Here is a 72,089-nt window from a genome sequence, read left to right on the forward strand (position 1 = left end):
ATTAAGTGTTTTATATTTATAAGTGTAAAAAAATTAAGATTTTTTATATAATAAGAAGAGAGATAAAAAAAATATCAAATGAAATGTTTAAAATAACACGGTGTTATTACTCGAAGCAAAAAAGAGAGATAAAAACTGCAATGGTGTGAGCCCAAGTTGTGTTGGTTGGGCTGAATGGCAACATATACTGATGCAGTGATGCCCCCTACAGTGCATAGACACACACCTCTCTTCCATCTGATGGATAAATTAACAAACTGTGCACTGAAACGACCTTTCAGCAATTTTTGACTTCTTTTTTCTCTGCTCTAACTGAGGTGCAGTCTTCAATCCATATGCTACGTACATGTATGTATACCGTGATGTACAATTCATTCACAGCAGCAATGTGAAATGAAATGAAACATCTCTTCTGCGCTGCATGGTTGCTTCTTTCATTACCTGATTGATCGAATTATGTATATACCTTCTGTCTTCACAGCAACGAACGGCCTTAATTAATTTCGTTCGATGCTGCTCCTCTCTTTGCTTGAGAAACAGAACACGGTTATGTTAGAGAAGAAAAGTATATATAATTATTAGGTCGTACGGTTAATTAAGATGATATTAATTGTTTTGGCTTTCTCTTTCTAACAAAATTATTTATTTTTTAAGAGGACACATGTATTCTCTCTATGAAATAATTTCATGATAGTTAATTCTTACATTTGGTGGTATAAAACTATTTACTGTACTATCCGAAATGTACTTTTATGCAAGGCATTCCTCATTTTTTTTATTAAAAATATAAACATGTTTCGATTCTTAAGTAGGACAAAATTAACTTGTCTTAATCAAAATATATAATCTGTTTTGTAAATAAAGTCTGTACATGCAGTAGCAATTATTGAGATTAAATGTTGTTTTAATACGAGTAAAAATGTTATTGAACTAAAGTTTGTCTAATATATATTAATTTATTTCATTTATTGTAATTATAAATTGACGTATATATTTATGAGATTAACATCTATATTAGACTAGATTTTTTTTTTGTGTGTGAATAATATATATTTTGAGTATAATATTGAAGAATTATTTCTCAAAACTAACCCACTATCCCATGTTAGACGACAAGCATGTGGTGTTACTAACTCTTTTGTGAGGGGGTAAGAAATGCAGGCAAAAGATGAACTCAATAGCAAACTGTAATTAAAGCATTTATTGACCATCAATTTCCTACCCTTTTGTTGTGGAGACCAACCCTACCACTATATTGACCTGTTGAGACTCTCCTAGCTCCATCAGATGATATATCTCTCTCTCTAGAGTGTGGTGTGTGTCTCTCACCATCATCTTTTTTGTGTGGCATTTGTGCTTTTATGGGAAGTCCCTATCCTAAAACCACCCATACCCCCAATATGCCCAGCAGTGTGATTACGAAACAAGGTCACAAACGAGCGATCGACAATAATCATGACTTCTATTTATTTTTTAAAAGAACGTAGAATAAAATGTTAACACTAAAGAGCTGAAATAGATAATAAGTAGTACGTAACGTATGTACAAATCCATGCATGTACATGCATCATTTAATATTTTAGATAAAAGCAATCAACAACTATTGGACCTTATTAATATGTCATCAATTTACATGCACTAGTACTGTACCTATATATCTATAATACTTTTTCTTTTGTTACTCTTTCTATTCAAAATCATTGTTCCTTCAGACTTTCTTTTATTTATTTTTTAAAACAAAAACTTCTACTTTTAGAAAATTAAAATTTAGTATAAAAAATCATGCAAACCATATTTTCAATGATTATGTGTCTCGGATCACCTCTCTTTTTCAGTTATGATTTATTTTATTAATATTTTTCTCTTTACTACCACTAATTAATTCATTAATAAGGACATTTTAGTTAAATGGTGATAATACTTTACATTGATTAAATACTTTTAACTGGCGTGCATATTAGCATAAACAATAAAAATATGAAATAATTAGGGAAAATGATTTTCTTACACCAATTTGAGGTATATATTATACACCTAGTTGAATAAGAGGGATATATAGCGGAAGGGAATAAAGAGAAGTAATTAATAAAAGCCAAGAGTGATTATATATATATATATATGATAAACTGATAGGAAAGATAAAGAGGGGACGAAAGATTAATAAAAATGAAAAAAGAATGAGAAAAAAGTATGAAAATATTCAAATTGTTCATCACAACTCTTCTAACAGTAAAATATTAAAATAAAAAATTGATTTAATATGAACAGTGTTGGGAGCTAGTTTCGCAGCTCCATGATATACCATGCCATGACCATGTAAAGGAGACCAAACAACCCAACACGCAAGAATATGTTATATGGTGTATTCTCCATTTGCATTCATATTCCAATACAGTAGGGACATCTTTGTCTCCCTTGGCTCGAATAACTAGCTCTTTTATTATTATTATTATTATTATTATTATTATTATTATTATTATTATTATTTAGTTGCTCAAATTATAATGGAGACGCGGAATTTTCCTTTTCATAAGAGCATAAAAAAAATCCCCCTCTTAGAAGAGCGACAGTTGGTTCTTGTATATATGCATTGTATGCATATAAGTGAGTAATTAAAGCTTAGAAAGAAGCATTTGGCGCTGAAAAAAATAAAATAGTAAATCTAACAATGAGGTTTTATTAATTAACATCATTCCTTTTGGATTCTGCACTTACACTAGAAAGAAAATATTTTCTAAATGAACGATCTATTATTATTATTATTATTATTATTATTATTATTATTATATATATATATATATCACGTCCCAATTAATGAAAAAATTAAAAGATAACTATATACCGCCTTTTATTCTTCAAGGACAGTGTTTTCAGATTTTTAGGTGCATGTATATACATACGGAACCCTAGTTTGTCGAATTAGATAGATTTTGCATCCAAGGAAAAACAAAGTATTTGCTGCTCACATTTTTTTTTAGCTTCTCACAATCTTTTCAGCTGATAAAGATGATATTAATATCTCACAATATGGTTAGGTGTCAATTAAAGCTGATACCTTTGCAATAATATTTTCATATGCAATAATATAATACTAAGGTCAATAAAATAGAATGCGATGGAACAAAATGCTTGAGAGTAAAATGGAAAGGAACAATACTACGCTAATATTTAAATACTCCGTTCCACGTTGGAAGGGAAGGGGAAAAAAGATGATTAGATAAAATGAAATAAAATGTATTTCATTGGGTACTGCACCCTTTTATATGTTTTAAAACTACTTAAATAATTGATCTTGGTATATTTCTATTTCATTCCTTCCGCTCTTTTTTTTTTATGAATCTAATCATAATTTAAATTCCCCTAAAAAAATCTAAACATAATTTCAGGATAGGAAACATACAGATCCAAAAGAAGGAATCAAAACAACAAATGAACTTTATCGTGCATATATAACTAGCAAGTATCTTTGACCTTTTTTAATACTGCTGGTATACTTTCACAAGAGGTAATTTTGTTTGAATAGTGTAGACAATAAAACTCTACTTCTGTAGGTCCGTTCCTACTTGAGGAGTTTGAATTTTTCCGCTCCAATCAACACGTTAGAACAAACATATTTAATGAATGTTTTCATAAGTTCAAGAATGTTATAGACAATTAATAAATCTCTTTATACATATTAAGAGAGAGGGAGAGAGAGATGTTAGGTTTAGAACTTCTACAGTTCTTCCAGTTTATGGTTGTGAACTAGTGATCATTATTTTTAAGATGGGAGCTTGATTTTGGGTCAGAAATATCGCGGGTTCTATATATTATTTGGCATGCAGTTAGTTTTCTAGCTAGAGAGATAGAAGGGATTAAAGGAATTAGCTTTCTTTTTCATAATGATGAATTGATCAATCTTCTTATTTATATACAACATTGTTCTTAATGATGGCTCTTGTTAGTGGTATGTAGAAGAGTTAGAGTATATATTCCTTGTACTACTTATTAATGATAAAATTTTGCTCATAAAAAAATATCAATGACGCGTATAAAGGCGGATGGGATAAAAAGTTTAACTAAATATTTACTATACGAGAATTTGTATAATGAATTTTATCAATAAATTTATTTATTAAAATAATTTCAAAATCACTTGTAAAAAAAACTATTAGAAACGCTTCCTAAATTAGATATGACAATAGGATGGAAAAACTCCGGGTTAACTTACTGCAAAATGCGTATTACGTACATCAATGAACTCTTCTTCTTCTTTTTTTATTTAAAAAAAGACTATTTAAGTAACTTTACCTTATTGATTCCTTTAGATATGCAACCAATTAGAATGAGATCAAAAGGCAATGCATGGACGTCATAATCCACAAAAATTATATCTGCATGTTTTGTGAATTATATTTGTTTTAAAATGAAATGATTACCATGCCTTCGGGTAGGAACAAAATATATGATCCTTTAAATAAATGGACCACTCTAAGAAGGCTAATTTGAGGTACTTTTAATCCTCCTCAAAGTAGATGAGACAACTTTGTTAGTGAGGCCCCAATCAATAAAAGGAAAAGGGAAAAAGGCAAAAATAATTTTGACCCATAATCACGATAACTTTGAAAGGAAAAAAAAAATGAATATATATATATATATATATACCTCTATATAATTAATATATAAAAATTAAAAATGCATTTATTTAAATATATATAAAGCACAAAAGGAAACACCAAAAATCCTTCTTTTGGATTGTACCCTAGAGAACTAAGTTTCCTTTTTTATTTCCATTCTTTCTTTTTTATATTTTCTCAATTATCTTTGTCCAAATGACATATGCTTGGCTGCTTTGATCATTTTCTTTTCTCTTTGATGCTTGGCGATTCCCCAAGTTGTGGGTATAGAGCATTTTTTGTTTGGGGAATATGTAGAAAAAACTTCAAGCAGAAGTAAGAGACCATGCTTCGACAAAACACACACACAAGCACTTGTCACCATCTGTGTGTGAGAAAGATTTTTGAGAGAGGAGGTTCCTTTTCCTTTTCTCTCAAGGTGTGGAGTGATTAAAGGTTGTGTTTGACGTTCATGCCCATCGAATCAGATATGTATAAATTATATCTTTCTTTTTTATTTTATTTTATTTGGAACATGGGGATGTGATCAATTAGGTCTAGTTGCTTATGAAGATCCTATTTGAGATAAACAAACAAAAGTTAAAGAAAGCCGCAGGCAAGGGCACTCATGAGCACAACCCACACGAACAACCTTTGAAAAGTACTTCCAAACTTGAAAAGCATCATAGGATCATAGACATCCTTATTCTTATGTTTCTCTTTCAGCTTGGCAGTAAAATCATATATAAATTAACCCAAACAGGATCAATTGTCAAAACATTACAAACCAAAAAGAAAGAAATAAAAAACTAATTAAACTATCTAAACAGTAGTTTATTAGTTATTTTTTGTTATCATAGTTTATTAGTTATTCTTTAGCTAGATAGATAAAATCTAAGTGAGAATGTCATTACATTATATATGATCTGTATCTATCTTGATATTACTACTTAATGGGCAAGTATAGCTTGTTATTCTACTTTCGGAATGACAAGTGTATATCACATATATATCAATGATCTCAGCTGATAATAAGATTATTTAAAGTCCAAACCAGTTGGCATCATTATTCAATGTATGGCATTTGACGAAACTTCTGCCCAGCTATTTAGAATTTTCCTTCCTCTTTGATTTGGGGAACTACTTTAATTTGTAGCTATTGTTTGTAGAGAGACTCAAACGGAAAAAATAAATTATTGCAAGAGATGCGTTATTATTTTTTTTCTACGTCATAGATCACATATGTCTTTAAACCCTTTGAGTTAGACGATAATGGGGCATTATATATATGTAAAAGCTTCTGTTCAGTATCTTTCTATAGAATAATTCACTATTTTGTTTACTTCTAAGGACAACGTATCACCCGGTTAATATAACATTCGTGTTAAATTAATAAAATATCTAGCTCCTCAACTCCACTTTCTTTTTGTCTAGTCAAAATTCTTCACCAAAGAGAGTCAAGTCTAACGGAAAGACGTACGACTTAAAATGATAGACGACACAATTTGTTTATTTTTTTGATAGAATGATTAACACGATCTAAGTCTTGATAAAAAATATATTCAGATTTAGTATTTTTTGTGTGAATTATTCACATTTAATATTCAACTGTAATGACAAATAAAATTATTTTTTATGATTAGTACGTCTGAAAAATTTAAGGAAAAAAAAACTTAGCTTCTATCTATATTTTATATGGGATTGTCTAACTTATTTTCAATTTTTTATGATGAGATAATTTAACCTCATTTTTACTAGAAACGAAATTTCCCTGGCCTATATACTCTAAAAAAATAACCCTATTTTATATTGATCAGTACAGAAATTAAAGTGTTATCATTCTGTCACTTGATATATTGGCGTATGAGGTGGCGACACATAAATGGTTTTGTGAAGGAAGGTGGCGACACATATATAATTAATTAAAAAGAAAGTATGATTATGATTAAGGCTTTGGATATGATCAAGTTTTGACTGATTAATTAATTGCATTGATTTGTTGGATGAACGCTCTGGTTTGGTGGGGTAAGTCTGATTCTTAAAAAACTCAAAATGTTACCCCGCGGCGGGGCCATGCATGCATAGTATTCATTACATCTTTCTCAGAAATACAACAAGAAAATTTAAAGGGGGAACTTTTCCTTTCAAAAAGACAACTTTCACCAGCTTCCGAGAAGGATCCTATCCTTAGATGTTTACCTGAAACGAAAAATGAAAAGAAGAGGAACAAATTAAAAAACGAAAGGTAAACATCGCCACTGCTACATATGCATAACAAAAGTCTCTTTTCTTTTGTGTGTGATTTACATAGGTAATATTAGAAATTACTCCCATAGCAGCTCACGTCCTGATCATAGGCTAAAGTTGTGGATTACAATTCAAAATTGTTGGAAACATGTTGTGAATAAAACTACGCAAAGAGAAGAAAATATCTACGGATTCGATCTCACTGTCTGATGGTAATACAATTACTTGAAGGAAAATAAATAAATATATATACCTTATTTTCTAATGCTATAAACAAAATGATTGCATAATCCAAATAATCTCAAATTTAGCAGTTTCTTTTACGTTTTTCTTACCCATAAAGACATGTATTTAAGATTTACAACAACTCACATGTATTATATTTAACCAATTGAATTAAACTCTTTCAATAACTTGTTTTATGTTTTGTCAACACTTTAAACATCTGCCTTCTAATTATTGGATTTAAATTTCAATTGAATCTTTCATATTTTAATTTTGATAATTAAAAGACTGTTATGTTATATATTTCAACTTTTTATATTAAAAAACACCTCCAAAGTTATATAAGTGATGCATATATTGCATTTTAATGATAGTTTCTAACATTTTTTCTATTTCTTTAGGAATATTTTTTATAATTATTTTTAGGACACATTTTTTTCCAACTGTTTGCTCTTGCATGTGCTTCCATGACTTCCATGAGGTGTTAAAATTTTTTTTCTGGGAATTTCGAGGGATATACTTATGTCTTTTACAGTTATTAGAGAGAGAAAGAGTTGGAAATTTGGGGAGGGATACATTTGAGGGGAGAGAATGTGTATAACAAGAGAGAAGTGATATATATATATATATATATATATATATATATATATATATATATATATATATATATATATATATATATATATATATATCGAATATTTTTTTATCTGAAATAACATGTTATTCAGTGATTTTCTCAGTAATAAAAAGTGAAGATTTTGGCATGTTTTTATGTTAAAGTTGTGTTATTTTTTCATTTTTTTTACATCAAACTTAGAATAAAAATGTATCACAGTATCATGATTTTAATGAATGAAACCAACCCTAAGAATTTCTCATAAAATATAGAATTATACTCACTTGCATTTATAAACTAATTTTATATTTTTCTCCTATTTATAACTTTTATATAAAATATTCATACTAAATTACTAATAAATTTTTCCATCTAATTGTGTACTTGAAAAAGAAGGATATTAGTGTTTATTGTATACATGTTTTTTAAATTATTACATTTATTTTTGTTGTTTTATTTAATTAATTTATATTTAATTGTATACACATTGTTTTATTTAATTAATGAATTTACATACTATCCATATATGAAATAAATAAGAAATACAATATATAAGCTATATTAGGATATACAATAAATTACTATCTTTTGACACACGCATTTATCAACTTGCTCTGGAAAAAAATATAGCTTTAGCCATTTAAAAAAATGACTTAAAGGTTCATCCCCTTCCTATTCACTAAAATTGATTTCTACATAGTAAGTGCTTTCTATTTTATCCCTCTTAACCAAGTATAAACATTCAATAATTTCTTTAGATTTCTACAATGCCTTCATTTATATTGTCTATTTTATAGCTAGCTACTATCTTCAACATGTACATCATGGTGTTTAATTAAGAACAATTCTTTAACTATTATATTATACTATGCTACTTCCCGTAGAAGCCCTCAACTTTAATTATTTCATTCCATTTATTCCAAATTTAAAATGCAATTGGTTTTGATTATATGGTGAGGTTCTTAACATAATTATCCACTACTATTTTGATGCCCGTATATACTGCAAAAATCAGTGCATTCACAAAAAAAATGAATTCCAAATAAATAAATAACAAATTCCTTCAACATTCCTAACCAATATTATTCTCAACCCTTTCTAGGCTGCTTTTGAACCTAGTATTATCATCTCTACAAATCAGCATTCAGTATTCTCATCTCTATAGGTTTGCTCCAAATATTTTCACCTTTTTAGATATACACTTGATTATTCTCACTTCTTCACGCTAGTTTTTTCACCTCTGCTAGTGCTCTAACCAAATATTCTTACCTCTATAAGTTCTTTATCCAATATTCTAACCTCTATACGAATTCTTAACCCAGTATTCTAACCTTTGCAGGTCCACTCAACCTAAGTATTCTTTCATTAGCTTCTCTAGGTTTCACCCAACAACAAGCTTGCTACAAACTCTGTTATGCATACAACACACTTCAAAAGAACCAGGCCTTTGACTGTATTGCTAAGTTCCCTCTCACAGGTTTTGTTTGAACAAACTTTATGCACTCATTTTACTAAGTTTACCCATAAATAAGCTACTTACACTATGTAAACACGAGGGTGACACAAATCCCAAAGTGTTTTTGCTAAGAAAGACTCTATATCAAAAGTTGACGACTTTCTCTTTAGATGCCTGAATTTATGACACTGTGTTTTTTGCTAATGTTGACGTAGGCCACAATCTAATGTGCAAAGTTTTAGGGATCAAGTGATCATCCAGGTTAGTGTATTGTGTTATATTTAATTTTATTCTTTTTTATTATCTTTATCTTTTTCTTCAATTTTATTTTTTCCTACTTCTTTAATGAAAAGGTTTTTTTTATCCCATTGTAGGCTAAGATAGAGGCTAATCACTATGATGCAAAATGCAAAGTGTAATATTCCGACGAATCACATCAGAAAAAGAGGGATCCAAAGGTTATATAGGTATGAGATTTTACGGTTAATGATGTCTTAAATGATTATGGGATAGATGACCTTCTGGAAAAATTTAAGAACTCTACAATTAAACGTATTTGACTTGAAATAATTATGGGATAGGTGACCTTTTGAAAAAACTTTCAAAAAGCATGTGGATGAGGACAAAACATGTTGAAAAGTCACATGTTAATTTTTAGGGATAATCATTGATCTTGAAAGCAATCGAAATAGATTATTGAGATCTCAGAAAGGATTACCTATAAAGAGTTTTGAATCAGTAAAAAAGTTCTGGTCAACAAGTGAGTTGAGTGAAATATCATCGTGTGAAGTGTCTGGTATGAGAATCATAAAAAAAATCAACAATTAGAAACATTACACAAAGTGATAACACCTTCTACAATTGATGACGGTGAACATTATTCACTTAGTTTGTAGAAGAAATCCAAGTAGGGGTGGAGATGTACATTACGTCAGATTAGTACAAGTGAAAAGGGCCGGATTGAATGATTATCTCCAAGAAAAAAAAAACACAAAGGTAAAGAAGTACTTTTGAGAACTCAAAAAATAGATAAGGACTCTAAAATATTATTGTCGTTGAAGAAAAGTAAAAAGTTTATGAAATCTAATTAATTGAGTTGTTGTTACATGAATTTATGATTGGATTTAAGACCTGGTCGACACTTCAACAATGGTAAAACATGAGACAAAAGTTAGGAAAGGTCAAAATTAGTGACATATTCATAAAATTTAAGTTGTGAGAACTATAAATTCTTAATGTTAATAATATAGTATAGTCATTAAAAGTAAAAACATACATTGCAGTTGTTCTTTACAAGATTTTTATATTTTGATCAACAATGAATTTTTTTTTTCATTTTTAATACTATAAAATATTTATCCGGAGAATCATTTAACCACTTATCTCTTATACAGTTCTACATCAGATTCCAGATGATATTCATTGCAAAAAAATTCTTTCAAACGATATTGAACAACAAAAATAAAATATTCCAAACGATTTCGCAATTATCTTTTTTTAATGATTTTAATTGTTAATTTTTTATGTGGTCTAATTATTATATTCATCATTTATTACATTTCAAGATATGTCTGATAAAAGATTATACTCAAATATTATGCATGTTATGTAAATAATATTAATTTGACGATTTTGTACAAAACAATAATAAATAAATAAATAAAACAAATGCATGAACAACTATTTTTTTTTATTCTGAACAGAGAAACAAACTACAAATTAAAACGAAGGAAAATAGTTCCTGCAGCATCTGCTGCTACATTACAAATAAGAGAAATTCACAAACTTTCATAGCAACAAATTGCTGGTACGTACGAGAGAGACCCGTCTTTGCTAAGGTGTCTGCGCACACATTACCTTCACGATAAGTGTGCATGAACTTTTTCCTAAAAAAAATGTGCATGAACTTCAAATCCCACGGTAAGTGTGCATGAACAACTATAACAACTAACAAGATCAAAAAATCTAAAACAAAAACTCAAAAGTAACTTCTTTTAAGAAAACTAATTATGTTATCTTTAATGAGTATAGAAGTAATGATTTTTTTTCTTAATCCAGAAAAATAGGGTCTTAATTAATCCAAAATATATTTAATCGAAAAATAAATAAAATTTGTTTAAAAATTATTTTCATCAAAAATTGACTCAAGATAATAATTAAATATTTAATTTAATTTTAACATATTAATCATTTATATCTAATCCACTTGTTTGTTCATAGAAGTAATGAATTTCAGTTAAAAAAAATTTAGTATATTGTAATAGAAAAAGTGGTGGTAATTGTTTCAGTAAAATAAAAGGTGAGTGAGAATGAAAACCACCCTAGTCTAATTAAAAATTGTAGTATATATATATATATATAAAAAGAAAGACTAAAATCTCAGTAGGTATAATTCCCCACTGTAGCGGCTCTAGATCCATCCTTAGTTAAAATAAATAAGATTATAATATATATTTATAAATATTATAATATAATAGGAATATTAGTTGGTTATTTGTGCAATGGCATTTATCACGTTCGTTTTTATGCATATTGTAAAATAACTTGTGCATATAATTATTTGTTTAAAAATAAATAATAGAACACAAAAAATAACATTAAATCAATATAGAAAAAATCTACTTATATTTGTAAATTAAACATTAGAATTAATATCCATGTCTTGGAATGTTGGGATTTTTTTGTATTTAGATTTAAAATCTAAAAAATTAATGTGATACTAAGTGAAATCAATTTTTAAAGTAAAATATTTTAAAACACAATAAATTTCACATGTTAAAATAAATAATGATATGGTGTAAAAATTATATATTTTTTTTAAATGTGGATAATATTGTATATATATTTCAATAAGAGTTTATTGTGTGATTCTTTTATGTATTTTTTAATTTTATAAATTAATTCTAGATATTTAAAATCACATTTATAGAATCAAATGTATCTTTGAGTTTTTGGTATGCAATATGTTAAATACTCGAAGAAATTTTTTTATCATTTATGATGGTTCTATCTAACTTGAATAACACTATCTCTAATGAAAATACTTATGATCAATTAAAAAAAATAACATCTATAGATAAAAAAAAGGTATAAAATGTAATAAGTGCTCCTTGAGTTTAGACAATATTGGAGAATTACACAAATGAATCTAGATGAACGTTTAGGTCCTTTGTTGGCAACCCAACAAATGTGTCAATCTTGGCAGAATGTTGTAGGTAGGACCAATTAATAGGGAACTTCACAAAGGACTGTCCATCATTTGTGGCAAAATTATGCACACATTTGCTCCAAAAACGGCAAGTCCATTGAATGCCGAAGCCAGAGTCGGTCCTATATATTTGCAAGATCCACTATTTTATTGAGTGTAAAAGGCTTTCCTTGCTCCATTTTCACCATCTTTCTCCATTCTTCATGTTTCGTGATGCTACCCATGGAAAAATAAATAGTTAAATCCCTCCATTGTTAGAGTTAGACTTAATCAAACCTTACTCCCATGTGTATTCTATGACATATATCTTTATATTTATCTTATTCTTTAATATTAGTGTTTTACTTTTACACATAATGTTTGTTATAGTTTGATCACTTGAAGGTCGTTTTTGTGCTGAGATTGTGATTATAAAATACTTTCTTATAGCTTATTAAGTTCTTAGAATTTTAACTTTTTCAGATTTTAATTTTTAGTCATTCAATTGTTCTTGATAACTTTTAATATTCCATTAATTGTTCTCTCGTTTATAATTATTGTTCAAAATTAGTTCCAAATAAAAAATAAATCAAAGGCTAAAAATAAAATATTCATTTACTTTTTCATTTATATTAGTATTCGAGTTATTGATGGAATACACATAGACTCTCTGCTTATGCTTTATAAGAAAGCTTCCTTCATCATCGCACCAGTCAATGAGTGCAACTTTTTTCATCCATACCCATACTTGAATGGGATAAACACGCCGGGCATGTGTTACATCCATCATAGCTGTTTCACATCCTTAAACACGTACGGCATAGTCAAATTTATTTCAAATCAGTTTATTAAACAGTGAGATATTGTTACAGAAAAAAAAAATGTCTGATATGAATTATAAATGTATAGGTTTCATTTTTTTGCAATGTTTTCCGCCTTATTTCTTCATTCTCTCTCCTCTTCCTCCTTTAAAACTTAAAAGGAATCTTCTCTACAAATCAAAACAACATTATTTTTTTTTCTAGAACTAGAATATATAGAATGTCTTTAAAGTTACTATATATGACGATTGTTTGGAGTAAAAATGTATTTTATATTATCAATTCTTTTGGTGAAAATATGATGATAAATTAAGTCTTATTATGAGGTTCCAATTTAATGATTTTTGTTTTGCTGACTAAAAAAAATCCTTCTTTTTGATATGTAAATTTTGACCAAAATAATACTCAAGGTGGGTTTACTATGCCATTCTATATGGAAAAGGAAAGTCAAATGCTTATTCATTTGACATTTTAAATTCCTTCTTTGATAGGCTGGAGAGTATGGAAAGGGAGAGGTTTGGTTGGAGAGAAAGAAAAACAATGAGATTCACAGTTTCTCATCCATATCCGTTTGGAAAATGTGTTTTGTTATTTATATTATCTATGGACAACTTAAACTAGTTAATAATAATTATCATTTTATATTTAAAAATCATATAAATTATTTCATGTTACAATTTTTTAATGATTAGTCAACTTATTTTCTGTATGTGAAATTTACCCAAATATTTCCCCTATAGGATTGGGGATGAAAGTAAAATAAGATTCCATGTGTCTATTCATCAAAAAGCATTATTAAGGTAGCTTTTTGCTTAATTTTTTCTAATTTTTTTCCTTAAAAGGAAAAGTTGAGACAAACACGTACATTTAAAGAAAAGTTTTTTTAAAAATTAATGAGCATATTTTTTTATGAAAGAAAAAGAGGGATATAACTTTTAGAAAATGTTAACTAAAGTGACTTTTAAAAATAAGTTCCACATCTTTAGTTCCCCTTCCTTTCATCATCATAAACTAATTGATGTGATGAGACAAATAAATAAAACATTTATCTTCAAAGAACTTAAATTAAAACTAACAAACAGATTATTTTATTTTTAAAATTCTTATGTTGAGTTTTAAATTTAAAGTATCTTTTAAGTAATAAATAAATTGGACCATTTGAAACTAAACAAGGCTGGAAAGCTTTTTTTTTTCTTTTTCTTCTCATCACATAACTAATATCAAACAACGGGATGTAATAATCCTTTCTATCATTACTTTATCCTTTTTCATATTAAACGTACACGGCCAGGTCAAATAGCTCATTAAATTACTATAAGTTACTCTTTACATTGCAAAATATAAGTTGATTTACAGAAAAAAAATTGTTTTGAAATATAAGTCATTTTATAAAATTAATACTATATTAAATATTTTTTCCAAAATTATACTTCCTTCATTAATATAATCGTCTTTTTAGTTTTCGTGAACTTTTTTTTTTCTAATCTAAGTCATTAGTATTTACTTATATATTTATATCATTGATTAATTTTAAAAATTACTTAATTTTTTACAAGTACATAAGATACAATGAATATTTTTTAATTAATTAGGAGAAATAAAAAGATCTTAATCATTAAATTTTATAGTGCAGCCAAGGCATCCGAAAGGTCCCCTTAAAAATCGGTTCATAAGGGGTGGTCTACCCAGCTATATAAACACTTATCATGTTCATGAATTACTCGATGTGGGACTATTCTTAACTATTTGTGTAAGAATTTATTATTATTAATGAGAATTCTATGTAATGGAAGTAAATGAGTAAGAGTACTATTTAATTAGAAATAAAAGGATATATCGAAAAAATCACTGATATTTTTTATGATATTTAATAAATTAATTATTTTTCTTAATAACTATGTAACAACTTCAAAAGACTTATATTTTAAAATGGAGGGAGCATTTTTTTTTTTAGGTCAGGTAAGATATTTATTAATTTTATGGATAATTATTATTGAAAAACTTGACCAGTCATTGTTGGTAGTCTCATTTTTCAACCATGTTTTTTCGTTCGAAGAACAATGTGTTAATACTATAAGACTATAACTAAGTTTGGTTAAACTAAAATGATAGTAACTATGGAACCTAGGAGTGGACATGAAACGTGCAAAAGTAAGATTTGAATAAGAAAACAGGGGGGAGGAAGAAGGAAGCAAGATCACGTCACAAACTCCTTCTTGGATCACGGTCAGTTAATAAATGAACGTATAATTTTTATTCGATACATATATATGTGTTCCATAAACAATATTGGCTACTTCAAAATGTACTTGGACAGTTGGGATAACAATGTTTGGTGTTTGGAGTAATTGCGTAAGTGAATTGGCATAGATTCAAACCCTAAATTTTGATCTCTCACTATGCATATGTAAGGAATAACTAAAACACGTATACTTTTAAAAAATGGTGAGGTAGCAAAGAATAATTCAAATTTAAATTAAAAAATTAAATAAAAGCATTGACTGTTCTCTAACACTACCAGAAATTATAAAAATTGTTGTTGTCGTTATGGTACCAATTAGGCCTTTGAACTAATTTTTAAAATTAAGCCTAATTCATTTTGAATATAGTTTTAGAGTCTATTCAATATTAATCTGGGGTTATGCACAAATGTTTAGCTAACCCAAGGTTTTGCGTATCTTCTCCTGTAAGATTGCAGGTGTTTTGAGAGGTTACGGTTTGCAATTTGAAGCTGCCATATGTTTTATATTGACGGTTTCCTTTTCTTTCCTATTGTAATTGTAATCTGATTCAGTCTCAAATTTATTTATTTATTTGACAGATCTAATACTAGTATTAATTATCATCTTGACTATAAGTCTGGCCTCTAGATAGATCTTGAAACCCTATGTCCAAAAACACACAAATTTGCAGAGATCATGTAATCATCTTGTCTCCTCAAAGAATATTGTCGGAAATCAATTATGGTAGTTCAGTCGGTGGGCCTGATGATCTTTATTTCAATGAATACAATTTTCTTTATCTCAATGTTACATTTATGATGTGGAAACTATGGTTTGGAAAGAGATTCATTAGGCTGGATTTCACCCAATTAATTAGGTGTTTGAAGTAATCACTCAACAAACCAAATTTTATAGCTGAGTAAAATTTTCTCAATGCAGTGACATAATATAGGGTGTAGGATCAAAGATGTAATGCAATGAGTGCATATGGTCGGTTTGGTTGTTTAGTTTATGGTTTGTTTGGTTTTCCTCCTAGGCTGCTAGGTGATTATGTGCGTCACATTACTTATTATAGCTCCCTACTTTACACATTGGAAGTTTATTTGTATCTTGGGTTTTTAGTTACTTGAACAATGATGTGTTCTGAGGTGGAAAAAATGGCAAGATACAAGTCACAGATCATGCCAACCAAGCAATGTTTTAGGCAGCATTATTATTTCAGCTTTGGGACATTTTGAAGAAAATGTTTTACCTAGATTTGAATTATATTTTTCCCAACAGTCCATATGTAAGAGTTAATAATAAAGCATGCAATTACACATAGTATGCAGTCTGTAGAAATTAACAATGCAATTTGAGAGAATTGTATGATCTAATTATGGTAAGTATCCCGCTGATGGAGGTATGGTCTTTAGTAACTTTAATGGCAAGAAGAATTGTCAATATCAAGGGTTGATTTTTTTGGTAAATGATATCAAGTGTTGATCGTCAACACGCTTTGTATATGTTACTGAAATTTCATTTTAATCTAGGTTTGGAGAAAGCTAAATAAATTAATTAATCAATATGTCAGGCTTTATTAAAGTGTGAGGGAAGGCTTCCTCTTTCATGTTGAAATGACTAATGTGTGTGAAAAACGTACAAACATATTAACATCTTTAAACCATAACAATTCCTCTTGTTGATTCACTGGTTTATATCTGATTGATGTGTTTGTTATGCACTCTTTCTCATAACATTTTAGTTTATGCAATATGACGTCAAATAAAAAGGAGATCAATAAGTTCACTTTCATTGTATATATATAATAAATCAATCAAGAGAAGTTTTTATTCACTTTTTTTTATCAAGAATTATTCTAATGAAAATACAGCACTTGACCACTTGTGTACGTGTATGTTTCAATACCCTTCCTTCAGAATCGATTCTGATAGTTAAAATCATGGTGAGACCATCAAAAATCAAAAACAACAAAAGGTTATTTGATTTTAAAACAAAATCAGTTTTACTTCACTGTGCTGCGTATTCAAATACACGCTACATATATACTAAAATATACACAAGTATGCACATTAATTAGACAGTAACAAAATCTTTTCTGATTTGGTCCATGAATTAACTCTTTCAATTGATCTTCCAGACAAATAGAATAAAGGCCACAGTCTCAAGCTGACACATGGAGTCCCCACACCCAGTTGATTTTGTCTGCATAATATTGAGAACTTGGATATAGGATTATTAGTCTACACAGAAACATAGCACACTAATATTATTCATGTTCGTATGGTTATTGTAGAGATTGAATCAGAGGGCAGAAACACATGCCTACAAGACCCTACAAAAACATAGGATCATAAATAAGGGAGCAAAATGAGGGTAAGCATCAACAAAGTGGTGTCAATAGGTGCTTCTCTCCTCTGGTTAAACCAATGGCCATAAGTCCTTCATTTCATTAAGTTTCTCTTGGTTGGCAAAAAGGACAATATCCCACAAGTCTTCCATCAGTGAACCAAAGTTAATGTCTTTGCACATTAGTCAGCTATCAATTTCCTAATTATTAATGAACCATTTTCTATTTTTAGCAATTTCCTTCGCTCATTCCCCCACTCGGTTGCCCCTTTTGCAGCAAAAGTATTGCCCCTCAAAATAATAACTCTATAGTCTATATACACAATCATGAACCATCACTATATGATTAATAGTTTATTTTTCATTAGAGCCACCTAAACATAAATATTTTTCTTTATGTATGTTTATGTATTTATGATAAACAACCTCACTTTTTTATAACCCAATTTTGTTACTCACCTTACATCCCTCTTTATCTTTCTCTTGATTCTCCATCACATGTATTACTTTTACTCTAGCTTTTTTATCTCTTTCCTTTTCTGCATGGGTATATACCCTTTAAGGATGTCAAACCATCTTTATCCTACGACAAATATTGTTATCCTGCTTTTCTGTTTAAGATTTATGAACGAGATTGCGAGACTTAATAATTGGTGTAAAATTATTCTAAAGTATAATTGTGTTTTTAGAAATAATTTTCTAGAAAAGTTATAAGTTTCTTAGCTGCAGCCAAAAATGTCCATTCAGAAAACGCTCCCATGTTGTACTTCTTTTTGTGGGCGTTTTTTTTCTGTGGGCAATCCCTTATTGTACTTGTAACATAAGATGTCCCGCTTTAAAAATAAAATAAAATAATATATGTTATGCTTAAGTTTAGGAAGAAAAATATCATAGTTTTCATAAAATTCTAATAATAAAAAAGAGAGAATAAAATTGACAAAAGATGATGTTAACTATTAAGCTTGAAGTATTTTATAATTTATAACTAAGGCCAGCTACCCCTACCGAGTGTGTACTGATCAAGTAATACATATATGCCTGAAATTTATATGATAATGATATATAATCATAGAGCTAGACATTCTTAATTAATTAATATGTACAGAATTACAGATCATTCTGTCAAAAAGAAAAACTACAGATCACAGCTAACACCTTTATTTTTAACAAAGAAACGCATCTAATAATGATTGGTACGCGAAAGTAATCTGTACGATACATGAGTGCATTTGGACACTACAACCAAAACGTTCACTACGTAACCGATAAAATAAACTTAATATGCATCTTTTAGCAGGTATTTTTCCTGGCATATACATGATGTGGCGAAATTAAAATATAAGCATGAAAAAATAAATAGGATGAAATGTGATCAAATGAATTATAAATACACTCTTTCAAATGCTCATGAAGATATATGATGAATGAAGTAGAATCTGTGTATTTGTGGGACATTTATAAACAAAAACAAAACAATATAATATATATATATATATATATATGAACAACTAAGGTCTTGATAATCATAAAAATATAGCAATTAGATTTCTTTAGAAAATCATAAAAAAATGTATAAAGAACTTATAATTATTAATTAAACCTAAGGTCTATATATACTATATACATAAGCGAAGTTATTGTGGCCTTTATCTTTATTGAAGCGACGGACTAGAAAGACAGTGAGCCCCTTGAGTAGCACAAAGCAAGAAGGATAAGAGATCAAGTTGTAATTGTCCAAAAGTGGTGTGTGCCGTATGTATGGGATGTTTTTCATGTCATCGTTTAGGGAAAGCCAGCCTAATTTGTACCACACATGTAAGAAAGAAAGAAAGAAATTCTGGTGCCACAAAGTAGTAGGAGTATCTCTCTCTCTCTCTCTCTCTATCTATAACTTGTCTTTTTCTTTGAAATTTGAGCTGCGATGCGGGTCCTCAATTTTCTTAACATTTTCAGCACCATCCATACCCATGCCTTGCCATCACTTCTCAACACAACTCATGAATCTCCCCTATACCTCATGTTATTCCTCACTTGGTCAGTGCCATGTCGGGTGATTTTCAGATACCCCCCTCTTGATGTGAATTCTGATCAGCATTCAGATCCAACACTTTGATTAGGTTAGTTAGGAGTATTTATCAACAAGGTGTAGACTAGCTGCTAGGGAGTTCCTCCTCTTCCCAATAAACTGAATAAAGTGATTTTTTCCATCATTTGGATTTCATTTTACTACAGTATTTCTTTTGCTTGATCAATATATATGGGTGCATGCCTTGTGATAACAATTATGTCATTCTACTAAAGTAAGGAGACTATTAGGATATGTAAATATAAGATTCGGTTGGTGGTAAAACAAATAAATAATAATAATAGGTTTGACCTCTTCTATTAATAAAAATAACAAATTAACAATTAATATTTACCGATAAAAAAATAATATTTGATACATTAATTTGATTGAGTCTTTTGCTCATATGATTTAATTAAGTTCAATTCTCAAATTTATACATTAAAGAAAAGAAATACCTTACAAAATTATCATCAATGCAATGTCAGTGTATAAGTCCAAAAAATTACATATATATAGATAAAATGAATAATGAAATGAGGAATCAAGTTCCTCAAAGAGTAACTTTTAAAATAGTTGTTTTTTATCCTAATCATTTTGAAATTTAATTATTAAGATTAATTACTTATATTATTACAATCATTAAATTTTAAGAAAATGAATAATAAGGATAAAGAGTAATTCTAAAAGAGTAAATTGATCTTTTCTGGTTGATTTTTTAATAATTATTCCATTTGATCTCAAGTATAAGAAAAAAAATGTCTTGTTAAATAGAAAGTTAGTTAACTACATTTAATTACATCAATTTTAATTAAAAAATAATTTTTTTTCAACTTATTCTTTATTAGAACTTGATATCAAGAATAAAAAAAAGTTACTAAAACTAGCATCTCACTTAAATAAAAAAATATTTTAAAGATAATAATATTAAATAAGATAAAACTGGTTAGAATTTTTTTTTATATTTGACTTGAGATCAGAGAGTATAATTTACACTTTCCATTTGGAAATGCATCCTCAATTTTGTTATATTGAAGTTATATAGTGCAAAAGGGCAAGGCACCCCACCTATATGATTATGTAGCAACAAAGTATGTGTACCATGGTACTCTCTCATATACTGCATGTGCTTTATACAAGGATCTATTCCTTTTGCTATGCTAGATACGATAACAGAGGTACAACAAAACTTTGCTTGATTTTCTTTCTTTGCCGCTCTGTCCAATGCTCTGGGTTGTTGAGTGGATGCACCCCCTTAGCTTTTTTTTTTCCCTGTCTTTTGCTTTCACTTGCTCGCTCCGTAACTGAAGGTGTCTTTATCTCCCCTCTTTTTCCATACCCTATCAATAGATCTTCGAGCACCAATCAAAACCTCTCCTTTTTTTCTCCCCTTATGAGGGAAAGCAGATTTAACATAGATACTACAGCTTTAGTCCCCAATTGAATGACTTCCACAAGTTTATGATATTTACTAGACATTAAATATACTATTTTTCACATTGTAATCCTAAACCTATTTAAACTGACATTCTCTTTGGAAACCACGCATGCATGGATGATTATTGTTGATGTTGTTTCCATCACCATCCGTGACTACATTAACTGATTTTCAGTGGGGATGTCTAGGGAATTTATGTGCCACCTTTAATGACAATCATAAATGCAAATTTAGGAAATGGGGGATCTCTTGCCTCAAATGGCTTGGCAATTGGGGGGGGTGTGGGATCACTTCCATTGCAAATTGGAGTCAAATTGTTGGTCACATCTCACAACCATCCTCTCCTAGATTTCAGTTGAATTTAATTGACATGTACAAGGCACATGATGGACTATGGCCAAGTCAAATCGGTGCATGTGAGCCCCGAGTGTCACGTGCATGATGAATTTTGGGAAAGTAAAAAATCATTCATGTTCACCAAGTGATTTAAGATTCGAATTTTAATTAATCTTTAAATATAAAATAAATCGTATTAAAAGTAAAATATTTATTTTATTTATGTTTAAGGTTTTTAACAAAAATTTGTTAGTGTTTTTTTAAAAAAAAAACTTTGTACTAATATCATGTTTATATATAAAAAAAATAATTGTTGTTCGGAACATTTTATTTTTATTTTTTCTCAAGTGAATTACTAAGATATCCAATACTAATTCAGTAACTGTGGGTTATTCCCTTTGTTGGTGATGGAAAACATGTGTCCCCACTTTGATGCGGTGCCAGATGCTTGTGTCGTGGTAAAATCTGAATGGGCTTGCATCGATCCCTTGCATCGTTTTCTTGGTTATAGAAGTTGATTTCCTCTGGCTGGGCCGTATCATTGTATGTAAAGGATTTTCAGGAGTTGCTTCCTGAAACCACAAAATTGCTTCCTACACAAATCCAGAATGTTTTATACTTTTAAATTATCCTTCGGATTGGCCAATCTGAAATGTAAAATGTAAAAGGTGTTGTCAATCAAAAGTGTAATTTTACATTTCAAATTAGCTAATCCAGAAAGTAAAAAAAAAAAAAAAGGAACAAAAAGTTATTTAAGGTGCAGAAAACAACTACTAGGATTTGCTCTTTAGCTACACAGCTACGCACATGAAGTAGGAGAGTCTTCATTTGAACAAAAAAGTGCATATACATTGGGCTGAATCCAAGTGTAGGTGGGCCGAATGAAGAAAATTGTTCTTTTAATTGTCAGGAATTATTATTCTCACCTCATTAATTGTTATTTACTTATTTTCAGCCCCCACATGTATCCAAAAAAATATATTCCAAAGATACCCTTTTAACAAAAATATAATTTCTACGTTAATAAATTTTTTTTCATCCCCATTAATCACATGAAAATGTATTTTTCGTTTAATAATGTACAGCGGAATCATATTTTTGTTATACATTATTAAAAAGAATCATATTTCCATTGTAATATTTTCAAAATATTTGATTAAAAAGGGTAACTATTTATTATTTGATTACAATTATCTTGAGGATAAATGATCATTTTGATCCTTAAATATGTAAATCAATAATAATTTAGTCTCTGATGTGTAAAAATTGTGGTACTTACACCTTGCTTACTACTTAATGACAAATTAGTCTCTTAACTTTGTCACTTAGGTTATGTTCGGCAAAATATTTCAACTAGTTTCTAATTGAAAAACTTGTATAATTGTTCAGTAAACAAACTTCTTATATATCTTCTTACTAGCTTATAGCATTTTTAAAAACGCTAGCTTATAACTTTAAACTTTTTATATGTTCTTCCCATTTTATCCTTAATATATTTATTCAATTTTTTTATTATCCTTTTTAAATAAATCATGATTTTATTATTTCTTTTTTACACTTTCAGCTACTTCAACAACTAGTCTTATGAAATACTTATAATTAAATAAGCTATTTTTATTAGTTATAACTAACTTTTCATTTATTTTTTCCAAATATAATCTTAATGTCAAATTGATCATAAAAAATATAACTTAGGATCAAATTGGTCCTTGACAATTATAAATTAATGACAAAATGAAGCCAAAAACTTAACGTTAAGAAAAAAGTTGTCTCATTTTTAGCATGGGAACATATTTTAGTTGTGTTTTTTTTTTCATCCACTTTTACACAATGAAAATATATTTCCGTTAAAAGAGTGTTTTTGAAATAAAAAAGTGGAACACTTGGGGTGAAAATAACAATTCTCTTAATTTCACATAATATAATGTGTGAAAATGAGGCAAGCCATTTCATAATTAAAGCAAGAGACTGGTTTAATGTGTGAAAATGAGGTGAGCCATTTGATAATTGTCACATAAGAATGGATCAAATAATTCCCTTAATTAGCATGTGGTTTAGTTAGAAACTTCAACTCCTTAGCATTTTTTTAATTATCGCTAATAATAATTTGTAGCATGTTTGTGTAGAGGTGTCAAATGTTTGTGTTAGCATTTTTTATTATTATTGTTTTTGAGCTAAGACCGTGAAAGTTCCATTTTTATTTTGGTCTAAGTTTCATTCCTCTTAGTTTTTTACAAGACTAGACTCGATAGGTTAAGAATGATTTTTTCGTGGACCCTAAAAATGGTTTGCAAAACATACAGGCCCTATTAAGATCAGGGTAATGGCATGAGTGTTTCTTGGTGATTGCTCTTTACACAACCCTCTTTTTTAAATAGGTAGTTTAAAATAACTCGTATTTAAACTAGATTTTTTTTTCAAAATTAACTCTCTTCCTAATTTTTATTTTGAAAGTGATTTGCATATTTTCTTTGAGAAATTTAATAACTAAATCATTTCTTAAATTAAAATTCCAAAAGACAGTTTAATACATTCTAGAATTATTTTTCTTAGAATAATTTATAAACTAGTTACAGAAAACTTTAAATGTGACTATGTTTTAGATAAAAAAAAAAATAGTTTTATAGCCTGTTGAAAGGATTAAAGCTTGAGAGATTACTTCAGAGTCTTACTAGAAAGTCAAATATCCTCCTTATAGTGGTTAAAAATAAACACTTCTACAATTAAATTTCTAAAAGATAATTTAATATTATTCTAAAATTAACTTTCCAAAAGTCGTACTTAGTGAATTAGAGCATTGGACCCTAGGGCCATTCTGCAGGCCATTTGGATATGTTCAAGCATCCCATTTTTTTTTCTTTTTCTTGTAAGCTAAAGATTTATTGTTCAAGCATCTCATTCTTTACAGACATAAAAGAAGTCTCATTCTCTAGAGTAGATGTCAGTCAAATCTAAAGGTCAGGCACGATGAGAGGAAAAATGGTGAAAAAAACAGTAGAACAACTAAACATTCTAACGCACTAGGATATAACAAACTGCATCCTTTCATAAGAGAAACATTTGAGCTGTAAAGGTAGCATCATACAAGTCATGTTGAATGAAATTATGGCAAATGTGATTCATTCAATGACCAACAATAGCCATGCATTAATTCAAATAATTCACAGTCAACAACCATTTGCATCGTTAATCCCTGATAGGCACCATGATAATTTAATTTTTACCATGAACTTCCGTTTCAAAGTAAACCAAATTTAGTCACAAGTGTTTGACTATTCTTCGAAGCAGCAGCACAACAACGTAGAAGTCAATCCATGCATATATTCAAGAATTTAATAAAAGGGAAAAAATCTTTATGTATTTTGATGGATAATAATGGAATCAATATATAATTACAACATATCTATTCACACCAATTAAGACATTAAGTACTTGCGCAAATTACAAACATGAAACTCATTATAAAAGCTAATACTATGTTACAATGCCAAAATCAACAGCACCGTGTTCAAGAAGCAACCATAGTAAAGAAACAAAAACAACCCTTTAAATTCATCAAACATATATGTAATTTCAGCACATGAATAGGAGCCAATGCCTTGCAATTCACTGCATCATAAACGCCACAATAGAAGCCAACAGAGAAGAACACAAGGTCACCCCAGAAACAGACAAAGCAAACCCTTCTCCAGTCTCCATTTGTGAAGTAGGAGCTATCTCTGATTGTGCCACAGTTTTGGTCACGTAAAACGTGCTCAAAACCATTGCTGCAATAAAAAAATGAGCTACACAGCCAGCAAGTTTTGCCATCTTTTCACAGAATATCTTATATTTGTTACTTTGAAAATGTGACCAATATAAAGTGATGACTGAAAATTAAAGATTGAACTGGTTTGGAATTGAGTTGTTCAATGACACAGGATCAAGAGTGGAGTTTATATAGAATTCGTTAGGGGTATATGTTAAAAAGAAAAAGGCCATCATTATCAAGTTGGTAAGTGGTATATTAAATCATTAACCATTCTCAATTACTATGATGCCGTTTAGATTAAGGCTTGAGTCCCCACTAGACTAATTAAAGCTAGTCGATGCAAGGTGGTATTGTGTACTCAATTAGCTTCTTACGTTATAGTTTGAGGAAAAATCTGGTACCTACCATTTATATATTACATTGCATGGCTAGGATTATATAATTCCTGAAAATACTATTTTAAAGTAAAAAAAAATTAATGTTATTAAAAAATAATAAAAAATATTATTTACCTTGATTTGAATTAAATTACCTTGTAAATTTAATTCATTTTAAATAACTGATTATATAATATCTTTACATTTTCATTTTACACATTGCTCGATGTAATTAAAAAAGAGTTAAATCCCAAATGTAAAAGGCCTATAACTATTTACATGGCAGACTATCTTTTTTTTAATTAATTGTAGCTGGTAGGAAATCACTTTCGGGCCAGCTTAAGTGCCCTTGACATAGCAACGATACCAAGACTTTTAGAGAGGACAGATCTACGGTGCAAATATGATGTCTTTGTTGCTTCATAAAGAGAATAATCTAGAATTCTATGAAGAGGATAGAATAGAGTGATGGGAAATAATCAAAATGTCATATACTCATTACGATTATTTTTTATTGACTCTTGAGTGCTACACATGTAGCTATTTTAGAGATGTAACAAGAAATATAAAAATGACGGAAATAAATCTAGGTCGTTTTGAACGATATATGTCAGACATCGGAGTCGACGATAAATCCAAGTAATAAACATAATCTGGTGACAAGTAAATTCAACTGCTTATTGTTGAATGTAATTCGTTTTTCTAGTTGATTAATCAAATAGAGAAATCAAACAGAGACATTATTTTGACGTTGAAATGAGGATGTGTTTCTTTACCCCCTTCTCACTTGACACTTGTGCAACAAAATATGTCTGTCTTGAATCATTCTCATTATACATTGTTCATATATCAATGAGCGTGGCAATGTTCGAAATGTTCAAGGTTGATTTGGGCTGAGCTCTTATCCAATCTTGGGCTTACTCTACCGTTGGGCCTAGTCCGGAACAATATCCATCCCAAGAGAAAGCCGTTAGATTTTTCTAGTCTTGTAGTAATGCTTTATATAAACACTAGTTAAAAAAAAAAAAAAAAAACTCAATGCTAATATTTGCTTAATACTAGGTAAATCAGTAACAAAACTGTCAAATAATCTTTAATATTCCATCCGTTCTTTTTTATGTCTTTTAAAGGTTAATATGTAAAAAACACAAAATACAATAATTTTTTTAATTCTAATAAAATAGTTGTAGGAACATTTTTAAAAAAAATCCAACTAGTAAAAAGGAACGGAAACAGTGTATTGTCATTCTTTATTCTAATTAATGTCAATATTTTTAATTAATGAAATTTCATCTTTAATCAAACACCATAAATTGTGTATTATTTTTCATTAGAAGTTTATATTAATTTTTTAATATATTAAAATTGTTCCTTTAAGCACACCCTCTAATAACTAAAAATGGTATAGCAATATAGGAACGAGAAGGGGAAAAAATAAGCATATAGTAATTAGCAACAGCTATTACAATCTCAATTTGTGTAGTAGGCATATGAATGGTTCTAGTTTAATTACAATATTCTCTAAGCATAACATGAGGTTGACAAACCTTATGTACCTAAATACAACACATGTACGATGTATATGAGCCAAAAGCCTAAGAAGCAAACCCTGAAACCATGCAACACCATGCACTTAGGACCGTTTCACAGGCTAGAAAAAAGTGGGATTGTCCCAAAATAACTCAAACCCCGGTCATTTAAAGGCCATGCAAGAGCCCCCCATTGTACCTCAGACCTGCAAGCAAAGACAATAAAAACAACACACACACACACACACTTGTATCATCAGCACACCCGCGGGTCTCCAAAACAAGTCACACATTTTACTCGTCATGGACATGAAGAAGGTCACTTGCGCTCTTCTCATCGCCGCCGCCTCCATGAGTGCTGCGGTGGCTGCCGCCGAGGCTCCTGCCCCATCCCCCGGCCCTGGCCCAAGCAGCGGAGCCTCAGCTCCCCTTGTTGGCTCCTTGATTGGTGCCTCTGTATTGTCTTTCTTTGCCTTGTTCCAGTAAGCGTTGCGTACATGGCAAGAGACTAATGGAAAGAAGACTTTATAAGTATATATGGAATAATAAAGGGTGCTGCAAGGAATAATTAAAGATGGGAGTTGATATAAATGTATTATGCACTGTTATGATGATTTTTTTAATGAAATACTAATATGTTTCATAATTTTATTTTGTATCTTCTTTTCTTGTGTACAAATGCTTTCCTTTCGATCTTACGCATCTAACGTATTGTCCAATCACTGCTAAAACATTTTTTTTAAATAAAACAAATTCAAAACAGGAGGTTGTTTAATGTCTAAATGGACTTGCAGTATTTTGATTCTTGTGATTTTCAATTAATAACAAAGTTTATTGGTAGAATTTCTCCTAAATTTTTTATGTGGTCGTGAGAATTTCACTGTCCAAATGATTGAAGGAATAGGGAATGATTGCTGCATGATACAGATAACTGAAAGTGTTAACCAGAAATTGACGTTAATATGGTCATGAGAATGTCTTCTAACAAATAAACCAAATGAATAAAATATCAAGCTCCAAGTGCATGGTTATTGTTTAGTTCGGAAAAGGGGAAGTAAGAAAATATACACAATCAGTGGCCCATACACTGCTGGAAAACAAGCACAAATGACTATCCAACCTAACAAAAATAATTTAATTCATTTACTGTAACCATTTACGACAACCAAGAAAGAACATGTGGCATGCTATCTTCCAGTCTCCCATCTTCAACCAAGCAACAAATCTCGAAAGGAACTCATGTGACATTTGAAATGCACATTTCTTACAACAATGTATAAATTTATGGCCAGAACTTAGGCTTCAGCATTAAACTTTTGGGCAGACATGAGGCTTTTTGCCAGCCATATTGCTGTTTCTCTTGATGAGACAGCTTCTTTCCCAAATGGTCTTAGCACCCCAGCAAGCTCATCGAGTTTATCTTGCTTGAGTAGCTGAGCACATAATTCGAGCAGAGATTCCAGAGCATCCGCTCTTTGCTGGCAGGGACTATCCACCGGAGTCTTGATTGTTTCATCACCATCTACTGCAGTTATTACACTCAATGAAACACCTCTTGGTGCCTGATCAACCTCCACCGCATTATCATCTTCTTTATGCGTGGAGCAAAGAATGTGTACGTTTGCCATGTCATCATCCTTAACTGGAAGTGCATCATTACTAAAAGATGTCAAGCAGTTCATATGAGAGACTTCTGTAAATACATCAGGGGTTTTGCTTTTCTTCGAGTGGTTTCCAGATTCAGTGTCATGTTCAACCCTAATAGGATGCATAATCAGTGATGAACTTTCCTCATTGATGGACTTATCTTTATCAGTGCTACTGCCTGCACTGGACATTGTGGATTTACCTGAGTCCTCAAAGTTCGAATCTTCCCTCTGTGCTTCAGCACTATCCAAACCTTCATTGCAAGAAGCATCTTCAACTTCTGTGGTCGCCACATTTATGTTGTCTTCTTCTAATTTATGAAAATGTTTAGCAGCAAATCTTTGTTTTTCATGCATAGAATTTTGTGTACTCTTAGAAGAGATCTCATTGTTAGCCGTTTCCCTTGCAGGTCTACTTTTAAAGTCCTCCTTGCACACACTGCAAATAGTTGATTCAGATGTTGTTGACCCATCTTTTGAGCCACTAATACTAGTACAAGATTCCACTATGTAGCTGGTAAGATCAGCCATCCTGGTCTCTAGATTGTCTTCTGCACTGGTTGAGATTGTTACCGCATCATTAGGAAGATTGCTTATCTGTATATCTCCATTTCCCTCAATTGGATGAATCCGCTCCAAACGATTTACCAAACTAGCTTCTTTGTCCTTATGGTCCTTGCCACCACTAGATTTATTAGATCTTCTTGTTTTATCCTTTGGATTAACTAAGGGATATACTGGAAGAACATTAGATGATGCATTATGACAGCGAAGAACATAAGGCTGTAAAAGCGGATGCCTTAACAATTCAGCTGCCTGTCAATGAAGAGAAGCATTGTTAGACTCCAGCATTCCATCCAAATTAATCACAAAAGACAGGTTTGGTTGAACTCACAGTTGGCCTATGTTCTGGGTTTTTCCTAAGCATGCTTTTGATAAGTTGTTTCCTGTCAGATTTGCCATCTTTCAGTTTTATCATCACTATACAAAATATAAAACGTAGAACGAAAAGGGCGGAAATTATACAATTGCAAGTGCAAAATTTGCTGGGGAATTTTGCTTGGCTTCAATATAGTTGTATTCACTGAGGAAAAATACTCGAATCACCAAAAGCACAGGTTAAAAATATATCACGATTCATGCAGTAGTGTGACTGCAATTGGTTTGAGGAAGTTACTTACAGTGTGGAAGAATAAACAATTGGCAGTGGAGAAATGGAGGATCTGTTTATTTTATTGATAAGTCCAGCCATGTCCTGTTTTATTCATTCACTCGTGTTAAATTATTTTGCTAGTTTAAAATATATTGAAGAATAGATACTACATTGCCATTGATAAAACTAAATTTCTGCAGATGGCTAAAGTTCTTACTGGAGCGCGAAATGCTGGTTGATGTGCAGCAATCTCAAACATGCAGCAACCTTTACATACAAAGAGATATCATTCTTAGACAAGGTTTGATATCATATAGCTTTGTCAATTAGAAGAAGGTATCCATGAACCTTACCAAGAGACCACATATCAGATTTATACCCATAAGGTATATCTGCAAGGAGCTCAGGACACATGTAATTTGGAGTTCCAACAACCTAGACAAGATATATGAAGTGTGAAAATTAAAAACAGGTATCACTATGTGTATTTAGTTAAGCATCATTAACTTCAGCAATAAGAAGTTCAAAGCAATATGAGTGTGTGTGTGTGTGTGTAGGCAAAAATTTATTTATTTTTGGCTGAACCATGGTATCTCTCAGCCAAGAGTTAAAGATTAATTCCTCAAGATATTGAGATCCATTTAATATTGTAAGCTGAGAAGCATCAACTACTGGGCTTGACAGTCCATTACAGCAGGACAAAATACAGGTAACTTTCTAGAAGGAGGCATTAGATAAAAGCTAACATAGCACACATGGATCCTTACCGAGGAAGCAAGATCTTCTGCATTAAGTCGCTTAGCAAGACCAAAGTCACCTGCAAGGTTCATGCAATAAACATATTTCTTAAGATAACATAATTTATGAAAGCCAAAAGTTTTGAGCTTTCAAGAAATAATACTACATACCAAGCCGAATGTTGTTGTCTTTGGTGAGGAATATGTTGGAACACTGAAATACATGAAGTTGCATTAATGAAAACATCACAAAGGATTTCTTGATCAGTATAAGAAAATGTATAATACCTTAAGATCTCTGTGGATTACACGATTAGAGTGCAAGTAGTCTACAGCTATCAACAACTGAGTCAGCCATTTGCAGACTTTCTGCAGGAGGAATTGGTGATTCAGAGTGGGTAAGGAATACAGGTATGAGGAGTTATCAAGGAAGAGCAGTGCAGATTAACCGTATTTATTACCTCTTCAGGAAAAAATGAACCTCGAGCTTTCTTTATGTTCTCTGCCCTGCTCCACAAAGAATGCAAGATTCCATGATTAAGACTTCATGTCACTGTATTTCTCCTACATAGCATATAAATGCATGCATGTAGACTATCTTATATAAAATACAAGCCCCACAGAATCCCAATTACTGTCCAAGTGTATTTCATCTCAAAATTAGATTGCAATTAAGAATACTAATGTCATGCAATGAACATCCAGATAGTCAGATATATGTCTATCATACTTCTACATGGAAAGGATACTACGGATATTACAAAAATTCAACATCAATCAACAAGGACTCCTTCCAGATCTCAATAATATGTATTAATTGCAAAGCATGTTTATGCCAGAGTTTAAAAAAAAGTTATTTGGCCTTTTCTAACACCTTAACCTTTTAATCCAAGGATCAGTTTAACATGTATCAGAATCAGATTGACTGGTCTACATTCAATACTTACCATCCCCATCTTATAATTAAAAATCAGTATAACAATTTGATTATCCCTTAGAAAAAATTCAGCATAAAGTTCTGTGTAGTGTCAATCCAAGACAGCAATTTTTATATTCCCCACGTTACAAGTCCAGTAGGTCTTCACCTAAAACAATGTGTTATGAGTTATGAGAATCATTCTTTTATCCATATTAAGTAACTTACAGTTTTGGTTTAACAATTTGAATGTATATATTTAACAAATCTTTTCTTTTCTCCAGAGATAAAATAATAAGCTCAGATCCTTAATTTATGCAAGAAAGAACCATAGTTACTAACAGATATTGCTTTACTTACATGTCACCTCCTTCACAATAGCCAGTTATAATGCATATGTGGTCCTCCTACAAAATATAAAATATCAGAAACATGCCTATGAAGTGTGCTAAACATCAGAATAAGCTGATATGTCTATAAAATTCAAACTTAGTTTTTCATCTCTACATAAATGAATGACTGAAATTTAAAATTTAAGAAAAAAAAATGTTCCTACCTTCTCCACCCAAGCATCTTTGTACTCCACAATATATGGGTTATTCAGTTTGGCAATCAGGTCCATCTGTAATAGAAAGAGGAACTCTGTCACTTTTATGCAAATAGGCAGAAAGTATTTGTTCAAAACCAGCTTCACAGTTCACACAACCTCTTAGGACTGAAGTCCATGAAATCATTATTAAGAATACTGTCTTATATCTACAGAAAACCAATATTAAGAGAGCGCTTGGATCAAAAATTGAAAATGACATGTCATATGGTGAGCATAATAATATTCACAAAATAAATATCCACTTCTCTTGAAGTTTGATCTACACTTTTGGCAACAGTAATGAGCAACATATCGCCTACCAAATTTTTATCAATGTAAAAAAATATATATATTAAAACAAAAAATAAATAAATATTTGCATGATGGACACTTAGGATTCCTCAGGTGGAAGGATTTGTTACACCAACCTCTTGGAATGCTGTACGTTTGAACTTCTCTGTCTGCTTGGCCAACCGAATTTTTTTCAGCACATACCTACCGAGGGTATGAAATTATGAGAAAGAGTAATAATCGAAGTTGACACGCTAACTATACTCAATTGCGTGGATTTTCAAATCCAACAATTAAACACCAACATCTCAAAATAGGAAGAAAAAAACCAAAAATTTTCAAACTTTCTTTCTTGGGTTGTCCATCATTTAACAGAAAAAATCAATATCCAACCGTCCATGTCCACATTAAAACTAACTACCATCAAACTTTGCAGGCCTCAACTCCAACAATTAAACACAATAATCTAGAAAATATTAATTTTTTCCTCGTGGGTTTGTCCATTTTCTAACTGGGAAAATAAACGGATCTTCAATTGTTCATGTTACATAGTTTAAGCAGTTAAAGGTGCCATTGACTTACCTCTTTTTCTCGGACTTGTGAAGAACGAGGAAGGCAGAGCCAAAAGCTCCTCTTCCAATTTGCTCTATGACTTGATACTCTTCCATCTTTTTGGACCTGGTGTCACCGTTCTCTATCTCCATGGAAAAATTCCAGAGGCTAGAAGACAAAGGGTGAAGAAGCACTGAAGCAGCAAATCCTGATTTGCTACTACGAACTTAAGAGAGTAAAAAGAAAAGGAGAGAAAAAATAGATTCTTTATGGCGAAGTATGTGTGAATGTGAATTCTACTACCAACCCTCTCTACCCTTTTTTTTCATCCAAATGCTGTGATTGAAGACACACGCTGTAGGCTGAAGGGCATTAATTGGGCAAAGTAAAAGTATACTAAGAGAATGAATTTCGGGGACTATTCAATGGGTTGCAGCAACCATATGAAGGGTTTTCACATGAAAGATGAGTAAAGCTACATTCCACAATTATGACAGTAAACTACCTCCTCAGAAGACTGAATTAGAGAGAGAGAGAGAGAGAGAAGAGAGGGTAGACTCAGGTAAAGTAGAAGAGAGGGTTAACTTACCCAAAAGAAATTGTAGACAGAGTCGGGGATGGACAACAAGATCAAGTAAAGGCTATATACCAATAGCATGTTGTCACATTTTGAAGAGTTTACTAATTTATTATTAATATAATCTTTAAAATAATTATCATACAAATTAATAAGTTTATTATATATGAAGAATTATGGATTTCCTTTTTCTTCATTTTTAAATATATTTTTAAGTTTTATATTAAAAATACAAATGAGTCAAATAACAGAAACTTACTAGATTATGACAGACTTCACCGTTCACTCAAAATAAGAACGGATCTCATGATTCACTCGAAAAATACTTAAACAACTAATTACATGTTATCACAAAATCCTCACATTCACAATATCATTAAAGTAAAATATTAGTGATTTTCTTCCCAATTAGATTAACCTTAAGTGGACAATACTTTTTATGCGTTGATATAAGAGTTGTAATGGTGAGTGTATCATGGCTACAAACCCACCCAATGACTCAAAAAGAAAATGGGGTTGGGAAAAAGGACGTGGAGGACAGAACTTAAAAGGGACAAGTATGGAATGGAAAACTAAAAGAAAAAGGAAAAGTCTTGCTTGCGTTTTCAGATTCATAGGAGATCATTCAAAACAAGGAATGTTCCCAGCTCGCAGTTGTGATGTCACACTCCGGTACCTTAATATAATAAACAAAATTTAGTCTTGAGCTAGTACCTATATATATATATATATATATATATATATATATATATATATATATATATATACTCAACAAATTGGTCCTAGTGTTACTGGTTTCTTTAAGTAAGATTTGTGGGTTATTTAATGTTTGATGTAATGATATGATCGGTTTTAAATTAAGTGTTAATGGTGAGTGATAAACATGTTAATTTATGCTAATATGATAGGTCAGCAACAATTTGTTGCGATTATGTTGCATATTTGTACAAATTAAGTGGTAATCGGGTTTATTTAGCTCTAAGAAATGTAGTAATCATTTCTAAGCACGAGCTTAACAACTAACTAGTAAAATTTCAACGGTTAATTTGGTGATCATGATGTCAAATCAAAACCTAATCAGTTTGTTTAACCAACCCGTAAAAGAAAGAGGTGCAATGCCATTATTATAGTAGACCGTAGATTATCTGCCACACGATATAGCCATGTATAGGTTTTACAACAGTTTATTACAAGAAAGTCAATAATAATGAGATCAAAGGAAAAGTACTGCCGTGGACCCTCACCTGCGTACGGTTTTTTTAAGATAGAACTTCAAAAGCAAAAAATAGATACAATTTCTTAAGTGCATGTTTAGTATTCTCTAAAAAAATAAAGTGCATGTTTAGTATTCTCAAAAAATAAAGTGCATGTTTAGTAACTCGCTTGCTAACACATATTTTGGCTGAGTATAATTTACAAAGAGTAACGTCTACTTGTGTAAAAAAAAAAAAGTCTACTTTATTCTAATTCTGACATAAAAATAGTTATGAGACTTGAGTTAGGAATGTAGTCTATACATTTTTTTATGTTGTTCTTCATTCAAAATTAAAATTTTACTCTAATTTACATAATAAAAATTTACATTGATTGTCTACCAAACTGCACGTTAATTGATTAAAGAATAACATTAAAAATATTTGAGAAATTAAAATACATCCAAGTTATATCTTTTCAGAAATAAAAAAAATGAAGGGTATGTTTGATTTGTATTTTCATTTTTTGTTTTCATTTCCTATTTTTATTTTCTGAAAACTGTTTTCATTTTTAAAATATTAGAATTCTGAAAATATGTTTGGTTTGACTTTTTGTTTTCTGTTTTTATGAACTAAAAATACTAAAAATTTATGATATATTGATTTCTTGTCTTTTTTTTTATTTTTAGATTTGTTTAAAATTACATTCATTGTCATCGCAATTTCATTTTACTCGAAATGAGGTTTCTATTTTCAGCTGAAAATGAGATTTTATTGTTTTCATTTTCTGATTGTTTCCTGTTTTCATTTTCACTGAAAAATATTTTCAAAATTCAACCAAACATATTTTCATCGTCATTTTTTGTTTTCAGTGAAAATGAAAACAGAAAATAATCAAACCAAACACCCTCTTAAAAGAACAAATTAAAGGGACCACCCTCCTCTGTTTCAAGTTATTGCCTTTTTTTCCTTTTCCAAGTTAAATACTTTCACTCCCATGAATCCTTTATCCGCATGCATTAGTTGTCGGAGACAGTAAAAAGTTAATAATTTTATTGTCCATAAGGTGTAACACAAGTGGACATGGTTAGTAACTTGAACCTTATATAAAAATAGAAGTTTTCTGTGCGTTTGGTTTTGCGTTTTGTTTTCTTGGACTCACATCAAGTTTAACTTGTTGAGAGTAGGTTTCACGCTTTTTTTTTTCAATTGGAAGTGAAAAAAAGCCCATACCATACGTACGTTAACAATGTTGAACCAAACATATTATCTATTTGATTAGTTTTATGGGAAAAAGAATCTTCCTTTAATTAATACTTTATTTCTTCACGAGATTAGCTTTATGACGTTATTATGAAGATCTGGACAAGTATGTCCTTCTAAATTTTTTAAATAATAAAAAATAAAAATTAAATACAGTTAATAGAAAAAGTAATAATATAAAAGTAGTAAGAAGTTAATATAAGTAGAAGAAAATTTTAAAATTTAAGAAGTAATTTAAAGATAAAATTATTCAATAAAATATGTACATAAAATGAGATAATTATTTTTATTAATATCATATTTTCAGGAGAGAAAAAAAAAATAGTTGCTGGGAGAGATACCGGTTACTTGTGAAGTATTTTATCTGGACACGAACCGCTGTTCTCTCATGTGGTGCTCCGAATATTACAATAACCATTGTCCACGCAAAAGCAACCATGTAGTGTCGGCAGTAATCATTCCCTTGTCTATGCATTTTACAACTGACCAGGAAATCCAAAATTCCATTCAAAAACCTCTTAAAACTTTTGATTTGATCGTCAACATAATGAGGATAGGTGACATGAAAACAATAGTGTGCTATGAACTAAGCCTAGACAATGACAACTACGACATATGTTTGACGAACGATTCCCGTTTTAAACAGTTTGTGCTTCACAGTTGAAGGCTATAAAGAACTGTTATTTTGCTAGACAAAATTGTAGTTATATATAAATGTGGATACAGATATGAATCATGAATCATATGATACAATACAAGGCAAAGGCCTGTGCGGGGTTTATTTTCAAACAAGAGTCTGCCAGGTACCATGTAACTTTATCTTCCAATTTGTGAATGACTTTATAAAGGGTTTGTATAACTACTTTCAAAAACTAGTCTATGTTGTGTTCATGCAGTTGAACTGTTACATCACATGGTTATGTTCGTGATTAGTAAACAGTTTGAAATAGCAAAAGGATCATCCTTGCAGATCTTCACTAGTGAAAAATACGCCATTGATGTGAATGTGAGGAAAACAAAAAAGTGAGACGAGGAAGAAGGAAATGAAAGTGATGAATAGTTTGAATCATTAATTGAATGCAAAGAAGGTTCTTTAAAATAATCAAGTTGTATCCATACTTATGTAAATTTCAAATGCATTGCAAACCGAACAGATCCCATGTTTTCAGGGTGTGAAAACCGAACCCAACCTTATTTTAAAAAATCAAACCATTTTGAAAAGAAAAGAAAACACTTTATAAAACAAGATTAGTTAACCAAATCATTTTTAATAAATAATTATAATCACATACAATGATTTAAAATCAATTTTACTAAAATTTTAAACCAACGGAAACTTTGTAAGCATATCAACATTGGTGTTAAACGAACAACAAACATCCATATAAAAAATTTGGTAAAAGGATACCAATCACTTGCCGTCACAGCAAAGAAATAAAATGGTTCCATCTCAGTTTGAAATTAACACCCAGTTTGATCCTGGCACTTATACTTTATTTGTGTTATCTTGTTTTGTTAAAACTCTTCTCCCCCTTTTATTGTTATCACATAGGGATACAATCAATCAAAATAAATTTGTTATATTTAATTATTGTTTCATAGAAATATTGAAATTTGAGTAATCTAAATGTTATTAATATACGGGATCATAATCTTTTTATACCGTGTTAACTTAATAAAACTTTCATCATTCTCTAATGAACATTTGTTCATTTAAATTCATATCATTATCTAATTTTAGTTATTTTTTAACAAATTCATTTAATTTGATTATATAAAATAAAACTCATTAATAATAAATAACTAATATAATTATCTTATAATATTATCATACTCCACGTTAATGAATGGAATAAAAAATTCTAATAATAATCCAACAAAAATATCCATGAATCGGTGTGAATCAAGTTTAGGATATGACAAAGCATTGAACAAAAAAGTCTGCAAAGGGAGATAATTCTTCGTATCAAACGCAACATTTTCAAATATGGTTCACGCACATCAAACATTTACAATGCTTTCTTACCTATTCATTTTACCCTTGCACTTCTTGTACAAATCAATCAAATCATTTTTCTTTGAGTCAGATCCCCAATAGTTTGCTTCAAACTCCTCAATACCAGCTTCAATGACTTGTGACACATTATAAACACCACGTAAATGAACACAAATATATGATAATGCTAACAAAAACTAACAATATTAATAATGAACATTTGTGGATCAAAAAAATAAAATAAAAAAACACGATGCATTAGAAAACAAAATACCATATACCATATATTAAAACAAATACCTTCATGTACATTGTTCTGAAGAACTCTTGAAGATTCTGAACAACATCTCCACAATGGTCCTGATTTAAAAAATAAATAAATAAATACAGTTTTTGTAGATGTGAAGGACATATGGCTAAAGTATCCTCAATGCTACCGAGAAAACCTAGCCTCTTTGAAAATCTCATTAGTAAGATCCAAGAATATTACAAGAGGATACTTTCCTCCAAATTAAATCCAACAACAGTTAATAGAACATAAGAATCTCAACTCTAATTCTTTTATCCCTTAATTTTTACACTCACCTTGCACCCGTCTGCATCTTTATTTTTCTTCCTAGTTACATATATCACTTTGTCTCTCTTTCTTTCTTATGTCTTCCCTTCCTCAAAGGTGTATACACCCTAATTGGTTGTGAAAGAACCATTTTTGTAAAGATATATATATACTTTGGATCTAGACATTGCCAAATATGAATGCTTGTTTGCGTTTAGACGTTAAACTAAAAAGAAATAATTTTTTTTAAAAAAATAAAGTTGGGGTTGTTCCCGCCATGTGATTCCGGCTTTACTCTTTTTTCCCGCCGTTATGTTCTCATGCTGACATAGTGTGGCTCACAAAACCCAATCATCAAGAAACCCAGCCCAAGTCACAAAGTTATGTTTGGATTAGTGGAAAATAACAAAAATTAGCAAAGAAAATGAAATGAGATGAGATTATTAATCTAATTTCGTTTGGATATTTAAAAACATTTGAAATTTTAAAAAAAATAATAAATCATTGATTTAAGTTGTATTAAACTTGATCTTTTCAAGTAAAATTTTGAAATGTTATGGATAAAATAATATAATGGAAAAAAAAACTCTCTTAAAGACGGTCAAAATAGGATTAATTATGTTTTTTATTTCTGAACTTTTACAAGTTTTTATTTTCGGTTCTCCAAAAAAAAAAAAAAATTGATGGGTCTTGGTGCTTGTCTTAATGTTTTTAACCTTAGATTCTGTTATTAAGTGATGCCTTGATATTTTATTTTTGCCGTGATTAAGTTTCTGAGGGTTTTAGGTTGAAACATTAAATTGCTTTTAAACAATTTCTAGAAATTGCTTCACTTCGTCTCCGAACTTGTTTCTCCCCTTTTCCGATTCAGGCACACATGAACCCAATCACGATCGGAAGCACCGTCTGAGCCCAAAATTCGAGGACCGGAGCTGATGGTTTCTTCTGCCATCATCGATTTTGCAGATCCCTCTCCATCATCGGCATCGACGGCGTTTTCGCGGCTTTCTTTCCGTCGTCATTGTCGATGTCGTCGATTTCGCCATCCCTTTACAACGTCATCTGAGAGTGATTTTTGCTCAAGGACTACCAGATCTACCAAAAGGAGAGTGAGCCCATGGTTCTGGACGCGCTCAAAAAGATCAAGAACGAGATCTTACAGATGAACCTCACCTTCCGTCGCGATAAAGGATTTAGTAATACTGTATTAGACATGACAAACACAACGTTGAGGTCTATTAAGTTAGTAGGGACTTCTCTTCTCTTCTTTAAGTTAATAGAGAAACATAAAGAAGAATTTGTGACCCATTTGTTGTGCAAGAGGCTTAATTTACTTTACCTCTTCAGTTCGTTGCTCACACATTTAGAGAAAATAAGAAATAATTAGTGAATCGATTTTTGTCAGTTTAAACGGCCAAAAATTGTTTGATACCCCAACTTAATACTTTAGTCAAGCAGTTTTTGGCGGTCTAAGCCGTCAGAAATTAACCGCCGCAAAAATCTACACGAGGCACCGCCCCCGATGGTCATTTAATCAATTAACGATAGAGGACCATGAGTGTTAATGGACGAAAATGTTAGGAGCAAAACTAATGAATTTTTTTTAAGGACTAAAAGTAAAAATTTCAAAGAACTAAAAATAATTAACTCGTCAAAATATTATTTCATAATATATGGCATGTATGGATAATAATAGTTTGACATATAAAAAGGGTGTTTATAATATAATAGGTAATATGATTGTGTTATTTTGAAATGGTACAATAATATTAAAATTACTAGATGATTGTGTTATTTTAGATGAGGACAATCATCCAATGTAGTCTTTACGTGACTTAGCTCTAGCTCTACTCCTACCAAACAGATCGTCAAAATAAGTTTCATTCATCCTATGAACTATAAGATTCTAATCATACCTAATATATTACTATCTATTAAAAGAATGTTTTGTTGGGACAAGTGTCAACCTCTGGCTCTCTTAAATTTTGCTATTAGACCAAACTACCCTTCACCCCTCAAATTTTAATTTGAAATTCATCCTCTATTCCTATCTCTGTCTTCTTCCTTCCTTCCTCTTTTTCCTTTTCATTTTCTCTCCTTTCATCTCTCGTCCTCTACCTCTCTGCAAGGGAAACCGCAACTAATGAGCAACATCGATGCCTACACTACAGTTCTCGACATCGTCCGCACCACCCTCAGCCCTCGCGGAAAGCGATTCATGCCTCCACTTTCTCTCACTGGTAATCCTCCTTCACCTTCTCCTTCTCCTTCATTTGGTTTCTTCACTTTCTTTATATGTTATTCATCAAATTTCCCTCTCCCTCACACTATCTCTCTTCCTCTCCCCTTTTCCATCTTCTCTCCATCACTTTCCTTTTTTCCATTTGCAGATCTGGTGTTTGGTGGTGTGGTGGAGGCTTTGACGGGTTTCAGAGGTGGTGGGTCGTGGTGTTTGGCCCGTGGTTTTGTGTTTTGTGAAGGATATTTTTTCTGCTCAAGTAGTGCAATGCATTCTCATTATGAAGTTTAGAAAATTATGTGTTTTAAGATATATGTTTTACAAAGTCACTAACATATGTTTCCTTCAGGTTACAACAATGGCTTTCTTTGGTAGAATTGGGAATTTGTTACGACAGACAGCGAGCAGACAGGTTAGTTCATAATTGTTTTCATCCCCTTTGTTTTTTCAGGCTATACGTTGTATGTTATCTGCTCCAAGCACAAAACTGTTTATTGGAGGTGCGTTTGAACTTTATTTTGAGCTGGATGCTTTTTATGGTTTTTTTTATTCTTTATCTTTTTTGATAATAATGATTTGTGTACATATTTGTTTGTCACGGGTGTTTCATATTCTACTGGCGTTGTTAATGGTAAATAGTTAGATTCTCTTTTTTTTTTTTTTTTTTTTACTTTTGGTGTCTTTAACAAGTTGGTTTCCAGGGGGAGTCAATGAAATTATGTTGACATATTTTATGTTTCCCTTGAATGTCACGCTCTTTGTAGCTAGGATAATTATGGATCGTGAAACTGGTAGATCCAGAGGATTTGGCTTTGTTACATACACTTCGGATGAGGAGGCATCAAGTACCATTCAGGCCTTGGATGGTTAGGTAACAGACGGTTTGTTTTTAGTGTTATAATCTTGCGAGTGGCATTGGTTGTTATGGTTGTTGCAAAATCATCGTGTTTGAACTTTTAACACCTACCAATAGCTTCAAATGAATGAAGTACGCACTACGCAGTATGCATGTGTGCATGCTATGCTAATTTTGTTTACTTAACAGTGTTTTGAACTTGGCAAGCTTTTAAAGTGTTCTCGTGGTGGACATGATGTGACATAATAATGCAGTTTTCAGTTGGAGAAGATGAGGTTGTGATGACCACATCAGGTGATGCGGACCCATATTCAAATCCGATGTTTTAAAATATGTAGTTGTTTCAAGTAAAATACATGTCAATATGAGCTTTATTTTACGATACATATATTTTGGATGATATCTATGAAGATTGTCATCATTGGCTAATACTATTGTCTTCTGGAATCATCATTTCATTGTGCCCTTACCTGCTCACTTTTCTTACTAATTATCATAGTTGTCTATAGCACACCAAATAACAGTGCTATCACAGAATCAAGAAGCTCTGCTTGGTAGAATGTTATATATTTGTCAGCATAGAAAACAGAGAAAATAAATGACAAACTTATGTTACTTGTCAATCCCAAGCTATGTTTTTTTATTCTAATTGGTTAGAATAGCATTCTATGATACTGTGCTAACAAATATATTCAAATTTGGTGATCGACAACTATGCTTTCCCTATCTATATTTCCCCTTAGCAAATTTCAAGAAAATACTCATTTTCAGTTAATCCTAACTTGCAGATTCTGTTGTGCATAACAAAATCCTTATCAATTGTTCAAATTTGAATAATTTTAGATTTATCTATTTTGATAAGATTAGATTTTACTTTAAAAAATCCTTATCGGCCTTATTTTGAATTTAGTTTCGATTTAGAAGTTTAGATAGGATCTTATCAATTAGGTACAATTAATTTTATCACTATTAGTTCAATTTTTTTTTATCTCTTTCTAACCTAGGAGTATTTTTGCGGTTTGGGTGTGTGAAGCTTATGGTTGGAGGCACCGGCCATGAATGAAGGCAATGTGTTTGTAAGAAATTTTATGTGTTTTTTTACTTAATACAAGTAGTTTTTAGAAACAAATACTTTAGGATAGATGCACATATAATATTTGGTTTTTCTTTGCTTTTCATTACCAAGAATATGACCTACATTAAATAATGACCACTGTTTTTTGGTCCAGTGATGCCATTAGAGAATGATATTAGAAGTTTCTTGTTTATTTTAAACCTTTTGAGATGGCTAAGTTCATGTTTGTTTCTGTTGGTACTTTCCTATACTTATTTCTTATAAGTTCATGTTTGGTCCCTCTTGAATTGGTATGTTCAATTTCCATGCAATATTAGCTATTGTTTTTTGTCCTGTGATACCATTTTTTATAAAAGAAAAACATAGAAGAATATTGTTTTAATTAATATAATTTTCTATTTTCATCAAGTGTTTATTTCTATGATGAATAGATGCCTGTCTCAATTAATATAGGATCCCTGTAAATAAGACCATGATAATATTCAGCAAGTATCATACTTTTATTTGGATTAATTATCTACAAAGGAATTGAAGCAAGAAGGTATTGTTGGTTTCATGTTGCACATGGATATTCAACACTGAAGCCTAAGTCTAGCTTCATCACAATATCTTTGTTCAAGTTGTGGAATTTGTTAAATCGTTGACAAGTGTATTAATTTGACACAAGTACTAGAGTAAAATGGAAGTCCGAGTGTCAAGTTCACATGAACTTTGTACTTAGATTGATGCAAAATTTGGAGAAAGTCAAGAATAAGTAAGATAAGGAATTTAAAATAGAAGATAAAGAGAGATAGAAGATGAAATAAAGAGTTAAAGTAAAAGATGATAAAAATGATGATCATATGTTTGAATGCTTAAAGGTAAATTCAGAATTTAAGATGTGTTGGGGCCTAATATGTCAAAATAAAATGTTAATAATTTTTCTCTATTTAATGTTATCTCAGTTTTCACTCACATCTATTGTGATACTTTGTTTTGTTTTTTGCATGAAGAGTCTAATTTATCTATTTTTCTCTCACAAATTTTTTTGCAAAGATAAAAAAGCATTAAGATTAAAGATGCATAAAATAGGCTAAACAAATATCATTTTATTTCTAACAATGACTTCATTTAGATGCTTTTTTTTCAGTTCTTAGAAAATAATCATTTTTCAATGCATTATTCCCTAAACAATACATGAGCATGGGTGATCAGACCATAATCAATAAACAAATAAGCATAAAAAAAGTAATAAAACTGTATTGTATTAAATAGATAATAGGAAAAAGTTATATTATAATAGTTTGGCCTACTAGGCTCCCAACAATGGAGATTTAGCCTCTTATTCATGAGAGGTTTTACACTTTAAGGGTTGATGTGGATAGAAGAAGGAGAAGGGGATGGATAAAGGGAGAGAAGAGGGAAAATGATTATAGAAGGAGGTGAGGTTTCCCCGGTAGAGATACTTAGACTTTGAATGTATTCATTAGAGAGCTCTGAGTCTCGGTGTATCTTTCTCCTTTGCTTCCTACTCTTTTATAGGCATAAGATATAGTTTAAAATTCATGTTACCTCACACTAAGCGGGGCCTTCTGGGCTTAGCGAGTTTGGTAGATCATGCGCTTAGCGCGTGATTCGCGCTAAGCGCGTCTATGGGCCTCTTTGTGGGTCTTCTTCACGCTAAGCTTGTGTTGACTCAATCTTTAACTTTTTCTTCATGGTTTTTTCTCCACGTTTTTGCATCAATTTTTTTCTCAAAAGCATTTATAATTTCCTTCTTTTTAATTTTGCTGGTAAAAAATTAAAATAATATTAAAATTCTCAATATTTCGTTAAAAACAACATTAAAGTAGAGGAATTTTAATCATTCTTAGTAAAATTGACTATTAATCAAACCCAAATTTCGTAGTTATCAGAATTATATGAAGGGAAGCATATACTTGGATAAATAGCAAATGTGTATCATTAATATGGTGTTGGTAACTAGCATGAGTGGTTTGTTTTTATTTCAGTTGCTAGAGGTTATGTTTTTTGTTATTTACATTTAGTGGACGTTATTAATATTTTTTTTTTTACCTTTTGCCTTTCAAAAAATTGTTCATTCCTAAAACCTTCCATCTACTCTTAAGTTAATTCAAAATTTGTGCCCATTACTTTTATCCTAATCATTTCATAAAAGTTTTGAAACTTAGTATTTAGTTACCTGGGCAAATAATTAACAAAATAAAATTAGCATTGATATTTTACACGTTATGCAAATGAAAAAATTATAGCTATATTGTAATTTTTGACATGGCTAACGTATATATAAAGTAAGGAAAATAACTAAAATCAGAGCTCTAGATCTACCAACAATGAAAAAATATTTGATATTAATTTTAATAAACAAAAATGGTCACATGTGTTAGTTAAAAGATTCAATAGACAACTCTCTCATTTAAAGTAAAAAAAAAAACTCTTAAAATTTGTTGATGGACTCTAAGAGAGAGGAAAGCTTAAGTTGTTTTCTAATGTTAATTAGCGTTGTTAGAACAACAAGACAAACCTCACATAGTATAACAAAAACTATGAATTGATGATGACGAGGGTGATGGTCGAGAAAGAGCAAGAGAGAATAATAGTTTGTATTAATTTTTCAAACACAAGGTATTAAAGGCTTACCCTTAACAATGCACATGCCTTTTATTTATAAGGCTTGTTGGTTATAACAAACTATAATCAACCAACTACCTAACTAACAGAATTAACTACCACATGAATTATCTAACTTCAACACTTCCTCTTAATTCATATTGGTAGAAGACATTATTCCTAGCCTATCTATCATTTCCTTGAATTTGATATACTTCAAAGGCTTTGTCATCATGTTTGCTAGTTGATCTTCAGATTTGCAAAACTCAAGCTCAAGATTCTCCTTACTCACTTGATCTCTCAAAAAGTGAAACTTGGTCTTAATATGTTTACTTCTCCCATGTGCAACCGGGTATTTTGCCAAGTCAATAGCTAACCTATTATCAATTAACAATCTCATTGGCTTAACCATCTTTAGATTAAGTTCTTTCATCGCAGCCTCGAACCACATAGCTTCATATGTTGCCATAGCTGCAGCAATGTATTATGCTTCACAAGTTGACAATGCAACTACTCCTTGCTTCCTTGAACTCCAAGAAATTGTTGCTGACTCAAATTTGAAGACATAACCAGTAGTAGTTTTCCTATCTCCTTTATCTCCACACCAATCTGAGTTGCTATAGCCATAGACTTCTCCTTCTGCATTCTTCTGACTATGAGGATAGAATAGAAAATTCCAAAATCCAGAGTACCTTTCAAGTATCTCAGGATCCTTTTAGCTACTTGGAAGTGAGGTATCCTTGGCTTTCTCACAAATATGCTTATTAACCAAACACAGTATGAACTATCTGGTCTAGTATTGCATAGATACCTCAATGAGTCTACAGTTTGCTTGTACAAAGTAGGATCAACTTACTTTTCATCTCCTACTAGCTGAAGTCTAATTCCTATCTCAATAGGTGTGATTGCAAGGTTGCACTTACTCATGTTGAACCTCCTCAAAATGTCTTTAGCATACTTCTTTTGATGCTTGAAGATTCCTTAACTTGTCTTGACAAATTCAATGTGTGAATATAAGTATACAGGTTTTGATGATGTCAAAGTATTCACTTAATAAGCTCTGATTGATTCAAGGTCAAACAAACAAGATCAAGAAAAGATAAAGCCTTAGTCCATTTGTTAAAAGAATCTCATATTGATTGATATAAGTTTTGGCCTCAAAGTTTATTTTTGAAATGTTTTTAAAAAAGATTGATCAGTTCAAAATAAGTATTTTTGAGCTGATAATTGATTACCAGGTGTTATAATCGAATACCAGAGACAAATTGCACATGACTTTTCAAATTTTTTTGAAATTTGAATTTTTAAATTCTTGTAATCGATTATCAGCAACGAGACTTCAGAAAATCCTTTGAAAAGTCATGACTCTTCAAAATTTAACTGTGTAATCGATTATCATAATGATGTAATCGATTACCAGTGAAAGAATTTCAGAAAATATTTTGAAAAGACACATCTCTTCAAAATTATTTTTGAATAGCCACCAAAGGGCCTATATATGTGTGTCTTGACTTTGAAAATATCTAGAGATTTTCAAAAAAAAAATATAGAATCTAATTGTCAAATTCTCTCAAAAACTACTATTTAGCCAAACACTTGCAAATCAATTGATAATTCTTCTAAGATCTTTAATTTGTATCATCTACTTTAAAGGAGAAAAATCTTTTTGTACATCTTATAAACAGAGTTGTAATCAAGAGACTGTTCGCCTCTTGGCTTGTGAGAATCCTGAATACAAGGGTGAGGAATCCTAAACACTATTGTTTTTTTTTTCACAATATGCATAATCGTCAATGTCACGCATGTATATGCACAGTGTCGTATTAATTAAAGTTATAAAAAAATGTGATGGATTTCCTCATAGTTTTATTCAAATATGTAAAATTGAATATGACCTAAACATTCAAACACATGAATGTGATTTTCAAGGAAGTTGTCCAAAATCTATGGTAAGTATCTCAAAATTAATTCATTGTATTTATAATATTCATCATCTATAAAATACTAATCATATTTTAGATAATTATGCATATTTGCGCACTACAACAAAAGTTGAGTGCATTTTGAATCAACATGGAATATATTCTAGTGTTTTTAAGAAATGATGTTCTCAGCTTCAGTATTTTTGCTTCCAAATCACAAATTCAATAATTATTGATAATACACTTTCTAATATAAAAATCTAAAGAATGATAATGACAACTATTATACTACAAATTTTGCTGATAAATATTTTTAGAGATATATATTTGTGCTAACACTAATTAGTCAACATTCGAATTTCTAATTACATAAAACACTAATTTGCTAATATAATTTGTCACTAAGTATCACAATATTCTCATCCTTTGCTATGATTGAATTTTGCTAAAGAATAACTTCTTATTAATCTTTCTTATGAGTATTTTTCTTTTATTAGTGGCAAAGTAAAAAAAAAAAAAAAAAGGGCTAAAAAGTCTGGTAAACAAAGTTCCTATAACATCTGCTAACGAAAGAGAGCATAGATGCGGTGGACAAAAATGCAGCACTACAAGCTATTGTTGATTATTAGCATTAGTCTTAGTTAGCCAATCCACATACACAAGAGTTACCTTCATTAAGCATATGCTGAAAGGACACAAACCAAGGAATAGACTTGAAAGCTCTAAAAAGTAAAAAGTATGTTTGTTTTGACGTTCAACCTGCTCAAATATCCATTCAACTCAAAGTAATAAAATAATTTTTTTTAATGCATTGATAATTGTGCTAATTGTAAATCGAACACACACTTAAGCCTAAGGACGATGAACAAAAGCTCCTTAGTTAATTAGCTTGATGGCCATCATAGAATCAACTACATAAATATATGACGAATGCTTGAATCCTGGCTATAAAAGAGTTCCAAATTTTGAGTATCATTACATTGTATGCCATAATTTTATTTTATTTTGACTGGGTATGCCAGAAAATATTTAGTTATTGCATTTGCCTTCAATTTGAGACGGTTGTTTTTGTTAGTTTTGTATTTCTTCTTATTAAGCAAAGAGATTATGCTTATTTAATCTCTTTAATGAAAATTAGTACGGTGCATAAAATGTACATAAAGTGAAGTTTGTAACTCCTATCACACATACATTTATGATAATTACACATAAATGCCAAACTTATATCATAATTTTTTTAGTATAAACATTATCGAGTTGACTTTTATCCACCACTCTATCTTTTTTATATTCTTGAAAAAAAAAGATAAATTTAAAATAAGAATATGGCAATTATCTTATATTTAAATTAAAATATTTCATCAGTTTATTTATCTTCAAATTAAACTTATGTTTTTAGTTTTACATATTTTCTTTTTCTAGAAGAATTGTTAATTTTTTTATTTTACATACAAAATTATATCGTAAATTTTAAAGTAAACTTTACTCAGTCGACTTTGATCCATAAGGCGCTATATTATTGTTATTTTTTTTTATAAATTTGACTTCTTTAAATTAAAAAATGTAAAAAAAAGAAGTACGCTTTGTAATTTGTACAAAATAGTATAAACATTTATTATAATATTTTATTTTTAATTTTTTAAATATTTATAAAAGAACATTAAAAGAATTCATCATTTTTATACACTTTTTAAAAACAAATTAAAATAAAAGCAACATTTTTATAATTCTGTATGAAAAAATATATATTTTAGAAGAACGTATCTTTGTTTTAAGGTTAAAAAACTAATTTTAATAAAAATAATTATGATCAATATATATAAAATTCATCCCTAATAAATTTTAGGATAAATATATATGTAGGTGATAATTTTTTCAATCTTAATCAAATTAATCAAATGAAAAAGAGTCATTTGTTATAAAATGAAATAAACCATATTAAAAAATATATTATATATATATTAATTATTTCTGATAAAGATTAGTTATTACTTTTTAATGATAAATATTTTATATTAACATCATGATAAAAAAAATTCACATCCTTATTGTTTGACAAACATGATTAATGATGAGATAAGATAAAATAAACAATCAAATTTCATCTTAATCTATTATTTTGTGAGGCAACCAGTATGATAAAACAATCATACTTAATATTGTCTTATTTTTAATAACACAAATGACGATAGTATAATTATAATTTATATTTATGTAAAATAAGGATAAATAGTTACTTTTATCTCTAAATGTGTAATTTGCTGACAAATGTGTCATTAAAAGATAAAAATATAAAATTTAGCTTCTAGAAGTGTAAAAAGTGCAACAAATATATCCATTCGTTAATTTCCGTCCGTCACCGTTAATAAAATAGTTTATGTGACCCAGAGGGACGAATTTGTCACTGAAATGATTGTCAACTTGATTATCCCTAATTATCAACATTGGAGTATATTTGTCATATAATATTTTATTGACTTTTCGTCTTAATAAGAATGAATAAATAGTCATTTTTATTCTTGAATGTGTAATTCACTGACAAATGCGTTATTGAAAGATGAAAATATAAAATTTAGTCCCTAAAATTGTAAAAAGTGGGACAAATATATTCACACGTTAACTTCTGTTCAATCATAGTTAATAAAATAGTCAAGATTCGAAGAAGTGAAATATGAAATATATTTATCTTTTATTTATAATAGATTGTGACTAATTATTACAATTTGAAATAAGTTCTAAAGATTGGTACATTGTTACACGGTTTATTTTGGTAAACTAGTACAATGTTTATTTTAAATAATTTCTATTGTAGCACACAAATTATATTTGATAATCAATATTATCGTTATTATTATGTTTGTTTTAAATTATGTTTGCTAATATATTTTTTTAAGTGATTATTGTAATATTATGTTTGTAACGATAAAAATTTATTCTAAAATTATATTTTACCTTTAAATGAAATAAAATTTTGGTTCTAACAAATTAGTCCAATAGAAACATATTGATATTTAGGTCTAATAAAAATTATTGACATTTTCGTCTAATAATGTTAATTTATTGACATTTTGGTTCAATGAAACATACTGACTTTTAGGTCCAAAAAAATTACTGATATTTTCATCTAATAAAAAATATTGACATTTTTGTCCATAAAAATTACTGACATTTACGTCAAAAATGATATCTTAGTGACATGTTCATTCAATCTAGTTAACATGATCACGTTGACAATTATTTCACTGATAAATTTGTCCTTTTGTGCTATATAGACTATTTTATTAACGGTGATGGACAGAAGTAACCAGATATATTTATCGTACTTTTTACACTTTCAAGAACTAAATTTTATATTTTTATTTTAAAAAATACGTGTATCAACGAATTATACTATCAAAGATAAAAATGACTATTTACCAATAAAATAATTGGAAAGTGATGGTGCAATTTGTAGGGGAAATTTGAAATTATGAGGAAATGAAGGGGCATATTGGTAAAAGACAGCACAACCGACTATGCGAAAAGCGCATGTTGGCTGGTATAAACGTTCAGAGAGAGGTGGGAGAAAGAGAAATCGAGAGAAAGAGTGAGGAGAGAATTACAGAGCATTTTCCAACACGATTACACGACCGAATCAAACCCTCTCTTTCTCTCCGAAGCTGCGTTTAATATCTTACTCGCCTTAGATTGTTCTTCTCTTTCATTATACTGTTCTCTTTTCGATTTGAGGTCACCACTCTCTTTCTTCTCTCGTCCTTTTCAATTCTTTTGTTTGTTTATGTATTTTTTTTACTATCGTCCTTTATCATAATCTTTCTTTTTTCTTATACAGGGAACAGTACAAGAGTGTGAGGATCGGTTAACCCAACTGCACAGGTGAGGTGTCTCTTTCGTGTTCCTTTTTTGTGTTTTTGCTTTCGATTTCTCCGCGGTTTAACTGGGTTGTTATTGGTCGAACGATGCGGTTGTTTTCTTCTTCTTCTTCTTCTTATTGGTTTTTGATTCTTTCATGTTTTTAAAATTTGATAATAAAAATTGATTTTTTTTGTGGGGTTTTGGATTGGTTGTGTTATGTGTTGAAATGGCATGATTCGGTTGGTGTGGGTGTTGAAAGGTGTTATTTTTTCTTTTTCTCGCGTCCCTTGTTGGGTTCGAGACTTGTGTTAATTGTTCATTTGTTCGTTTTTTGTTAGACATTGGAAGAAGTGTTAACTGTTTTGTGGAAGTTTTGCTTGTGTTGGTAATGGATTTGTTGGGTTTTGTTTGCATGTTTGAATTATTTGTCTACTTTGATTGTGTTTTGATGCATTGGTTGGAATTTAGTGTCTGTGTGTGTTTGTTCAATGTCCATAAAGGGGATTCTTGGTGAGTTGGTGTTCTTCTTTTCCTTGTTTCTTATAATGGTGGATTGGTGGAATGCATTGGAAGGCTGTGTATGAGGGAGAAGGAATGCTGTCAGTTCTGTTTTTAATCTTTTTACATGTTAACCTATGTGTCGTGATGTCTAATTGGCTTGATTAAGGTTTTAAAATGCTGTCATGGTATCATCACAATCCTTGGTGTTGCGGGAAATTGTGGCCAATGTGGCCGTAATTGTGGTCACGACTTCAAAACCTTGATGCTGCTGGCCAAAATTGTGATTTGTGGTCATAAACCACTTTTTAAAACCTTGGGCTTGTTATTGACTATTTTGGCTATTGTTCCTGATTGTAATAATTTATTGGATTTTGGTAGAATTGATTTTGATTTGTTAAACATGATTGAGATTTTGTGTCATACTGGTATAGAGTTCCAAGAGTTTTGCTTGCATTCATTTAACTGTGGTCGTGATTTCATTGCACTCCTTGGTGTTGTGGGAGATGCGGTTGCAATTATGATTGTGGTCATGGAGACTCCAAAAAACCTTGACGTTGCAGCTGAAATCGCAGTTCCAGATCATTGTTTGAATAAAACCTTGGGCTTGATGTCGACTATTTGACTATTATTGTTGTTGATTGTGTTAATGTGTTAGATTTTGGTAGAATTGATTTTGAAATGTTAAACATGATTGAGATGTGTCGCTACTGGTGTAAACAGGCAAGGGTAATTTGCTGTATTTGTTTAAATCATAATTTTTCAAGTTCAGTCTGATGCTTATGGGTCTTTATCTTTTCTTTGTGAACTGATTTTTCTTTTTTTGTTTGTATATATCTTTTCCGAGGGACTGAGGTGCCTTTCTTGCAGGTAGTCACTAAAATAATGGAGTCTCACGATGAGACTGGATGCCAGGCTCCTGAACGCCCCATTCTTTGCATTAATAATTGTGGCTTCTTTGGAAGAGCAGCTACCATGAACATGTGTTCCAAGTGTTACAAGGACATGCTGTTGAAGCAGGAGCAGGACAATTTTGCAGCATCGTCGGTTGAAAACATTGTGAATGGCAGTTCCAATGGCAATGGGGCTGTGACTACTGGTGCTGTTGATGTACAAGTTGAAGCTGTGGAGGTCAAGACTGTCTCTGCTCAGAGTTCTGTAGATTCATCCTCCGGTGAGAGTTTGGAGATGAAAGCCAAGAACAGTCCCAGTAGATGCGCTACATGCCGGAAACGTGTTGGGTTAACTGGTTTCAGCTGCAAATGTGGCAACCTCTTCTGTGCAATGCATCGCTATTCTGATAAACATGAATGCCCTTTTGATTATAGGACTGTTGGTCAGGATGCCATAGCTAAAGCCAACCCGATAGTTAAGGCAGATAAGCTTGACAAAATCTAGGGATGCACTAGAATGAAGGTTGATGTATGAACCTTGAAGCTTCATCTTCTATATGTAAGTTTCATATATGTTGTCTTCCTGGGTTTTTAGGTGTCCTTTAGTGATTAAAATGATCCATGTCAAGATGGCAAGGGCATCATTAGGGAAAACATTTATTGTTTGCTGGGAGATCCACTATTAGCTCCAGTGTGTTTGTGCTGGTTTGATGAACACTTTGGCTCATTTTGTAATTTGATTGCCTGCTTGGTCTGCATTTTTTTTCCTTCCTCATTGCATTAATAGTATTTCCTGCTAGTCTTGTATTGATTTTGCTTTTGAATCGTCATAGTAATGTTCGATTTTTAATGCTCAAAATACACGCACTAATGTTCAATTTTCAGTCTATTATTTGTTATTGGATAATCCTATACGAATGGGAGGAACAATTATGTGGAACAATAACAATTAAATGAGGATTTGTGGATAAGTTTTGATGTGACACTGCATAGATCCAGATTATGAGCAAAGTATTGTTCATATTGCATTATCTCATATTTTGCGACTCATTTTTTTTTTTGGTAACATCATAACTAGGACCTTAGGCCTCCGAATGGTATGCTAAATGCTAAAGTATTTTTATAAGTTTCGGTTCTTCGAACCGGTTATGAGATTAATTTTCAGTTGGGATTTAGTCGTACAAGTTCTTCACCTCTGGTTTTTTAAGTTTTTTCCTATAAATTTAGCATGTGTTGGAAACTTAAAAAGCTTTTTTTTTTGCGACTCTCTCTAATGTCATTTAACAAGTGATCAATGTGTCCATTCTTTTCTTTATAAGGAAAAGAATAAAAGTGTCCATTTGTTTCAGAATTAATGATAATGATAAAATCGATTTAAAATTGTGTATATTAATGTGGAAAATTAATCATTGTTGTAAACAAAATGGACTCCAGTGTGTTTCAATTTTGAATGGGCCTTTGAACTCTTCTAGATTTCTTCATGAACAGTTGTTTATTTGATCTGAACACATCTTTTGCATATATTTTAAACAACTTTGTCGATCCAATTTTTTACTGTACCTTCTTTATTGATGTTGGATGGTTTTTTTAGGTTAAATTAGTTTTTTTCTCCTAGGTTCAGTTTAGTCTTTTAATTTTTTAAAGTTATTTTAATTTGATCTTTTCATCTAAATTAAACCGTTGACCCAATTTCAAATGTAGGACCAAATTAAATTATTTTTAAAAATTAGAGAATCAAATTGAATCTCAAAAAATTAAATGATTAAATTAAATCTAAAATAAATTAAATGACAAAAAAATAATGACAGGTTGGATTTGAGAGAACGTTTTCCATTTTTATTTTCTATAATAATTTTTATTTTCAAAATTTTAGATTTAGGAAACATGTTTAATTTGAATTTTTTTTGTTTCTTAAAAATGAAAATATTGAAAATGTGTTTGGTTTAACAATTTCTAATAAAAAAATGCTCTCATAAAAAATTTACAAATAAATTTTGAATTATATATAAATTAATATAATGATTTTTAAATCAATTTTTTTATTTTTTATTCAATAATTAATCTGTAATTATTTTGGAAAGTTTTTGATGGAGGAAACTGGGTCATTTATCTTTCTTTTTATTTTGAACATTGAATGTATATTTTTTATCAGTCATGGTACGTTTAGTAAAGAAGAGAGAAATAATATTTGAGAAAAAAAATTATATATTTTTTTTAGGATTCACACTTTTTATATTTTACTTTAATTCAAATAAAATTCATCTATTTTTATTATTTCTATTTTTATCTTCTAAACCACAAATACCTCCTCAATGTTAATTGTTAGTTTTTTGTTAGAATGTTACTAAGGGAATTTGAACCCATGGTCTTTCTTTCTTTCTCCGTTCAACCCTTAAACTTCCATTCTTAATCACAAAACCAATTTTATAACTCCAAATTTCATCTAGTACCATTATTTTGGATGTTTTGTTTGTGGCCTTAATAATGGTTTTATTTTTATTAAAAATTCAGTAATGCTTTGTTTTGGGAAGTTCAAATTGGTGGAACATTGTAGCTGTGAAAGGCCATGCACCTTCAATTTGGTATTTGCTCTTGACATTACGGTGAAAACAGACTTTAAAAAAGATTTATTATTATTTTTTATAATCCTTTGATTCATCAGGAAAAATTGATCCTGATTAATTAGGAGTTCGACTAGGAGGTAAATAAAGATATTTTTTCAGCGCAACGAACCTTGCTTTAAAACTATATCTTTTGGGTATTACTAATTCATGTTCTTAGAACATTAATTAAGAAACTAAAAGAAAAAAATATTTATAGTAAATATCACAAGAAAATGTAAGCATTTTTTTTCTCTTTTAATTTCTTAACCAATACTCCGAATAAACAGGTTGGCATTTGTCATATCTTTTTACCTCTTGCCATTGGGCTATCTTGGAAGGGCCAATAGTCCAATCTAAGCTCTATTATGGCCCTTCTCCTTGTAGTTGTTTGAACATTTATAGATGCTCCAGCCTTCAACTATTCCTTTATTGAATTTTCAGTTATTAGTGGTTCAATATTATTGGGTGCTTATGCCCCAAAGAGTATTATCTTCTCATTTTTGGACCTAGAATAGGAAGGAGAAAGATATGCGTCTCTTTTCCAGTGAGCTTAAATACTCTTTCTCTTCACTAGGGATTAAAGAAAGAACAAATTAATTATTCTTCTCAATAGTTTCAAGGATTGTCATTTTCCAAACAAATAAAGTTTTTCATATTATCCAATAAATTAGAATAAGCAAAATTAGCAATACCAACAGTATCTTTTTTTTTTTTTCAAAATCAAAAAGATTTTCTGGAATTTGAATATCAATTGTGTCATAATCTTCTGCTCCCAAATTTCCATCTCCAAGTTCAATTATCCAATCTACTGACTCTTTTACTTTTGGATTAATTGAAGTAGACAATCCTATTTCCAATCTCATATTCTTATTTAATTTAAGAACCTTACTGTGAGCCCACAACTTGGATGGATTACTGTTTGCTAAAGCATCTTCTCATTTAGTTCTTAGATATCTACAAACATTTGAGAATATAATCACCTCCAAATACACCAAAATTTCCACTAAAGGACTTGTCATTAGTAAATTTCATAATGTCTCTTAGAGTAAGATTTAAAGCTTCATAAACCCATTTATTTATATTCGGTGCTTCATTCCAAATAATAAGACTTGTATGTTAAAGAAGCTTAACTTTCAAGCTTCTCTGTTTGATATTGCATGTTGAAATCAATGGAATATCAAATATAGAAAAGTTGTTCTTCCTTGAGGCAAAAGAAGTGAAGCAAATGCCACTTAGTTATACATTTGTCTGTGAGGTCGATCCATACTCAACTGAAGAGTAATAGCCCTCCAACCTCAAATACTTAAGTGAGAAGAGACTAAAAGAGCATGTGCGCCAATCCCTTGGAGTCAGCTAGTGGTTGATCAAAGAGTACAAATATATTGTAGCATGTAAAGGTATTTGAGTTCGTTGCATCAAATATTTAGTCATATTAAGATTTTTTTTCCCTTTAAAATAAACAATTCACTTACAACGTTTAGCATCTTAGTCAATGTTAAATCAGTTTTCAGTAATTCTCATATTTTTTTTTCTTCAGAAAATGATATTTCAAATCCAATGAGCAAACCAACCGGTTTTTAAGCCTTCTGTAGAGAACTGTTAGTCTTGATATAATTAGCACATCATCTTGCATTTAAAATCCTTAACTTAAAGTCATTGCTCCACTAGTTAATGCATTTCAAGTAAATTGTTGTCAAACACCGCCTTCTCAGATGAATTGGATGATGACAATGAAGACTTTTCAAGAATAGTGATTCACGGGTGTTAATTGAGGTTCTATGCCTGCTTGCCTTTGCCTAGGCCTAGTGTGATAACTATGGTTCGGTTCTGTGCTTGACAGATATGTGTACCTAACGAAATATGAGGTTTTTTACCATTTGGGGTATTTTTTTTTAAATTATTAAATGTGATTTTTTTAATTAATTCTCATTAGAGATAAACGGTAAAAGTAGTTGCGATTTTGAATCAATTCGCATTTGTGTAAAAATAGTATATAGATTTATGACTTCCGATTCATAATTATTTTTACGACTTACCCTAAAAGAAAATCAATTCAAAAAGTTATAAATCTTTATTTGATTTCTACCCGAACCCAAATGAAAATTAATTCAAAGTCATGACTACTAATAATTACGACTTATCCTTAAGTTTAATTCAGGAAGTAGTCTCATTTATTCATTTTTAAATAAAATGAGCCTGGTAAAAAAAACAACCCGAAATATGAACTAAGACACACCTTTTGAATTCACTATTTCACACACACACACACACACATTCACTCTCCCTTTCTATCTTTTGTTTTCTTTTTCCACTACGTACAACTCTCATTTTCCTTCTATTTTAATTTTTTTATTTCCCTTTTCTCTTGATCCATCCATGAGATGAGGTGTAAGAGAATCATTTTTCTCTATTAGAAATTGATTTATAAATGATATTAGATATTTCCCTCCTCGGAAGAGTGAAATATTATCTTCAGTAGAGGAAAAATGATATTACCAAGTTAAAGAAATGAGGTTACAATGTTACATCAATTGTGTGAATTGGTATTTATTTTTGGGAAGATTGCATTGACTTGTCTTAAGGTGTTGTTTTTTTTTAAAGGCCATAAGGTATTTTTCAATGATACTCACACACTCCTTTTAATTTGTAAAAAAATATTCATCTCTTTTTAGATAACATTAAAGAATAACCCTTTAAGATTCCAGTATTATCTTCATCTATATCTGACCTGAACATCAATCTCTCCACACAAAAAAAAAAAAAAAAATGCAATGAGAAGAAAAATGAAAGAAACATAATGAAAGAGCAAACACTGTACTAATAAATAATAATACATAGCAAATTTGTTGAGAATCCGAGAACGCAAACTATTGTTTTTCCTCTACAACATACAAAGAGAAATACCCATAACACCTTCTTTAACAAACTATTATGATCACACTCTTTGTTGTTGATGAAACTTATAAAAAAATTTAATTTTGGGAATCTAATCTCACTCATAATTTTATACTTTCTAAAATTTTCTAACTAATGCTAAAGAGTGTGTGTTGCCTGCAGTCTTCACATGCAAATGCTTTTGCCTTCTTAAGAATTGAGGGATGCAAAGTTGTGAAAGAAGTTCAATGCGGGGTGTCTGTCATTGACACAACAACATTTGTTATTTTATGTGTGTCACTTTTGATTAAACGAAATAAAGAGAGTTTGTATCACATGATTAAATAGATAAGAGTCGCGAATTGCATTTTATTGATGATGAATGGAGTTTATTGAAAAATATACTCCTGAAGTTTTGTGAAATTATACAATTTTTTAAAAACTTATTTTACATTACAGAAACCTCCTTACGGGTAGTTTATTTTTCACACATTTAGAGAATGTTAGCGTAATGTATAATGAAGTGTTAGTATATATTCTTCAAAAATTGAAGGAATTAGTGTAGGAGTAAAATTTTTTAAAAAAATTATGCAATTTCATAAAACATCAAGGATGGTTAGTATACTTTAGTCAAAAACTAATGATTATGTGTATCTAATGTTGACTATTGATTTTTCACTAATGGCTAAAATTATTAGTTTTTTTAGAGTAGGAATTGAACTGAAGTACACAAAAGTTATAATCATATATATACTGTTGAATTAACTAAACTATATTCCTAAATAATTTTTTTTATGATTTATTCTATAAAACAAGTTTTTCTTTTGAGACTATAAAACATATTGTTTATTTTATAAGTAGTAGTCAGATATATTTTTTGTGTATATCTAATTAATGCTATCTATCAGTTAAGGATACGAACCTTAATTAGCATGCTCCTGTTCTTGTCCCTATTCTATAATTCAAGCAATATCCCTTTAACCAGTTTAAGAACCCAAAAGTAAAACATAAAAGGAAAACGAAAAAGGGAGGGGAGTGGGGGTCGGGGAGGCTGAAAAGGAACTATTTTTCACAGCATTCATAAGTGATAACATAACATTCATAAGAAAAGAGGTGTATCTAAATCTATGGCACTATTCATAACATAACATTTATATAAACATGGACAGCAAAATCACACAAAAGGTTCCCACAGTATGGCTCATATTGGTACTATGAGAGGCTAAGCTATGGAAAGTGTATTATTATCCCTCATGGCTTTCTTCAATGCAATAAGTGGAATTTGATAACAAACTTGCCTTTCCCTCACAGCACCATTTCGTGTCTGGTTTCTTTATCAAAAGACAAATTTCACGACCTGAATCCTTAGCTGTGATCTGTGTCATTTGGGGTCAGGGGAATATTGCAAACTAAGAGGGCAGCACAGACACCCATGTCCATCTTTCTTGTGTGTGTATATATATATATATATATATATATATATATATATATATATATATATATATATATATATATATATCAAATCTTAAGGTCATAACATATAATTGAAACGCAAATGTTTTTATATATACATAGTAGTACGATACTGAAGTAAATTCTTCCTTTGGATGCTCAAATTAAGGTTTGATATTTATTAATTGCAAAAATTGACTGTTGATTGTGTGGGAATATGCCTTAGATTTTCAAGTGGGACAATTGGAATGTGCCAAAACAACATTATATACACCCAATATATATATATGGAGTCAGAGAGAATGAAATGCGATTACTAGCATTGTGTATTATGGTGTAAGAAGAAAAATATTAATCTCATATGTGTTTAAAATTCTTAAAGATTTATTATTGCTTTCGTCAAGACAATTTTATATTAATATTATAATTAAAAAATAACATTATGCATTTACTATCCAATTTAGCATGCCAAATTAAAGAGGCTACAAACATAAGGATAAATAGTTTCGTGTAAAAAGTTTTTATTTTGTCATTCAATTACATACTATTAAATATGATATGTTTATTAAAATTTATAAAAAGTATATTAAAATTTATATCAATAATAATTTCTAATTAGATAACTATGCAATTTAGAAATTAAACTCCAAACACAAATCTTAATTTTATCGATAAAAGTCAATATCAATGAAAATATTTTTTTTATTTATGAGAATAAAACATAATACTAAAAAATTCACAATAATTTATATATTCTTCCTTAAGTGAGTGAGTTATATTCGTTTAACAATATCAATGAAAATAATGATTCCAAAGGGCACGCATAGCTTTGATGTCTTTGACTGCTATGATCGATGTGCCAAACAAATACTCCTGTCCGATTTCGCACCTAAACAATTATTCTAGTCTACAACTTTTTTAATTATTGTTACAGTCTTCATTAGTACTACAATAAATATGATGTTAATATATGATTGACTTTATTAGTAGGTAATCAAACATGATGATTATCTATAAGAGGAAAAAGAAAGAAAAAAAAAACTAGAGTCTCACTTTCTTGGTTTTCTTTCATGGTCCTGATTAATAAATGAAAATTGTATTAGGTGATTAATTTTGTGGTGACATGGCCTAATGTCATCTAATTAGTCCTCAGTGGTGGATGATAATGTAGCTAATTGGACAGGGGTTAGGGTACGAGGCAGAGAAAAGTCAAAGGAATTGATTAGGCACTGCTCACTGCCACCTAATTATTATAGTGCTAACAATCCATACCAAAAATTGTATAACTCTTTTCGTTTGTCTTTTTGCTACTGTCCTTCGTTCTTTCTTATTATTATTCATTTTTTTTGCTACTAATAATCCTGCAGGGTGCTACAGTACTCTAAAGGAAGAATCTGAAAGGGTTTCTGAAGCAGGGGGGCTTCACTTCTAATTGTATTTTGGCCCCAGGAGCTTCTCACTTTCTCTTTGGATTTTTCCTCTTTCCATTTCCATCATTTTCCAGGTCGCTTCAGGGGTTCAGCAATTTTCGTTATAGTCCCTTCTGATTTCAGAGACATGGACACTTTCACAGCAAAAGCTCATATAATGGGCACTGGTATCATGGTATGTCTAAGACAAAATTAAAGTCAACTATAAACAAATCACCTGGAAAAATGCTAGATCAGTAGATGCATTGAATTTTGAAGCAGCAACTTTTTTTTTTTCAGTGAAACAGCAAATTAAAAAAATTAAAATAGAATTATTTTTAATTAAATCATAAATAAGATATAAATATTTTCTTTGATAAATATGACTTGCTGATTTTATGTCTTGCATCATGGTTATATATGACTTGCTGATTTGTGTAAATCCTTTTTGTGGTTTATTGATTTTGCTTATTGCATTTATTTTTGTTGTTCAAAATTTTAAACCTTTAAAAAATTTATAACACCTTAAAATTATTAAAATACATCTTCAACAATATTTTATTAGGTGATTGTTCCTAATAAGTTACATGATTACATGTGATTGTTTAACAGTGATAACTAATTAGAATGACTAAAAACAATAATAATTACAAATTAAGAGAATAAGATTAATAAAAAAATTATTGAGAAACTAAAATTAAATTTCGTATAAAAACAAAAGACAAAAATATAACTTATCCATAAATTTGATATGTGATTGTCACAACATAGTTATTATGTTATCCCTCAATGATAATATTTAACAACAAGGATTGATATAGATTAAACTTCATCAAAATTTTATTTAGCGACAAAAAATAAAAATTATAAAAACTTAATGAAAAACAACATTTTGCCCAAAATAAAATTACGAGCCAAATACAATAAAATCCTGTAACAAATTTAACTGTCATGACACATTTTGCATAATTTCTCCCAAGTCAGAACTTTAGGCGAGTTTTGAATTCAGAAAGAGAAACTATCCTCGTGGGCAGTGGCTCTGTTATGTTGATAGAAATCACACAAAAGTTAAGAATCTTTTGATATTATGTTGATACTGTTAGGAACTTCTTGGATTTCGTCCACTCTTGTCAGAGAAAGTGGACATTTTATGATTCCCTTTATTCATTTTAAAATACATCTAGGACATCTCAGCTTGTGTAATTGTTAAACTCATTATTATTGTTAGTTCGGGTAATATTTATGAGAATATATTTGCACATTATTATTATTTACTTAATAATATAAATATAAGTGTATAATAAAATTAGTTTGAGTTGAAAATTATAAAATAATAAAAAATAATAAAATTATGATTTATTTAAAAAAAAACAACCAAAAAATATAATAAATATATTAAGAATAAAAATAAAAAATAAAAAATATTAAAAATTAAAATCTAAAATTTAATATTTTTTAAAAAATATTACTTTAAGTAATATTTGAAAAAATATTTAAAATTACTAAAAAAACTATTTATTAAATGATTAAATAAATCTTTCAACCAATAAAAATAATTAAAAACTAAGTAAATTATCTTATTCAACATATTCAAAAGCCAAAAGCATTAAAGTAAAACAAGGTTTCTTGATTTTTTTAAAAATTATACGTCAAACTTTTTTTTTACAAGAAATTATACATCTAACTTAAAAAACTAACATTCTTAACTTCTTCCTTTTCCCTATCAAATGCCTCCCAACTCCCAAGCAGACATCACAATAAAACCTGTACTTGTGAATATCTGTCTAAATTTATCTCGATTTTGATCAGAAATATCTGAATTGATTGGTATGAGTTCGGGTCGGATTCGAGGATTATCCGACTTTTTTGATCGGGACCGGGGATGTCACTATCCGTCCCATATCCATACCCATCCTCATCCCCGTACCTGTCCCGATGATGAAATTATTAAAATTTTATTAATTACTTGTTAATTTTTACATAATTTAAAATTTTTTTCTTAATGATTTTTATAGACAAATACGCTGCAAATACAAGTAGTTAAAAATAAATGTGTAACAATCATTTTTTTAAAAATTAGATTTTTAATATAACTTTTTTACAATTTTTTTTAACTGTGAATTTAACTCACAGGGTGAAAAATGATTTTAAACAATAAAGTGGAGTTTTTTATATATAGTTATTGATATAATTAATATTATGACTAGATGCATAATAAATTATGTACTTATTTAAATTTTAATTAATAATTATACATTTTTTTTTAATTTTGTTCTCTAAAATAAATCCCTCACTGCAGGAGCTAGCTAGATTCATTAATTTGTGTAGTCCTTCACCGCTACAATAAATTGTGTGTATCAGAGGATCTATCAGTTCATGTCTAATGCACTTGTTTCATTGGTGAAATGTAATATTCCTCATTCACTCTCTTCCTGACCTACTCTAGCTAGATTGTGGATCCCATCCCATGCATATAAAAGAGCAACAACAAACGATTATCATAAATCATAAATATAAACAATTGATTATCATTTTTTAACCAGTAAGAATAAAAAATAAATACTAAAAAAAGTTATAACAACTCATACTCAGCTTAATCAAGTGAGTTAAACCATGAATATAAAAAATTGCGACTATTCATTAGGAGGAGGGTGTCTAACTCTTATGTTTTGAAATAAGAAAATAGGGGTCTAACTCTTTTATTTTTTGAAATAAGAAAAAAGGGGTCTAAATAAATTAAGCAAAGGAAATGAAATATTGTAGAAGTAGCATTATACTACTGTAACTCAGAAAAAAAAAATTATATTACTATAACGATACTTATCCGAAGTTATCTTGACCTCCGTACCGTGTTATTTTATTATTTGGACTTCATATAATTCCAAACGAGTCTGAAACGTGCGATGGGGACCTCTGTCTCTCATCAACGCTGTCACTCACGAGAAGCCATTCTTCCATGCCTCGCTTTTCGTCCTCTTATTCACACACTTTTTTTTTTATTTTTTCTTTCTCAATTGCACCAACCTCCTAACTTTCAACATATAATAATACTACTCTTTGGTTTTTTAAGTCTGTTGGTTCATCCCATATATTACATGGGACACCTATTGCTCCTAATATAAGTTTTGAATTATTGTTAATTTTTTTGTTATATTGTAAATGTAAAATATTTATAAGTCTTATTGATGATTAATATCATTTCAAAGACTTGATTGATAACATGTTTGGAAATGATTTTGATTTTGAGCTTGAGGTGATGCGAATTTTTAGAAGCCATTAGTTTTAGCTTCTGCATCAATGTTTGTAAGGTTTAGACGTGAGATCGAAGGATGCATGCGTTTATAATGTCCTTCCAAACACGCATTGAGATAATTATTTTTAAGAATATTGTTATTGAGCGTAAGATATTGATTAAGGAATTAAAAAAATATTTAATATAAAAATTATAAAAAAAAACCCAAAATGATAATAAATAACATAATTTTTTTAATAAAGATTTTTATTTTAATTTTTTTAATTAATGTCTTAAAAATACCAATTAGTATTTATTTATTTTCAATTATATTTTTCCTTTTATAAAACTCAAATAAGAGATAGTATTATTTAAGAAATTCAAAATTAATTTTACTCGAATGAATTATGGTGTTGTTAATTTTGTTTAATACTAAAGCTAAATTCCCCAAGGCCAAGGTGGTTTCATGCTTCTGACGGTCAATTAGAGACCCCACGTAGGAACAGAAATTGACAATGTTGGCACGTGACCCGGTGACCGTGCCAAAACGTCTTCAATGCATAGAATTGGTTGCCGCGGTAATAATCCTAATCCTAAATAAAAACGTTTGGGCGTTCCAAGGTCAAATCCGGGGCCTATCCCTACCTTACTATTTAGCTTCTTTGGATTCTATTTTGCAACGTTGAAAAAACTTCACCACTTCTTTTTCCCTTCTTAGAGGGTGAAAATTCCCGCGATATTAGTGACTCGATGGTCTATAACAGTAACAACTATTTTGGTACAATGGCTTGTAACTTCTCACCTGACATTGTTTGGCCCTGTTTCGGAGAAATTTGCTACCAGTAGTAACAATAAATGCATATACTAACAAGTGGAAACAAAACATAAAGGTAAAATTAAATATGGGTCGGGTAGAATGTTTAAATTAAGCTTAACTTATACTAAATTATTCATATAATATATATTTTTTATAATATTAAAGGTCATAAGGTGATATAAGTATACTATGAAGATATCTGTGATTATGTAAACTGAGCATTTACTTTTTAGTCTATGTAAAAAAAACCATTTTTTTGTTTGTTTATTTGCTCTAGAAATGTGTTTTTGACAAATAAATACTTGTATATGAAAAATAAGAATTACAAGTAACACATTTTCATCAACGATAAACATTTTTTAAGGAACAAAAACAAACATCAGTAAAAAACACAAACAAACATTTTTTAAGGAGCATTTTATAATATTATGTGTTTTTTTCTATCTTTTCAACACATTGACATTTTACCTTATACTTATGTTTAATCTCTTCACATCACTTCCCTTACTGTGGAAATTATTGTACCATTTTCTTGTCCAAATACAATTCCTCTTGACACAACGCAATGCCATGAAGGGAAAAAAAAGTCTTACACAAAAGAGAGAGAAAGAGAGACTTTTGTGGGTTTTATCAACAAATTTCTCAATGGCCATGATGAGTTTTTGCACGTAAAAATGCAAGCTTTTTTCTTTCCAGCCCATGAAGCTCCCGTAATATCTCAAGACACATTCCCACACTAAAACACTGATATAGAAGCCGTTGTTGAAAAACAACTCAAAGCAAGTTCTTTTGCAGACACACACACCAAGCTCATGGCTACTACCACATTCTGTACATACCTATTCCTTCTTCTCTCTGTGTACCTCTCAATCTTCATAAATCTTAGTTCATCTTCATCAGAGGGTGATATTCTTCTCTCCTTCAAGGCCTCCATTGAAGACTCCAAGAAGGCCTTGTCAAGCTGGTTCAACACTTCCTCAAACCACCACTGTAACTGGACTGGAATCACTTGCTCCACCACACCTTCACTCTCAGTAACTTCTATCAACCTTCAAAGCCTAAACCTTTCTGGAGATATCTCATCTTCAATATGTGACCTTCCAAATCTGTCTTATCTCAACCTTGCTGACAACATCTTCAACCAACCCATCCCTCTTCATCTCTCTCAGTGTAGTTCTTTGGAGACTTTGAATCTCAGCACCAACCTCATATGGGGCACTATCCCTTCTCAGATTTCTCAGTTTGGTTCATTGAAAGTGCTTGATTTGAGCAGAAACCACATAGAGGGAAACATTCCTGAAAGCATAGGCTCCTTGAAGAACCTCCAAGTTCTCAACTTGGGAAGCAACTTGCTTTCAGGTAGTGTACCTGCTGTCTTTGGAAATCTAACCAAACTTGAGGTTCTTGATTTGTCTCAGAATCCATACTTGGTGAGTGAGATTCCTGAGGACATTGGTGAGCTTGGAAATCTAAAGCAACTTCTGTTGCAAAGCTCTTCTTTTCAAGGTGGAATTCCAGAATCTCTGGTGGGCCTTGTCAGCTTGACCCATTTGGATCTCTCTGAGAACAACCTAACAGGTGGGGTTACAAAGGCTCTACTACCATCTTCTCTCAAGAACCTGGTTTCATTGGATGTTTCACAAAACAAGCTTTTGGGGCCATTTCCAAGTGGCATATGCAAGGGACAAGGCCTTATTATTAACCTCAGTCTCCACACAAATGCCTTCACTGGTTCAATACCTAATTCCATTGGTGAATGTAAGAGCCTTGAGAGGTTCCAAGTCCAGAACAATGGTTTCTCTGGTGATTTCCCCATTGGATTGTGGTCATTACCCAAAATTAAGCTCATCAGAGCTGAAAACAACAGATTCTCAGGGAAGATACCCGAGTCAGTTTCAGGAGCTGGTCAGTTGGAGCAAGTTCAACTTGACAACAACACCTTTGCTGGTAAAATTCCTCAAGGTCTTGGCCTTGTCAAGAGCTTATACAGATTTTCTGCTTCTCTCAACCGTTTCTATGGTGAACTTCCTCCGAACTTTTGTGACTCTCCTGTTATGAGCATAGTGAATCTCTCCCACAATTCTCTTTCTGGACAAATCCCAGAGCTGAAAAAATGCAGGAAACTTGTTTCATTGTCTTTAGCTGATAACAGTCTAATAGGAGAAATACCATCTTCCCTTGCTGAGCTACCTGTGCTTACTTACCTTGATCTTTCAGATAACAATCTCACTGGTTCAATCCCACAAGGGCTTCAAAACTTGAAGCTTGCTCTTTTCAATGTGTCCTTCAATCAGCTATCAGGTAAGGTACCATACTCCTTGATTTCTGGTCTCCCTGCCTCATTTTTGGAAGGAAACCCTGGTCTTTGTGGCCCTGGATTGCCTAACTCTTGCTCTGATGACATGCCAAAACACCACATTGGTAGCACAACAACCTTAGCTTGTGCCCTCATCTCTTTAGCCTTTGTTGCTGGAACTGCCATTGTTGTTGGTGGCTTTATTTTGTATAGGAGATCTTGCAAGGGTGATCGAGTTGGCGTTTGGCGCTCGGTGTTCTTCTATCCTCTCAGGATTACTGAGCATGATCTGCTTATGGGGATGAATGAGAAGAGCTCAAGGGGAAATGGTGGGGCTTTTGGTAAAGTTTATGTTGTGAATTTGCCTAGTGGTGAACTAGTAGCTGTGAAGAAGTTGGTTAATTTTGGAAACCAGTCCTCAAAAAGTTTGAAGGCTGAGGTCAAGACTTTGGCAAAAATTAGGCACAAGAATGTTGTTAAAATTCTGGGGTTCTGCCACTCTGATGAGTCAGTATTTCTCATTTATGAGTACTTGCATGGAGGGAGCTTAGGGGATTTGATTTCTCGTCCGAATTTTCAGTTGCAGTGGGGACTTCGATTGAGAATTGCCATTGGAGTTGCTCAAGGACTGGCATATCTTCACAAGGATTATGTCCCTCACTTGCTTCACAGAAATGTCAAGTCAAGTAACATTTTGTTGGAAGCAAACTTTGAGCCAAAACTCACAGATTTCGCTCTTGATCGAGTAGTGGGAGAAGCTGCATTTCAATCAGTTTTGAACTCTGAAGCAGCATCTTCATGTTACATTGCACCAGGTATGATAAGTTTTGCAAATGACTTAATTACATAAAACACTCACTTTAAGAGGAACAACTGAAAATGCATTCTCCCATGACTGAACAAACTCATGTAATTCATAGAATTTCCTTTTGATACAAATTAAGACATACATGATTGCTTGAATGTTCACTTTATTATGAAATTGCTTGATTTTTTAGGCGAATTCTTGAGATGATTCATTTTGATACTTCTTGACCTTGGCTTCTGATTGAGTGTCTACTCTCTTTCTTTCTGCAAATTTTGCATTAGTGAGGCCTTGCGTGGCTTGTTAGCTGATAAATTTCACATGACTTTAGTGGATTTCAGTAGAGTTGCATCATCGTACTTGATTAACTATAACTACCTGAATTATGTTCCATATTTTAACATGAATATCCAGTAAACGGATTTATAACTCCATTTTATGAAATATACTATTGATAGAAAACAATGCCTAGAATATCATTAATATGAATGCTGGCAACAAATATGTAATTTTGCTTATTGTATTAGCTAACAGTAAAAATTACCATATTGTATTGTTGCAATGCAGAAAATGGTTACAGTAAGAAAGCAACTGAACAATTGGACATCTACAGCTTTGGTGTGGTATTGCTAGAGCTAGTGAGTGGCAGGAAAGCAGAGCAAACAGAGTCTAGTGACTCACTTGACATTGTGAAGTGGGTTAGAAGGAAAGTGAATATCACTAATGGGGTGCAACAAGTTCTTGACCCTAAAATCTCACACACTTGTCACCAAGAAATGATTGGAGCCTTAGACATTGCGCTTCGTTGCACTTCTGTGGTGCCTGAGAAAAGGCCATCCATGGTAGAAGTTGTAAGAGGCCTTCTGTCCTTGGAGTCAAGAACTTGCATTGCAAATTTGCATGAACCATATGAGGAACCCTCCATTCCAGTCTGAACTTCTATGTTCCAACTCAAAGACTGCCTTGTTTTTTTGTTGAGTCTTTGTATGTAAATTTTAAGCTTTGTATTTCACATCATTTTTGGTTTCTTTTCAATCTGATGATTATATAGGAATGGTTTGGCCATGATACATTCTCTGTTTGGCATTGGATTACAAATGTTAATGATACTAAGGAGTACCATCACCTGTTTGTTTAGTTAGACACATACTTTTATGATGTAGGCTCAAGGTTGAAGGAGATAACACCAACTTCACAATACTATTTTTTTTCTGTTACTGTGGCATGTGGAGGAACAAACTATATTATGCATAAAGGCCGGCCACAACGGTGTAAAAACAAGTGAAATTTTTTGTATTGGCCAAAGAATGAGTTGATAGAATCAGGGGAAGTATATGAGCCATGAAAAGTGGTTTGACATGTTGCATTGTGTCTCAATATTAAGTTTGCTAATTTCTTTAGTCAAAGTGGTAAAGACTAGCAAAAGAAAAATATTATAAAATAAATAAACGATATAAAACAATAGCTGAAATTTCTAAAAATATGGTTAGACAATTTTTATTTTATTTTTCTTTTTTTATTAATTAAAATACACAACTTAGAGAATGACACTCTTGCTCTTAAACATTTTTATTACACATTTTAATATTATATCTTCTTAATTTCAAAGTGCATTTTACATACAGTCCTTGCAAGTTGCAATAAGATTTTTTTTTAACTCTCAACTATCTCAAACTATACTATTTTTATATTTATATGTATATTTATTCTTAACCTCATATCCATTTGAAATCACTCAATTTGATCTCCATTTTTAAATTAATCTCAATAGTTTTATTAAAGAAATTGGCAAGAATTAAACATAACTTTATATTACAATTTAAATGATTCATACTAAATTAGAAAATAATATATATATATATATATATTTAAATGATTCATAATAAATTTTAATTATAATATAATTTATATATTAAAAAATATTTATTTAATGATATAGAAATAACCATTTATCATGTCATTCCTATGTAATGCTAATACACTTAAAAAAATGGGCCAACTTATTTTGGACTAAAGTGTTACCTTTACTCGTGTTAAATCCTTTGTTTAAGTATTTTAGTAAGAATCAATTCTTAATCAATTAAATTCTTTATCATGTCAAATATTTATTTATATTTAATGGTTTTTTTTTTCTAAATCAAACTACTTTTCAAGTTTTGCAAGTCAAACTTGACAATAATTTTTGTTGGAAAATAAGAGAAATTCAATTATCAGAATAAATTCATTTTCCCTTTCCTTTTTTTTAAGTGTTGGAAAATAAATTTAGTAAACTCTCAAGATTTAATCATCGCTCACGTCGGAAAAAAAAATCATCACATAGAATGAATGAAATCTACAAATACCCACCTCTCTCATTAATTTAATCACACTTTTAAAATCTACATTGCATACACTTACACGTACAATGTGACTAATTTACTTAGAACTTATTTTCTTTTTCCTCCTCTCCTTTTACTTTGTTTCATGTTCTAACATTTTGTCATGAAGTTTAAATATCATGATGGCCAAAAACAAAGGACACCATCTCCAAGGTTACACCCTTTTCCCATAATTTCTTACATTTCTGGATGTCCATTACAAGGTAACATTTGTTTTCTTCATGTTCTTATCAAGTGACCCATTTGTTTAATGTGGTGATCGACAAAAATGAGACAAAAATTTTAGAGTAGAAATTAAAGGAAAACAAAAATGGTAACTTAGCCATTTTTTAAATGCTTATCCTTTTCGATTTACTCACTTTTATGTCTCTGTATAAATTGAATTTTAATAATGCTTTAAAAAATACTAATAATTTAAAATAACCGTATATCATAAATTAAATTATTCATTGTTCATTTTAAGAATGTCCTAAAAAAATTGTCAACAGTCAAAACGTATTTAATGATATTTATTTATTATAAAATTTGATTATATACAAATAAACATTTACCTGTATAATTCACATATCAAAATACTATTTTCTATTTATTTATCTATCTATATTAGGTGTATAATTCAAATAAACACATCCAATGACAAATAAAGTGTTTAATGTATTATAATTCCAAAGAAATTATAAATTAAGTCTTAAAATGTTTAGTTTAAAATATTAAATGCACCTTTATTTATTTCCTTTTAGATTTTAATTAAAGGATTTCGTCGGATAGAGCATAAATTTTACACTAATATTTAACCCTTACATTCGATTTGACAGTTCAAGATTATAAATATATAGGATTCGAGTAAATTCATCAAATTATAAATAAAAGAGAAATATTTTTTTTTTACAATAACATATATAATAGTTTGTAACATAATAACATTTTTGTTAAAAGAGTTAGTTTGTACCATAATAACATTTTTGTTAAAAGAGTTAGTTTGTACCATAATAACATTTTTGTTAAAAGAGTTTAACTCGATTGATTAAATGAATTATCATAAACTCTTTGATATTGTTTTTTATTTTTTACCAATAAAAAAATAATAGTAATATTTTTTGTGTCTGTCTTTCTTTTGCACATAATTTAATATATATTTCATAATGAAAAAAAGAGATAAATACAAAAAATAAGTTTATAAAATTTATTGTATTGTTTTATATATCCAAATAAAATATTTAATATATAATTAATTCAAAGAAATTATTTAGTATTCTTTTTTTTGAAAGAAAATTTATTTATTATGTCTTAAAGTATTTAGTAAAAATGTTAAATGTTGATTTGTTAATATCCTTTTAGATTTAAAGGGATCCATGGTATAGAGCATAAATTTTACACAAATATTTAACGTTTTTCATCTGATTTATTTGACACTTCAGGATTTTCCCAATTCAACGAAGCAAGAGGTTCATGCATTTATGAAGGAAATATAAAATCAATATTTTTTATTATGCAGGAAATCAATATTCAATAAAAAATAAATAAAAAGGAAGTACATTTAATATTATAAATTCATTTTTCTAAAACATAATTTACAGCTTATCTATAATTAT

The 72,089-nt window shown here is 30.3% G+C and overlaps 3 protein-coding genes and 1 long non-coding RNA gene across 6 annotated transcripts; 3 read left to right on the plus strand and 1 right to left on the minus strand.

Annotated features, from left to right (window-relative positions):
* Positions 1 to 28,146: 28,146 nt before the first annotated feature.
* LOC114406740 (serine/threonine-protein kinase Nek6-like) lies at positions 28,147 to 33,727 on the minus strand. 2 transcript variants are annotated; one of them, XM_028369531.1, is made up of 13 exons: positions 33,129 to 33,727; positions 32,684 to 32,750; positions 32,223 to 32,288; positions 32,027 to 32,073; positions 31,212 to 31,257; positions 31,039 to 31,119; positions 30,922 to 30,964; positions 30,781 to 30,830; positions 30,367 to 30,448; positions 30,231 to 30,280; positions 30,042 to 30,115; positions 29,756 to 29,807; positions 28,147 to 29,676 (listed from the first exon to the last, which is right to left on the minus strand). In XM_028369531.1, exons 1-13 carry the CDS (start codon positions 33,248 to 33,250, stop codon positions 28,510 to 28,512), a joined length of 1,947 nt encoding a protein of 648 aa, XP_028225332.1. In that variant the 5' UTR covers positions 33,251 to 33,727; the 3' UTR covers positions 28,147 to 28,509. The 2 variants fall into 2 exon arrangements, with proteins under 2 accessions (XP_028225332.1, XP_028225333.1); XM_028369532.1 differs by lacking the exons at positions 32,684 to 32,750; positions 33,129 to 33,727 and adding an exon at positions 32,373 to 32,491.
* Positions 33,728 to 40,718: 6,991 nt separating this feature from the next.
* LOC114406744 lies at positions 40,719 to 42,401 on the plus strand. Of its 2 annotated transcripts, XR_003665500.1 has the most exons (4): positions 40,719 to 40,923; positions 41,074 to 41,181; positions 41,272 to 41,334; positions 41,687 to 42,401. It is a non-coding gene; the product is annotated as an uncharacterized LOC114406744 (long non-coding RNA). The 2 variants fall into 2 exon arrangements; XR_003665499.1 differs by having other exon boundaries at positions 40,720 to 40,923; positions 41,272 to 42,401.
* An 8,545-nt stretch (positions 42,402 to 50,946) lies between these two features.
* LOC114406743 (zinc finger A20 and AN1 domain-containing stress-associated protein 8-like) lies at positions 50,947 to 53,440 on the plus strand. Its single transcript, XM_028369535.1, has 3 exons — positions 50,947 to 51,114; positions 51,218 to 51,261; positions 52,609 to 53,440. Exon 3 carries the CDS (start codon positions 52,624 to 52,626, stop codon positions 53,134 to 53,136), a length of 513 nt encoding a protein of 170 aa, XP_028225336.1. The 5' UTR covers positions 50,947 to 51,114; positions 51,218 to 51,261; positions 52,609 to 52,623; the 3' UTR covers positions 53,137 to 53,440.
* Positions 53,441 to 65,545: 12,105 nt separating this feature from the next.
* LOC114406745 (probably inactive leucine-rich repeat receptor-like protein kinase At5g06940) lies at positions 65,546 to 69,319 on the plus strand. The gene is made up of 2 exons (XM_028369536.1): positions 65,546 to 68,129; positions 68,687 to 69,319. Exons 1-2 carry the CDS (start codon positions 65,831 to 65,833, stop codon positions 69,052 to 69,054), a joined length of 2,667 nt encoding a protein of 888 aa, XP_028225337.1. The 5' UTR covers positions 65,546 to 65,830; the 3' UTR covers positions 69,055 to 69,319.
* The last annotated feature ends 2,770 nt before the right edge of the window (positions 69,320 to 72,089 follow it).

Source organism: Glycine soja, chromosome 3 (genome assembly GCF_004193775.1).
Source record: "Glycine soja cultivar W05 chromosome 3, ASM419377v2, whole genome shotgun sequence".
NCBI classification, from domain to species: domain Eukaryota; kingdom Viridiplantae; phylum Streptophyta; class Magnoliopsida; order Fabales; family Fabaceae; genus Glycine; species Glycine soja.

Bases quoted from the DNA above. Each gene is read 5' to 3' on its own strand.
- LOC114406745 (XM_028369536.1), top strand. From the start codon at position 65,831: ATGGCTACTACCACATTCTGTACATACCTATTCCTTCTTCTCTCTGTG. The intron at 68,130-68,686 runs GTATGATAAGTT...GTTGCAATGCAG, and splicing joins TTCATGTTACATTGCACCAG to AAAATGGTTACAGTAAGAAA.
- LOC114406740 (XM_028369531.1), bottom strand. From the start codon at position 33,250: ATGGAGATAGAGAACGGTGACACCAGGTCCAAAAAGATGGAAGAGTAT. The intron at 30,965-31,038 runs GTATTATACATT...CATGTATTTCAG, and splicing joins TAATCCACAGAGATCTTAAG to TGTTCCAACATATTCCTCAC. The intron at 29,808-30,041 runs GTAAGTAACTTC...CAAATCTGACAG, and splicing joins ATTGTTTATTCTTCCACACT to GAAACAACTTATCAAAAGCA.
- LOC114406743 (XM_028369535.1), top strand. From the start codon at position 52,624: ATGGAGTCTCACGATGAGACTGGATGCCAGGCTCCTGAACGCCCCATT.